General features: G+C 51.3%; 2 protein-coding genes across 2 annotated transcripts; one reads left to right on the forward strand and one right to left on the reverse strand.

The window, feature by feature from the left end:
* Positions 1–6,302: 6,302 nt before the first annotated feature.
* Positions 6,303–12,285, forward strand: TUBAL3 (tubulin alpha like 3). The gene is made up of 3 exons (XM_034764209.1): positions 6,303–6,519; positions 9,972–10,120; positions 11,187–12,285. The coding sequence occupies exons 1-3, from the start codon at positions 6,339–6,341 to the stop codon at positions 12,165–12,167; spliced, it is 1,311 nt and encodes a 436-aa protein (XP_034620100.1). The 5' UTR covers positions 6,303–6,338; the 3' UTR covers positions 12,168–12,285.
* Positions 12,286–23,101: 10,816 nt separating this feature from the next.
* Positions 23,102–38,232, reverse strand: UCN3 (urocortin 3). Its single transcript, XM_034751943.1, has 2 exons — positions 38,121–38,232; positions 23,102–23,575 (listed from the first exon to the last, which is right to left on the reverse strand). Exon 2 carries the CDS (start codon positions 23,564–23,566, stop codon positions 23,102–23,104), a length of 465 nt encoding a protein of 154 aa, XP_034607834.1. The 5' UTR covers positions 23,567–23,575; positions 38,121–38,232.
* Between the last annotated feature and the right edge of the window lie 32,500 nt (positions 38,233–70,732).

Here is a 70,732-nt window from a genome sequence, read left to right on the forward strand (position 1 = left end):
ATCTTGTACTTCAACTGTTCCTGTCTGGCTTTGTAGGGAACGGTTGAAATCTGACATGACAACCTGCCAAAGACGCTTGTGAGCAACTTCCTAAATCTAAACTAACAAGGCCCTGCTGTTCTCCATGGAAAACCCGTTTTAGATCATGCACAGTCTAGAGCTCTGGCTAATTAACTCTCACACAGTCAATCTAGCATCACTCAACGTGGGTTCTATTGACCACAACGTTCGGCACTGCGGATAATCAAGCTCCGAAATAGGCTACTGCTTTTCATCACGGCATCTTAAACTATCCTACAGATGTGGGTATGTCTCCTTCAAATGGGCCAGAAGTGAAGTGACGAGGCGCTGGGCCCTATTCTGGGTCCATGGCAGCACTCTAGTGGGCCACGCTGGCTCCCGCACAATGCAAACAGCTGGCTGGGTCTTGACATACGGGCAGTGAGTTGTAGGGCTAGATCCACCAAGGAGACTTCAACTCAGCATTGCGATGCCTAATGTAGATGCCCTACAGTCCAGTGGAATCCCTGAGTTACCCACCTAAGCGTGGGATTCACAGACGCCAGCGTGCTGAGTGGGGAGCTGCCTAAGCCAGCGAGTTGGAAATGCTGAGGAGAGGGGCATGGCGTAAACCCTGCCCCTCCAAGGAACCTAGGCACGTAGGGTACATCTACACAGCAACTAGACAGCCAGGGCTGGCCCCTGCCAGTTGACTCAGGCTTGCGGGGCTGTGTAGACTTCCGGGCTCAGGCTGGAGCCCAGACTCTAGAACCTTGTGAGGTGGGAGGTCCCTTCCCCCCATAAGAGGTCAATGTACGTTTTGCTACTTGAATTGGAGTTACCAAACAATTCAGTTTAAACACAGCACTGGATTATCTTAAATTAAAGAATAAAACAAGCTTATTTAACTAGTGATGGGGGGGAGGGATAGCTCAGTGGTTTGAGCATTGGCCTGCTAAACCCAAGGTTGTGAGTTCAATTCTCAAGGGGGCCATTTAGGGATCTGGGGCAAAAATCAGTACTTGGTCCTGCTAGTGAAGGCAGGGGGCTGGACTCAATGACCTTTTCAAGGTCCCTTCTAGCTCTAGGAAAGAGGATATCTCCATTAATTTATTTATTTTATTTTACAGAGAGAAAGAGAGAGATTTTAAGTGAGTAAAAGTATAAGGCATTAAAGGCAGAAATGGTTACAAGAGAAATAAAGAGAAAACGCTTTCTAGGAACTAAAACTTAACAAACTAGACTTGGTTCGAGGTAAAATCCTTCCCATGTGTTCCCAGCAACACTGATGACCCGAAATCTCAAGACAGGATCCCCCCACAAATTCAAAAGGCTGGTTCCCTTGTCTTCGTAGGTGAAAGAGAGAAGGAGAGGGGCAGAAGAAAAAAAGATAACCTGGGGGTGGTTTTGTCCCTCCCTTTTACAGTCCAGTCACCCTTTGAAATGCATACCCCTGGATAAAGCTCCTTCCAGCTGTGAGAATGGAGACATGGAGTCTCACAGTGACAGAGGTTCCATGTTGTTGTTTGCTAAAATGCAGATCAATCTATTCCTGCTTCCGTTCTTTGCCAAAGAATGGCCCCTTGACCAGCGATTGCCAGTCATCTCTGACGGCACCTGGCTAGAGGGGTCTGCTTGTCCTTTGTCTTTGAGAAACAGGTTCACCCCGTCCCCTGACTTGTCTGGTAAACACATTCCAGTCATGATTTCAGCTTCTGTTCATAACTTTACATCTAAGGTTGCTACACACATTTCATCATGATATTATTGACCAGTGAGTTATTAGTTTTCAAATGATACCTCACAAGGCACATTTTGTGCAAAGATTATTACCATGGGATTTAGGGCGTGAATACAGGGGTGTATTCGGTCACCCTCAGTTCCTACACTCTTTTCCCAGGAATCATCCCCCTTTTGTCATTCAGTTCCAAGTCCTAGACTAAGGGGGATGATTCCATAGTGTCTTCAGCATGACTAATAAGGCTGAACTAAGCTTACTTTGGAGTTGACTATTTCAGGCCTTCAGATGTGTCTGACCCCAGGCTTTCCCCCCATCCTCCCATGCAGGGTGTGTTTTCTGGTTACTCTCAGACTAGGACTTCTGAAGCTCATCAGCCTGAAATAAAATTGACTGTGAATGGGTGATTACTTGCATTGTAGTACCTCCTAGTGGCCCTCTTGTATGTCATATCCAAGAACATCTCTGCCGCTAAGAGCTTACAATCGAAGTAGAAAAGACAGCCATCGGGTGGGAGCACGGAAGCATCTTTATCTCCAGTTTTTAGATGGGGACCTGGGTATGAAGCCATCAGCCCTCAGGAAACTCCACCTAAGGGAGGAGTGCTGTTGTGAGAACATCCAACCTGCCCTCTGCTCGCTACACTAGCTTCCCATAGAATATTGAGTCAAGTTCGAGGGCTCGGTCTTTATCTTCAAGGTGCTCCACGAGCTGGTCCCAGTGTATCTAGAAGAGCCCTCCAGGACAAGGAACCTAGCTGATAGTTTAGTTGATGGCTCCACTCTTCTGGTGCAATGCAACTTTCAGTTACCAGGGTGGAGCTCATCTGTGCAGGAGGAAGAGCTTTCTCAGGGACTGGGTCTATGAGACTGTAGAAGGAACCCTCCTCGGAGCTGAAGGCCATCACAAACCTCATCCCCTTCCTCTCCGAGCGCAAGGTGCATTTCTTCAACCTTGCTGTAAGGTGGGAAACAAAGTGTAGCACTTATGCTTATAAATCAGTAAAAAGCCTTGTCAGCACGCTGGCCTGTTGCATTAGAAGGTGCTCGTTTAGTGAGGGCCTGGGTGTTTTAGCGTTCCCCAACATTGCCTCCTCTACCAAACATGGGCATTTAAAAAAAAATCCTGCCACCACAGTACATTCAACACAGTCCTCCTCCTGGGAGCAGAAAGAGCAAAGCCCATGTGACGGATGTTAGCTGCAGGCACTGCTGGAAGGGGCTCAGATATCACAGCGATGAGGGTGGTACGGAGAAAAGGGGATTTGCCTAACATCCCACAGTTAGTCAAGGACAGGTGTTAGGAATTGAACTGAGGTTTCTTATAGGCAAGACAAATGCCTTAACCACAAGGCCATCCTTCTGCAAGGATAAGGCCTTGTCCTGTAGCCATATTGTAAGGCCTAAGGCCTTTGTCTGCAGCCATGTTGAGAGAGCACCAGCCATTAGCTAAGAAACAGGAAGTTACCGCCTCACACTCCATCTAAATGACATTAAAACAAAGTAATATCGGGCTGATAAGAAGGCGATCCTGTCCTAATAGCACCCATCATCACCAGATAAAGAAACAGATCTTAAGAGAGTTAAAGATAACTTAGGCTGGTAGCATTCTGTCTGGCAAGAAACCACTTATCAATAGTTGTGGTTGTGAAATCCTCATTTCTTTGTTGTTTTATCTTTATGGTCCCCACTTCCCTATTGTTTGTCTGTATGGTCTCTGTCTGGTTCTTTGATTGTTTCTGTCTGTTACCGTACAAAGAACGATTACTATATCCCCATCTGCCAGATGGGGAAACTGAGGCACGGGGTGGGAAGTGACTTGTCCAAGCTCACCCAGCAGAGCATTGGCAGAGCCAGGAATTGAATGCATGTTTCCTGAGTTCCAGTCCAGTGCCTGGTCCTCTAGATCATTCTGTTTCCTTTCATAGCCAATGTATTTACCCTCCGAGGGCTAAATCAGTGCTACTGAGATTTAACCCCATGGTTTTAGGGTATCTAAGGGTTTCAAAAGTGAGGCTAGGTAACCCGCCACAGCAGTCTGTACTTCACTACTATAGCATAGTCCTCCCCTCAGGAGATAAAGGAGTAACTCTGCTAACCAGTAGCAGTAGCAGGCTGTTATCCTCTAGTGCAGGGGTTCTCAAACTTCATTGCACGACGACCCCCTTCTGACAACAAAAATTACGACAGGACCCCAGGAGGGGGGGACTGAAGCCTGAGCCTGCCCAATCCCCGCCACCCCGGGTGCGGGGGGTTGGCGGCGGGGGACGGCAAAGCCAAAGTCCCACCACCCCAGGCCAGGGGGCCAAAGCTGAACCCCAAGGGCTTCAGCCCCAGGCAGGGGGCCTGTAACCTGAGCCCTGCCACTCAGGGCTGAAGCCCTCAGGCTTTGGCTTTGGCCCTGGGCCCCAGCAAGTCTAAGCCAGCCCTGGCGATCCCATTAAAACGGGGTCCCAACCCACATTGGGGTCCCGACCCACAGTTTGAGAACTGCTGAAAGTGACCCATGCTCCAGGCTGCAGAGGAAGGTGAATCCCCCCCCCCCCCAGGGTCTTTGCTAGTCTGACCTCAGGGAAAATTCCTTCCTGACCCCAATTATGGTGATCAGTTAGACCCTGAGCATGTGGGCAAGCCGCCGGCCAGACACCAGGGAAAGAATTCTCTGCAGTAACTCAGAGCCCTGCCCATCTAGTGTCCCATCGCGGGCCGTTGGGGATATTTGCTGGTAGCAGTCGCAGGATCAATACTGTAGTATCCGAGCACCTCCCAATCCTTAGTGTATTTATTCTCACAGCCCCCCGGTGTGAGAGGGAAGGGCTCTCATCCCAATTGTACAGAGGGCCAAGAGACACAGGGGCCCAGATCCTCAAAGAGATTTAGGCACCTAACGCCCATTGAAAGCAATGAGGCACCTAAATCCCTCGGAGGATCTGGGGCCTGAGTGACTTGCCCAAAGTCCCACAGGAAGCCTGTGCTGGAACAGGCATCTCTCAAGGCCTAGGCTAGTTACTCTCACCGGAGCATCCGTCATCCCAAGAGCATCCAATTTGTCTTCAAAGGCAACACCTAGGAGAATGGACTAAGCACCGCACCCCTGTGAGTACAACAGAGGGTTTAATGTCTCGGACACCCCCCAAGAAGGGGCTCCGTAGCTTTAAACTTGCAAGCAGCTTCAGGTGGTGCCCCTTGCAAGCAGGCTATAAAGTTCCAGTGAGCTACAACAGGAGAGTCATCAGAAACTGCTGCTAAGAAAGTGCTTAGACTTGATTGCCATGGTAGGTGTCTACAACTGAGGTTTTGTGGGTCAGCTTGTGAACAGGCTGGAGATTGTGAAGTCTCTGGCGACATGTGCTTTGCTACTGTCTCTTGGGATGCTAATGCAAGCGGTGGGTTTTGGGGGGTACTTTTTGTTTTTGGAAGGGCTTGTGGCTTATTAAAGCAGGAAGTGTTCCTTATAAGTATAGCTTTACCTCTGATATCTAGTTTCCCTTTCGGACCTGATCAAATGCTGCCTAGGATGGTATAATCCATTAAAGTCTAGGAGCTTTCAGTTGACCGGCTTGCTTTTTCCTTTGGCCTCTTGCCTCAGTGAGAACTTCTCAGGATAAGAATATGAAACTTCTCTGGCTGTGTATGGCTGAAAGGACCCTTGACCTGGGATTTGACCTTGAGGCTTGAAGATCCCAAAAGCATAGCCTCCTACCACTTAAGCTAAAGGAGCAATTCAGTTGACTGGGGAGGTGGGGGATAGTATTAGTCTTTTCCCCTCTAGTAGCTGGCCCTCTACATACACTAAAGGTTGTGTTCTAGTGAAGTATAAATGCAGGATGTTCAGAGGTGGGTGTGATTCCTTCAAGCTATTGCACTTTCCTAGAATAAGGCTCTTCCCTGGCACGTCGGTGCCCCTGACACAAGCTTCCCTGGTCTTGCCAAGTGTGTGATCCAGTTAGCCCTTGATCCTGATTGAAATCCGCTGCTGTGGCTTCTGAGCTAAAGTACTTCCCCACAGCATTAGACAGGCCACTAATGAGTCCCTTGGACTTGGCATGTTACTGTGCTACTGACCTGGCTGTCTGAGAGGTCCTGTTCATTCCATACAGCTCCATTATGGACATGCCAATGTTAAATACAGGAACAAACTGCTTCTCTTGGACTCCGTCCAAAGTGGTAGAGATGGTCACTGAGTCTCAAGCTGGCTTAACTTCTCCATACAGCTCCCTAAGTAGCTTTGTTTCCTCAAACAGATTCTTCGCTTGCCCCCTCTAGGGGGAGGGAAACTGTGTGGGGCAGAACTCCTGGGCACCCTACAATAACAAACCAGTCATGGAGGGGTCAGAGGAGAATAGACTTCTAGCAAAAGACTTCAGGGTGATGTTTAAAGTCTCTCTAGAAAAAGGGAAAATATGGGAATTTTATCCTTCCTACTGAAAATGAATCCTGATCCTGCAAGGTAGAAGGTCCCACTGATGCAGGGTTGAGGTTGTCTAGGTCTGTTGTTTGTGTGCGTGGCACATACAGCCTGTGTCTCACAATGCAGTCCTGACTGTGTCTCTTTCCAGAGGGAGTGTCTTTCCATCCATGTGGGCCAGGCTGGAGTCCAGATGGGCAATGCCTGCTGGGAACTCTATTGCCTAGAACATGGAATCCTACCAGACGGGACCATTCCTGCCCCAAAGGCAAGTGAACAAGTGGATTCCTCTTTTGAGACTTTCTTCTGTGAGACTGCAGCAGGGAAGCATGTTCCCAGAGCCGTGTTCATAGACCTGGAGCCAACAGTCATTGGTAAGATACTGACATGGCTGAATCTCCTTGACGTACAGTGTGACTGTCAATCTTGCCATGTCCTCTCCATCCCAAACTGCAAACACTTGCAGGGTTGGGAGAATGGCTTCCAGATTACTGGGGTCCAATCAGGCAATGAGCTAGCTCCACCCCATCCTTTCCCAACCTCACCAGCAGGGCCAGATTAACTCTCCTGTGGGCCCGAGGCTATTGGATTTGGTGGGGCCCCTGTATACAAGTCTTTCTTAATTTAAAACAAAATGATCACAATTATGGCATCAAGGCTATTAACTTTATACTAAACTTGCCTTTTAATTAACATAAAGCTGTTCTGTGGTTACTTTTCAGTCTTAAAACATGTCGCATATAGTTCAGTTAATTCAAAATAGCCTACTTCTTACCTTAGAACAGCTGTTGTATTCGTTTCTTTCTGGGAGGGAGTTTGGGGGCAGGCTGGGGCAGAGTGTTGGGGTGCAGGAGAGGGTGAGAGGTGTGGGCTCTGGGAGGGGGTTTGGTGCAGGAGGGGATTCTGACCTGGGGCAGGGGGTTGGGGGGCAGGAGGGGGTGTGCGGTGCATGTGTAACCCCCACACCTTCTGGGTGTGGTGGTCTGTCCCATCTAGAGCCACCGAGATCACTTAGAGAGATTAATGAGTCTTCTCTACAGCCTTTGCTAACAGCCAGTTGGCTTTTAGCTCATGCATTAAGCTCCAGAGGTCCCTGGTTCGATCCTGCCCACCGGCGTCCAGGGTTTGTTGGCACTACCCAGGCTCTGGCTGGCAGGCGCTTACCACAGGTGGCTCCTGGCTGGCAGCTCAGCAGGGTGCAGGCAGGCTGCCTGCCATAGCTCCATGCCGCTCCAAGAAGCAGCTGGCTGCTGGTAGATCTCTGCACACCCCCAGGGGAGAGGGACAGTGTGTCTCTGTGCGCTGCCTGCAGGGATGGTGCTGGGGGCGGGGGCTCTGCGTGGAACCCCCCTGCCCCGCCAGGGGGTGCAGAGACATGCCAGCAGCCATGGGAGTGGTGTGGGGCCACGGCATGCAGGCAGCCTGCCTGAGCCCTGCTGCACTGCGGGACTTCTAGCGGCCCGGAGACTGTGATCAACTGGCAGAGGTTCCGGGATCAACCAGTCGATCACAATCGATGAGCTGGTGACCACTAAATTGTACATAATTATGGATTTATTTCTGTGGGGCTCCCCTTAGCCTGAGACCCTGGGCTGCAGCCCCTAAAGCCCTGTATTAATCCAGCCCTGCTCACCAGACTTCTAGAGAGGGTGTAACTGATAGGCCTTCATTCAAATAGTGGATGTTCAATATTAAAGGGATGCTGCTGGACTGCAGCACGTCTGTTTAAAACATGGTGCTTGCTTCATCAATGAAGACCAAAGTGTCCCGCTGGGATGAGCCTCCCTGGGTGAGGTCAGGGAAATGGGCACAGGAAGGTTGTGGCAGTGGCTAGTGCCTTTCTCACCCAAGCAACTTCTCTCCCTCCTCCCTATGTGCAAGGGTCACTATGTGGGAGTGGGGAGGAGAGAATGCAGATGGTGAAGGAAGCTCACGGTGGCCAGCCTGGTGGAGGGATGCTCTCGCTGCTTCGTATCCTAGATCTCCTCCCCAAGGTCCATATCCAGTCTGGGCACAGTGTCACTAGCTCAGCTGGCTTGAACCTGCCATGCTGAAATGTTTCTGAGAAGTCAGAAGGGACAGTGGAACAGATCCTGACAGTGGGGACAGTCTCTGGGCTTGGAGACATGTGGTTGCCCCATGTGCAAACACAAACCTACCTCATGGCCTCCAAAGGGCTGGCATTCTCCTTTCATGTGCATTGGGGAGGGAGTGATGCGCGTGGAGGGGAACATGGGGCGGGATCTGAGACACAGGGTCGCTTCTTAGAAGAATATCTCTGTGCTTGTTACTACACCTCTTCAGTTCCTGTGCTCTGAACGCTGCAACCTCCTGCAAGTCCCTCAACAGGGACAATTCCCAGCTCCCATGAGCTTGCACAAAGCTGCAGTGTCTGATAGGGGAATTATTCCTGGAAGTCACTTAAAGTAGTTTTAACCCTCTCATTCAGGGTCTCCTGGTGGACTCATTGCTGTAGCATCCAAGCAGCTTGGTGTGATGGGTTTGGTCACAGAGATCCCCTTGGGACTGTTACCTGACGTGCTGAGATTACCTCTGAGCCCATTTTCCCTGGCAGCGTGGGACTCCAGAACCCTGCCTTGTTGAGCCAGACACGCTAGCCTGCTGCAACACAGACCCAGGGCTGGTCCACGCCCCCAAAGCTGCAGGCTTTAAGTGAAAACAGCTCCACTGGTCACCTATCTCCAGCACCCAGCCACCCAGTTCCCAATGGGATCCAAACCCCAAATACATTCATTATACTCTGTATAAAGCTTATACAGGGTAAACTCATAAATTGTTCGCCCTCTATAACACTGATAGAGAGATGCACAGCTGTTTGCTCCTCCAGGTATTAATTACTTTGAGTTAATTAATAAACAAAAGTGATGTTAAGTATAAAAAGTAGGATTTAAGTGGTTTCAAGTAATAACAGACAGAACCAAGTTACCAAGCAAAATAAAACAAAACACGCGAGTCTAAGCCTAATACATTAAACTGATTACAGGTAAATCTCACCCTCAGATGGGCCAATAAGCTTCTTTCACAGACTAGACTCCTTCCTAGTCTGGGCCCAATCCTTTCCCCGGGTACAATCCTTGTTAGTTCCAGCAGGTGTCTTAGGAGGAAAGCAGGGGCTTTCTCAGGACTGGGGCCCCTTTTGTTCTGTTCCACCCCTTTATAGCTTTGGCACAAGGTGGGAATCCTTTGTCTCACTGGGTCCCCACCCGTCCTTCTAAATGGAAAAGCACCAGGTTTAAGATGGATTCCATTATCAGGTGACATGCTCACATGTCCTGTGAGACCCCCTCTATTCTTCCACGGCTGGTCTGCAGGTATACAGGAAGGCTTGCAGGTAAATAAACCATTTACAACCAATTGTCCTAGTCCATGGGAGCCATCAAGATTCTAGACCACCGTTAATGGCCCACACTTTGCATAATTACCACAGGACCTCAGAGTTATACTTCATATTCCTAGTTTCAGATACAAGAATGATACATTCATACAAATAGGATAACCACACTCTGTAGATTATAAGCTTTGTAATGATGCCTTACAAGAGACCTTTTGCATGAAGCATATTTCAGTTACATCATATTTGCACTCATAAGCATATTTCCATGAAACATTATGGAGTGTGACATCACACTTTGGTCTCATGAAACCTACTGTGTGGGCCTAACCTACCCTTGGTTTAACCCACTGTGGCTTTGCTTAGTTGCCTTGGCAGTTTATGCGCCTCTTCTCACGCTCTTGTCTAATAGCAGCTCCATTTTAATCCTGGTAGATTGCAGATATCTCACTCTATGGTCTGACTCCCCCACAGATGAGATCCGCACAGGGACCTACCGCTTGCTGTTCCACCCGGAGCAGCTCATCACAGGCAAGGAGGATGCAGCCAATAACTATGCCCGAGGTCACTACACCATTGGGAAGGAAATCATTGATAATGTATCGGCTAGGATTCGCAAAATGGCAAGTAGGAAAATCAGTTCTGTAAGTGTGTGGTGTGGCGCAGCCTGGCATAGCTCTGCTGCGTGGGCTGGCTGCAGAGTTTAAATCCTGCATCTTCATGCGTCTCGTCCTGAGCTTACGTTGCTGGTGCTAAGGGATGGATTCCCCTAGGAACCCACTCTCCTCAGGAGGGAGCACAGGGCCCTGCTCCCATCACAGAAAGGCAGTGGCTCCCTTCCCACCCACCCCCTTAGGAGCAGAAGTGTGCGGTCCAGTCTCTCCCAACCACACCCTGAATGGTTGTAGGGGTCCCAGTATGTACCCTAGCAGCCAGTCTGTGCCTGTGTAACCCACCGGTGAGGTATGTTATGGCTTGGAGGTTCCCAGCATGTGGCCATGAGGGCAGAGTGGGTGGGCTGGGCACTCTTTGCCCTGACCACACTCCTCTGCTGTAGGTGGGGATGGCTGGGCCCCCCAGGGAATGGATCTGGGAACCAATGCTCCACTGAGATGCATAGGACCCCTCACACTGCTTAGAGCTCGTGTCTCAGACTCAGGCAGGCAGCATTGCACTGGTGACGCTTGGCTCATGCTGCCAAGCCACCACAAGGGCTAGGAACTCTCTAAAACGGGAGCTGAAAGTCTCCTGGAATAACGTGACCCAGTAGTTGAGCTTCTAGGTATGGGCCTGTCATGCATGGGAACTTCATAAAAGCATTTTGGAGAAATGCTTGGGACAAGCTATTGAACAGGTATCCCTCTTACCGTGCTCCCCACTCACCTGCTGGCATATTGCCTACACTAAAGGTGAACCCCCTAAAAAATAAATACACTAAACTTGACACAGAAGCAGGGTCTGCTTCACTAGCTGTGTTGGCTGAACTTTGTCCAGGGTAGGCTGTGACTTGTGCCCATGCAGCCTGAGGCGGCAATCTATGGCACGTTTCACCTCTCTCACTGGCAACTGTAAGTGATGACTAAAAATGTATCACTTGTGCCTTGTCTCAATGATGGTTTCATAAACATGGTGCTCTAAATCCCAGCCCTCAAGAAGGGAACATGAGTCAAACTCTTTCTTCTACTGCAGGCTGACCAGTGCAGTGGCCTTCAAGGGTTCCTGGTCTTCCACAGCTTCGGAGGAGGCACAGGCTCTGGATTCACGTCCCTCTTGATGGAGCGTCTCTCAGTGGAGTTTGGGAAGAAGTCCAAGCTGGAGTTCTCGGTGTACCCTGCCCCACAGGTCTCCACTGCGGTGGTGGAACCCTACAATTCCATCCTGACCACCCACACCACACTGGAGCACTCGGACTGTTCTTTCATGGTGGACAATGAGGCCATTTACGACATCTGCAACCGGAACCTCAATATTGAGCGTCCCTCCTACACCAACCTGAACAGGCTGATAGCCCAGATAGTGTCGTCCATCACTGCTTCCCTGAGGTTCGATGGTGCCTTGAATGTGGATCTCACTGAATTCCAAACTAATTTGGTGCCTTATCCCCGTATACATTTCCCCCTCACTACCTATGCGCCCATAGTCTCGGCAGAGAGAGCCTACCACGAGCAGCTCTCGGTGCCTGAAATCACCAACGCTTGCTTTGAGTTCTCCAACCAGATGGTGAAATGTGACCCTCGCCGAGGCAAATACATGGCTTGCTGCCTGTTGTACCGGGGGGATGTGGTGCCCAAGGATGTGAATGCAGCTATAGCCGCCATCAAAACCAGGCGGTCCATCCAGTTTGTGGACTGGTGCCCAACTGGGTTTAAGGTGGGCATCAATTACCAGCCCCCCACTGTGGTGCCGGGGGGAGACCTGGCTAAAGTGCAGCGGGCCGTCTGCATGCTGAGCAACACCACGGCTATTGCAGAAGCCTGGGCCCGTCTGGATCACAAGTTTGACCTGATGTACGCAAAACGGGCCTTTGTGCATTGGTATGTGGGGGAGGGGATGGAGGAGGGGGAGTTCTCTGAAGCCAGGGAGGACATGGCTGCGCTCGAGAAGGACTATGAGGAAGTTGGGTTGGATTCTGCAGATGGGGATGAGGAGGAGGAAGGAGAAGATTATTAAACACTAGTTCTAGGCATTAGCCTGGCACTGCTATTCCTCTTGTGGGCTAGATGTATCTGGGGTTACATTTAGTTACTTGCAGTCTTGCTGCTAGATGCATCACTGAGTATCCCTTTGATTGTTCCAGCATGGAAGAGGATCGTGTGTCCAATGACTGTCATATCTTCTGCTTGCCCGTTCTCTTTGAACTGGAACTGTGAGAATAAATTCTTAACTGCAAACTTCTGTCTCCCATTCAACTAATTCTGGCTAAGTCTGGAGGTGGGAACTCTGAAAGGCGGGTGTCTACAGTTAGACTTTTGCATGCCTGTTCGTACAAGATTTCAAATGACCTGTCTTTCAGGTGCGGAGTTTCTGCTTCTCCTGCAGATTGCAGTGGAGCTGTAGGGGCTGGGCTGTGGGTGTAGCCTGAAGTTACACACACGAGTGTCAAACAGACTCCTTCCCCTGAACTCAAAGATTCCAAGTGCTTGAATCAACCACTAGGTTCTTGAGGAGGAAAAGGCTCTGCCATTCTTCAGCCATAAAGTACTGCCAGACCCAGAAAGTGTGTGTGTGTTGGGGGGGGTGGGGGGTGTAAGGTGACATGGGGGGGCCCACTGGAGAACAAACAATGGAGTTTTGTGTAAAATGCTGCCAGATAGCATGCATTTTCCAGCTTCTCCCAACCCTAATTCTGTGTTGCTATCCCCACAGCTGCCAGTCTCATCGTACAACAGCAAAGTACTTGCACGCAAGGAGAAATCTATGACCAGCAGAGTTAAGGACAACAAGGAGGTTTTTTTTTTTTTTAAATATTAGGAATAAAGAATCCTGAAAATGGTATTAGCCCATTACTAGATGGAAATGGTAGAATTAGCAATAATAATGCCGAGAAGGCAGATGTGTTCAATATTTGTTTTTGCATTTGGGGAAAAAATATTGTTTCATGGTGATAATACCTTTTCCTTTCCACTAGTATCTGTGGAGAATGTAAAATGAACAGCTACTAAAGTTAGACACTTTCAAAATCCGCAGGTCCAACTAACCTATCTAAGAGTTTTAAAAGAGCTGGCTGAGAAACTTGCTGGCTGATTAGTGTTGATTTTTCAATAAGTCTGGGAACACTGGAGAAGTTCTAGAAGACTGAAAGAAAGCTAATGTGCCAATTTTCAAATGAGATGAGCTAGGTAATGTTGTCAGGCTGACAAGTCTCTAAATCCTCTAAGATAATGGAATGGTTGATATAGGATTCAAGTACCATGCGCTAGTTCTCTTTTTAATGTTCATGCAAACCAACATGGGTTTATGGAAAATAAAACCTCTGAGACTAATTTGATTTTTTTTTTCCAAAGGAGACTGCAACTTTGATAAAGGTAATAGTGTTCTAATATACTTATCCTTCTGTAAGGATTTGGCTTGGTACCACATGACATTCTGACTTAAAAAAAAAAAAAATCCTATAAAATTAACATGGCCCATAACTGGATTAAAAATTGGCTAACTGACAGGTCTTAAAATGTAACTCTAAAGGGGGAGTTGTCAGTGGGTGTGTTTCCAGTAGGGTCCTCTAGGGCTTTGTTCTTGGCCCTCTGCTCATTAACATTTTTATGAATGACCTGGAAGAAACACAAAATCTTCCCTGATTAAAGTTTGCAGGTGCCTCACAAAGGGAGGGAGTGGTAAATAACCAAGAGGACAAGTCACTGATTCAGAACAATCTGGATCGAGTCGTCAACGGGTGTACAAACAAAGGATATGCATTTTCATAGGGCTACACAAAAATGTATACAGCTGGGAACAAAGAATGCATGGTAAGTCATGCATACTGCCTACTCTGGCCCTCTAGCCCCTCCTCCACCACCCAGCCAAACCAGGCTTCTGTGATAAATGATTATTAAAACCAAAAGTCACATATATTAGGTTCTTCCAGTTCCAACCTCAAAATGTATTTCAGATCTTACCCAAAAACCATGCTGGTAGCCAATCCTTTAGCAACTAAAGGTTTATTAATATTTAAAAAAAAAAAAAGCACCAAGTGATTATACACTACAGTTGATTTTAGAGTTTGTAATTCAGGCTATGACTATCGAGTTCTGGGTCACGTGTGCCTTGCTGAGTCATGAGGCATTCAGGGCCTAGGTGCTGCCTGAGGGGACCTCAGGAGGGGTCCCTGGAAGAACTGATTGTCCTTAAAGGGCCAGCCTTGATGTAAATCTGTCTTGAGGGTGATACCTAGGAACACAACAGGTGTGAGATAGAAACACCTAGCAAAGTTTCATAACCTCATCTGCAATGGTGATGCATGTGTATAAACAGGATAACCCTACTTAGCAGACCATGCCTTTTCCAATGATTCTTTACACAACATACAACATTTATCACAATTGTGCAACAGTGGTGATACATTAGTGTAAACAGGTTCACCTTTCTTTTACACAGCGTCACACATGATGGGGACCTCCAGCTGGGGAAGCAACAACTCTGAAAAAGATTTTTCACAAGTGTTTTTATCATACAGCTTATCCTGGGTCCCCAAATAAAACAAGCTCTGCTGGCACAAGCCCTTCTGTGCTACCCTAACTGTATGTTCACCAGGACTTTTGCCAGCATAGAAATACCCCGTACAACATCACCACCCCGACTGGCCAGGGCTAGACTGGCAAAAGTTTCCAGTGGAGCCTTGGTCTCTGGCTGGCTTAGTGCCCATCCAACATAACACCCGTGACAATGAGGTACATTTTCACTGTTCATCTTCTTGTATTACAGGAGGGTGTAGCCTCCCCAGCTGAGATCACCAGGCTGCTCTGTGGAAGGTGCAGTATAGAACCATAGAGGTGGCCTTTGGAGAGTTTACAGTCTCATAGATAAGGGACAAAGCCTGGGGGAAAGGAAGTAACTGTGCCTAACTTGGGCCATGTCTACACTGAGTGCTTTACTGGGACACTATATCAAAGCACTCCCAGTGCGGATGCAGCTATACAGGCAAAACTGTGCTTTTAACCCATCCAGTACAATCACCCCTGCGGGTGAAATGAGCTATGCTGGTAAAAGCAGTCTGCTGCTCTAGCTATCTCTGTGCTAGGGGGTGCTGTGTCAGTCCGTGATCACACCCCGGCTTGGTATAGTGAGGCTGGCAGAAGTGTGGCGTGCAGCCCTGGCCGTAGAGAGGGGGAACTGAGGCACAGTGAGAGGGTTGCTCGAGATCATACAAGGAATGTGTCAGAATCGGGAATTGGACTGAGATGTCCTTAACCCCAGGACTAGCTTCCTCTTTACTACCCAGCATATTTGATAAACACTTTCCTCCTTGCATTCTCCAGCCAGTACCAGGCCACTTATTTTTGTCTTTCTCCACTAGATGATGCTAGTGAAGTGGGAAAAACTTCTTACATGCTTGGCCAGTAGCTTCACACTGACAGTACTCCTAAGAGCTCAGGGTGAGGAACTGAGGGAAATTTTATTAGTGGGTTTGGCCGGTGCTCTGGGCCGGCTTCTCTACTGTGTTCTGTGTAGGTTCTTATACCGCGCTCGTCCTCGGCGTGCATCAAGCAACATGACTAACAGCTCTCATGTGCTTCTTCTCTCAGCAGGGGGAGAAATGTGTGCAGAGGAGTTTTTCACTTGTATAAACACAGGTGGTTGTTTGTCAGAGAAGGCAAGTCCAAGAAACGCGCCTGGCATGTGGAGTAGAAGGTGGTGAGGTTTGAGATTGTCCCTAGTTCATGGGCAAGTTCATTCCATGGTCTTGGACGGGTCCCTGGGAAAGTTCTGCCTCCTGCACAGAGGAGCTTTCCAGATGCTGCAGACAGATCCTATTGCACACCCTTCATCTGGTGACAGATGTATTACTGTAATGCCTGGAGGAGCTAACTTGAGATCAGGACCTCGTTGGGCTAGGTGCTGTGCGAACAAACAACAGTGACCCTGCTCTGAAGAACTTGTAATCTAAACGCACAAAGGGTGGAGGGGAAACTGAGGCCAGGAGAGGTAAAGTGACTTGCCCAAGGTCATGTGGCACAGTCAGGATTAGAACCGAGGTTTCCTGATTCCTAGTCCTGCCCTATCTATTAGGCTTTCTGCCACTGTCAGTTGAATGGAGCACAGGCCGTGCAAAGCCTATTGTGGATGGTCACTGGTTCAAATCCAGCCCAAACCAGCAGTGGCTGAAATTCATTTCCGGTGACCTATGTGGGTTAGAAATGGTGGGGCTCAGTCTGATTCATAGAGAGGCATCCACAGGACAGAGCTCATCTGTCTCCCCAACAGCCATTGGTCCAATAAAAAAATATTACCCCTCTTGTCTCAGGGATCAGCCCCATAACTGGCCTATTAGCCCCTTTGCCCAAGGCGGGGCCTGGGGAATGAGTTGCCTTCACCTCTATGGGTGGCCCCTGAACTGTGGTGTGGGATACATAGCCCCTGCTTCTGCCTTAAGCAGCCTCTGAGATGCCAGCGTCCTATGGAAGGCCGAGGAAATGCTCGGGTGTGACGTGTTCCGAGGGGCTGGCGTGGCGAGGGCTGGACAGGGCAGAAGTTTGTGCTGGGGTTAGAGAAAGGATTTTAGGGTTGCTGAATTGGCACCTTTTCAGCAGCGCTAAGATGACAAAGATAGAAGACAGGCCTGTCGGCTTCCTAATGCCATCATCTTAGTCCAGAGATGAGGCTCTTATATTGACTTTCTGAGCTATGATAGGGTGTTTGTATGGCTGCAGTACCTGAGCATCTGCCAATCTCACATGTATTTATCCTCACAGTGTCGAGGGAGGAAGGGTGTGACTGTTATACCCATTGCACAGGGCAGAACTGAGGCCCAGAGGGTGTAAGTATCACACAGGATGTCTGTGGCAAACCAGGGAATTGAACTTGGTTCTGCCAAGTCCTAGACTAGCCCCCAACCACTGGGCCACTCTTTGCCCAGGTCTGGGATAGAGAAAGACTGTAGACTTTTGGCCCTCACAGGGAGGAGTGGCTGTTTATTTGACTCCCTTACCCCCATTGCGGAGAGAAACTGAGGCATCCTCTTAGAACAAGCTTGTTAAGTATCAGAGGGGTAGCCGTGTTAGTCTGAATCTGTAAAAAGCAACAGAGGGTCCTGTGGCACCTTAAAGACTAACAGAGTTATTTGGGCATAAGCTTTCATGGGTAAAAAACCTCACTTGATCTGAAGAAGTGGGTTTTTACCCAGGAAAGCTTATGCCCAAATAACTCTGTTAGTCTTTAAGGTGCCACCGGACTCCTTATTGTTTTCATCCTTATAGTGCAGTTCTACTCCTGAAAGTGACCCTGCGGGGCTCTGTTTTTACTATGTTTCGCTGATTCCAGCTCCAGTTTGCTCAGCTTAAATGACCCCCCCCCGTGCAACCACACTGGGATCTGAGGGTCAAGCTGGGTTCTTTCTTTCTCATGCATTAGCCCCGGGACTAAAGAATCTTCAGAACATAGTAGGGCCTCACGGACTCCAACGTTTTCCCCATCTCTTGAAATGATGCCCTCACTGGACCTTTTGCATCCCTGTTAGCCTTAATTTTGCAGTGAGTTACTATGTAATTATCATTACTTCCCAGGCCGTTACCACTTAATGGCCATGCTTTGCATTGGGAACACTGTGGGCCATTTTGTGCCTTTGATTTCATCGATTCATGAACAGTGATTTCAATAAAGACTTCTGCTTAAAGTTGGATGGCCCTGTATTCTTGCCACGTTTGCCAAATAGCGTTATTACAAAACAGCCTCTGTGCAGTGAATTGGCCTCACTGTTGTCATCGGCTCACTGCTTTGCTCATGAAATCATCCTGCCCGAAGGAAAAGGAAAGTCTCCCAGGGGATAGTCAGAATAAGAAATAACCCCGGCCCCAGGTGTATAGGGGGAAGAGAAAAGCATTGGTCTAGTTTCCAAGCACCACCCTGGCTTGCAGAATAAAACCTCAACCATGGTGACCTAAGAATATAAGAATGGCCATACTGGGTCAGACCATGGTTCATCTAGCCCAGTATCCTGTCTTCTGACAGTGGCTGGTGCCAGATGTTTCAGAGGGAATGAACAGACCGGGTAATTTCTAGTGATCCATCCACTGTTGTCCAGTCCCAACTTCAGGCAGTCAGAGTTTAGTGCCAGAGCACTGGGGTTGTATCATGACCATCTTGCCTAATAGCCATTGATGGACCTGTCCTCCATGAATTTATCTCATTCCCCTTTGAACCCACTTATAGTTTGGGCCTTCACAACACTCCCTGGCAACAAGTTCCACAGGTTGACTGTGCGTTGTGTCCCCGTATGTTTGTTTTAAACCTGTCGTCTATGAATTTCCTGGGGCAACCCCTGGTTTTTGTCAAGTCTCAGAGGGGGTAGCCGTGTTAGTCTGTATCTACAAAAACAACCCGCAGTCCGGTGGCACCTTCAAGGCTAACAGATTTATTTGGGCATAAGCTTTCGTGGGTAAAAACCCTCACTTCTGAAGTAGTGTTTTTTTACCAATGAAAGCTTATGCCCAAATAAATCTTAGTCTTTAAGGTGCCACCGGATGCCTCATTGTTTTCCTGGTTGCTGTGTTATCCGACGTGGTAAATAACACTTCCCTATTCACTTGCTCCATAGCATGCATGCTTTGATGGACCTCTATCATATCCCCCTTAGGCCTCCCAATCACAGACATGGTATCCACTGCTCATTATCACCCAAGAGATCCCCACGCCTCAGAGAGCAGACACCTCTGATCCTCTCCCGCCTAGCTTTTACTAAGTGATTTCAATTTCAAGCTGCTGTGACTTCTGATGCCTATTCGTTTGAACGTTCTTCCTCTTCCCTCCCACTATCCTATCCGTGCCGACGTGGAATGATCCATTTGCATTCCTGCTGCTCCTGATGAATCAAATAAATTGGTTGCTTTGGCCTGCAGCCAAAGGTCTTATACAGCTGACGGACAGACGGAGGCTCAGTTTGCCAGGCCTGGCCCACTGCTGGCTAGAGAGAAGAATGACAAAGTGGCCGCTTTTGTATCCCAAGGCCCTTGAAAGGAGGAGAGATTCTTCAGACTGCAGGGGCACGAAGGACCTGGTCCAACGCCCAGTGAAGTCAATGGGAATCTTTCCTTTGATTTCAGTGGGCACTGATCAGGCCTTAAGGGAATGGCGCTAGACAGTCCCAGGATGGGTTTGCTTAGATCGGTGCAATAATGCAACGGCCACACCTGCAGTAATGGACCACTAGAGGGCCTCACTGAAGATGAGAAGGTTCCTGTATGTATTTCATTCCGGAAGCTGTAGGGCAGAGTGAAGGGGAAATCTGGCCCTGTATGGATCATTATGTGATGGGTAATTGGGCACATTAATTAGGTTGAGCGGGGTGTTGTTTTAGCAGGGTAACCGCTGTGCCATGTTTGGGCTGTTGCCATCTGGCTAAACAGGCTTTGTTGAGTGTTTCAGAAACCCACAGATCTTCCTTCAAGGTCGCTCTTCATTGAGGTTTTATTGCACTTTTTTGAATCAGCTGATTAACGAAAATATTGTCCTCACCGTTTTATCAGCAAATCGGGGGTCAGCTTTGCATTTAGCATCCACCCGATTGACTGGCAGCCATTTGATTTCGTTAGAGTAAATGCACAGAAATGACCTCACTGCATCCACAAGTGACTCCTGAAACGTAGTGGTTTCCTGACAGGTCACACATCTGAACTTCTTTGAATTGGCTGTGAGCAGGAAATCCCATGCTAGCAAATGACATGCAAAAGACCACACTCTTTATTGGGTAAGAGCCGACTACTGTTACCTGCTAATGGAGCTACTCCTTTAACTCAAATGTTAGGGACCTGTGCATTTGGGGCCAAATTCAATGCTCATTGAAGTCAATGAGAATCTTTCCATTTAATTAAATGGGCTTTCGGTTGGTCCCCCTTGGTGATGAAGGTCCCAAGTTCAGTTGTTGCTGATAACTCACAGTAGGTGTCACTGCACAACCGTCAAACTCCTGTTGCACTTGAGATTCTGCCCCCATTTGGCTCTGGCAAAAGGGGATGTTTAGGGTTTGTCAGATCTTATGCAGGCAAAGCCCCCGTTGGACTAGAACCTGTAGGCGTTTGCTTTGCCATGTTCCTCTGAAGACTCAGTAGATCTTTGGATCTCCCCCAAGGAGCCCCTGCAAGTGGCTATCCTTTAGCTCATGTAGTCGGCTTGAGTTTTAGGAACCAAACAGCTGAGGGGGTCTAGGCCCAGCTCCCCAAGTGTGTCATCTAGATGCTAGTTGTGTCTGTTGACTGCAGAACAGGAATCTGTCATGTAAGTTGCCACGGGTGCATATATTACCCAGCAGGCTCCTCTAACTCACAGCACGTTGCAGTGGTGGTGGAGTCTGAGGGCTGGGGATTGTACCACGGCTTGCGGGTGCCCGGAGTTCACATGCTTTGAACTCCGGGCACCTGCAAGCCGTGGTACAATCCCCAGCCCTCCTTTTAGTGTCTTTTCTGCTACTGGGTGCAATTAATTCATCTTTGATTATTAGCAGGTAAATATGCCCAATGGTCTGTGATGGGATGTTAGATGTGGTGGGATCTGAGTTACTACAGAGAATTCTTTCCTGGGTGTCTGGCCGGTGAGTCTTGCCCACATGCTCAGGGTTTAGCTGATCGCCAGATTTGGGGTCGGGAAGGAATTTTCCTCCAGGGCAGATTGGCAGAGGCCCTGGGGGTTTTTCGCCTTCCTCTGCAGCGTGGGGCACGGGTCACTTGCTGGAGGATTCTCTGCACCTTGAGGTCTTTAAACCACGATTTGAGGACTTCAATAACTCAGACATAGGTTGGGGGTTTGTTACAGGAGTGGGTGGGTGAGATTCTGTAGCCTGCATTGTGCAGGAGCTCAGACTAGATGATCATAATGGTCCCTTCTGACCTTGAAGTCTATGAGTCTATAAGATCTGCCCTTTGCTGTTTGATTGAAAGGGAGGAAGGGGGAAGAAAGCCCCGTGTAGAGACAGGACAGATTTGGGTGGGGGCGTTGGAAGGGGGAGTTTGAAAAGTAGCCAGGTGAGCGCAAAACAGGCTTTGCCCCCTGCTGCGTATATTTTGGTGTGAACGTGGCACTAGCCTGGCAGCGTTCTGTTTAGCCACCTGAATATAGTCTGGGTCTTTGCCCACATCTTGTGGCCGGTCCACACCAGAGGCTTAGGAGTGTACCACTGCCCTTAGCTCAGGCAGGAGAGTTGTGTGTGTTGGATCCAGAAGGCTCAGTCCCTGCAGACTGATCCGTCCAGGGGGTGTTAGCCACAGGGCCAGCTTTCCCCACGCTGCTTCGTGTGTGTGAGACATTGCAGACTGAGCTGGGTCGCTTTAAGTGCTGGCTTACCAAAGCTGCTGCTCCCAGAGGATGACCGAAGGCCCCCCCTCCCTCCTTTTGTTCACACCACTGTAAGCCGTGCTTCTAGCCAGAAGAGCAGGGCCAGGAGAGGGATTGGGTCTGGGTGTGTAGGAGGTGATTGTAATGTGGACATCCATCTGCTGAGAACCCCCCAAACTCACGTCACGTAGGCCTCTGAACGGCTGCTGGATGGCAGCAGCTTGCGGGCGTCATTACCCACCCAGAGAGGAAAAGCTGTAACCGCACATGTTCTGGAGGGTTATGCATCTTATCAGGGAAGGCCATTTGGAAGGTGGCTTGTCATACGACCACTGTCCCCTTCTGCGACTGCTTCATACTTTTTGGATGCGTCTACACGGCAATGTAAACCCGAGGTTAGTGGGACTTGAGTCAGTTGACTCATGTTAGGGAACCCTAGGCTTGAGCATCTACACTGCATTTTAATCCCATGTTTTCTAACCCATGCTCGGACCTACAGCTCTGGTGTCCACACTGCAGTGCACAGACCCAGGTCAGAGTAGCCATATCCCAGAATCCTCGGCGCCCACCCCAAAAATGTGGCCACTCTAGCCTTAGGAGCATGGTGCACTATGGGAAAAGTTAACTGCCCGCCCTGCCTGTCACCAGGAAGCAGCTCGCCTTGCAAAAGGCTTGATGGGTTTGTTCTCCACTGCAAACCCAGGAGGCTGTCTGCTAGCGCGCTTGTAGATCGGGGATCAGAAGACAATGGGTTGACGCTGACCTGAGCTGCTGCCATTGACAACGCAGGGAGGGATTGCAGATGGTTGGGATAGAGAGGACTAAGGAAGGTGTCCTAGGGAATTGTGGGATACTTCTGGCTGCCTCCCAGGACCCGAGACAAGCGGGGCTGCATCTACACTGCAAAGCAATAAAGGCTCTGACCCTGGGTCCCAGTTGAACTCGAGCTCAGACCCTCCAGCCCTGCAGGGTCCTGGGATCCAGGATCTGAGCCCTGGGTTAGCGCAGTTGCAGTGTAGACGCAAGAGGGGTTAGGCTTGAGCAGCCTGGGCTTACTTGCAGTGTAGACATACCCTGTGTGGTGACCTGAGGCAACACAGGCTGTGTTTGGAGAGCCAGGGATGGTTACAGTGTCTTGTCTGGGTCCCAGAGCCTCCGTAACAAATCGCCTTTATAACCTTCACAGTATCTTCTACAGCTTGAAGAACAAGGCCCCGTCAAGCTTTATTTGCCCAGCTAGGCCTGAATGAGAGGAGAGGAAAGGAAAGAATTGGAAACTTGAGAGACTGTTGCTTTAATCGAGGCCCGTGTTATGGGAAGCCAAACATCCCTTCCCCTGGTGTGAAAGCCCCGTCTGCCTCCTCCTAGCAGCGGGAAGCAGTCAGGGTTCTGAGGAGAGGAAAAGTTCAGAGCGAGAAAGAGAGAGAGAGAGAGAGATCTGAATGTTATGCAGCTTTAAGGATCAAAAATAGACAGCACTTATATACAGTTCCATTTGGGCAGCCCCAGGAGAGGTGGGCTGAAGACCCCAACGGCTACCGCCCTCCCTGGCCCACCCAGCCCTACCTCACCCACAAGTTCGCTCCTCACCCCACCCCACCCCACACCATCCCACCCCACCGCCCTCTTCACTTCCGCCGCCCGATCTGAGCCATCAAGTGGGCGTTGGCGGCGGCCTTTGCCCTCAAGTTCTTGGCCTTGGCGATGTCGAAGAGGATGTTCATGATGTTGGTGGGCACGTCGAGGGAGAGGGTGAATTTGGTGCGCCGGTCGGTCTTGGCCCGGTTCTGGTACATCTTCCCCTTGAGTTGCGCCTGGGAGAGGTATTTGTAACGGGCATCCCCTGCGAACGTCCTTTTCTCCTTTTCCTCCTCCTTCTCTTCCTCCTGCAGTGAGGGTGCTTCCTTCCCAGGCGGGGAGTCGAAACTCCTCTTGTCCACGAGGGAGTTCTCCTCCGGGCGGCTCTTCTCGGCCTCTGAGAGGGCGGCGTTGATGCAGCTGAAGAGGGACTCGGCTTTGTACAGCTTGAGGGACAGGCCCGTCCGCGCGGCGCACACCATCAGGAGCAGCAGCATGAGTCTGGTAGGCGACATGGTTCCCCCCTGAGGCTCAGGAGAGGGAGAGAAGGCAGGGAAGGTAGAAACGTAGGTGAGGGTCATTTAGGGTTACCATATTTAAAAAATAAAAAAAGAGGACACTCCATGGGCCCTGGCCCCGCCCCTTTCCCACCCCCGGCCCTGCCCCAACTCTGCCCCTTCCCCGCCCCAACTCCACCCATTCCCCGCCCCTTCCCCAAAGTCCCCACCCTAACTCCCCCTCCTCCCTCCCAGCCACGCGAAAAGGGCTGCCCGAGTGCTACCGGCTTCACGGTTTGCCGGGCAGCCCCCAGACCCTGTGGCCCCGGCCGGCGCTTCCCCAGCGCAGCTGGAGCCCGGGAGGGGAAGCGCCCAGCCGGGGGCGCAGGGTCTGGAGGCTGCCCGGCAAACCGTGAAGCCGGTAGCGCTCGGGGTTTGGGCAGCCCCATGCCTCCGGATCCTGCGCCCCCGGCCGCGCACTTCCCCTCCCGGGCTTCGGCTGCTGTGCTCCTCCCCTGACTCTTTGGCTCTGTTTAAGAGCCGAGCTGCCCGAGCGCTACCGGCTTCGGGCAGCCCCCTTGCCTCTGGACCCTGCGCCCCCGGAGCCCGGGAGGGGAAGTGCCCGGCCGGCGGTATTTTTCCCGGACATGTTCGGCTTTTTGGCAATTCCCCCCCAGACGGGGTTTGATTACCAAAAAGCCGGCCATGTCCGGGAAAAACCAGACGTATGGTAACCCTAGGGTCATTAGCATTAATAACGGTGTATCCTCAGGGCACATAGGCGCTGACTCCATGGGTGCTCCGGGGCTGGAGCAGCCATGGAAAAAAATAGTGGGTGCTTAGCACCCACCGGCAGGCCCCACCGATCAGCTTCCCCCCACCCAGCACCTTCTGCCTGCTGGTGGCCCTGCCGATCAGCTCCGCTCCCTCCTTTCCAGCGCCTCCTGCCCACCACAGATCAGTTGTTCAGTGGCAGGCAGGAGGCGCCGGGGGAAGGGGCAGAGAGAGGGCAGGGCATGCTTAGGGGAGGGGTGGAATGAGGCAGGAAGGGTCAGGATGGGGGTGGAGCCTGGGGGAAGGGATGGAGTGGGGGCGGGGCCTCGGGTGGAGCAGGGGTCAAGCTCCCCCCAGGGAAATGAGAAGGTCCACGCCTGTGATGGCAGAATAGTCCAGCGGTAAGGGAAGGGGATTGGGATTTCCAGATCCTGGAGGAGGTGTCTAGTGGTTAGAGCCGGGGATGGGGAGTCAGGACTCCTGGGTCCTATTCCCATAACTAGGAGGAAGTATGGTCTAGTGCAGAGGCGATGCATGGGGTGGGCGCACGCAGGGGAATGTGCCGCCCTCCTCCCCCCCCGATTTCTGCCAAGGTTTGCCGACCCTTTATAAATCCCCTTTTTAACCCCCTCCTTGTGTGGTAGCTCCTGCAGCTGGCAAGCCACAAGCTACAGACATGGGAATAGGCAGCACCAAACAGCTGGGAGCTGCAGGGAGGGGCCACTGAAGGTAAGAGGAGGGTGTGAGCCTCGGGGGGGGGGGGGTGACTAAGTTGGTTGGGGGGGGGTGAACCTTTAAATTGTGCCCCCCCCATCAGCAGGTACCAGTCATCTCTTGTCTAGTGATTAGAGCAGGGGACTGGGAGTCAGGCCTCCTGTGTGCCACACCCATGGGCTCCCCCTGTACTTTTGGGCGGGTCGCTAAGACCTACATTTGGAAAAGTGGCCTCTAAGTGTACGTGCTGAACCGGAGACCCGATGCTTTGCAGCCCTACAGACTATTCATACATAAGCATTGCTTTGCTTCACCGTCGCTGAAATGCAGCTGCCTCTGGGGTGGGCCACAACAGCTGTTATAACGGTTCCAGCAATATTACTTGGGACACGGCCACGGGATTGTCAGAATAGCATGGTCACCTCCCAGCCTTCTTCCACGTGGCCCCCTGCGCGCGATATGACTTCCCTGACATAAAGGCTGCCCCCGCCTCCCACCCCCACCCTGACCAACTCAAACCTGGTTCAAAATGTCGATTTTTCGAAAAAGCACTTCCGGGCAATCTGAATCCCAATTGGACACTTCCGGTGGTGCTAGCTAACTCCAGGGGTAACATATGTTCCTATATCAATAGGAAACCCCATGCGGTGTTGGCAACCCATCAATGGCAGCCCTGAGAGTCCACCTGCCTATAAACCCCAGTATTGCCAACCTCGACTAGTCAAAAATCAGGAGTCAGGGCCCCTCGAAATCACGAGCTGACTAACTGAGTCACCTTGGCTTTACCACAAAATGTGGCGCACGGGTCACTTGCAATGGATTCTCTGCACCTTGAAGTCTTTAAGCCACGATTTGAGGACTTCAGTAGCTCAGACATAGGTTAGGGGTTTGTTACAGGAGTGGGTAGGTGAGATTCTGTGGCCTGCGTTGTGCAGGAGGTCAGACTAGACGATCATAATGGTCCCTTCTGACCTTAAAGTCTACGTCCGATAAGGAATGCGCCATGTCTAGGGCAGGCAGGGGCTGTATAACCGGGTCACCACAGAGGTTTGCTGTAGTACCAACAGAGCATCCCCAATACACCTCAGTCCTGCCTGGCCACACAGCCGTCTCATCCCTCCATCATTCCAGAGGCAAGCCCGTTGGCGGATGGATTTTCCATTGCAAGCGAAGATGAAAAGCTAAAATTTGGGGGGAAATGAAATTCTGAAAAAATGTTCATGCGGGGCCAGTGGAAACGTTTTTTTATCGCTCTCCGACTCTCCAGACCATGCAGGTCCTTGGCCACTCTCAGCTTTTCCCCCACCTCCTCCAGCCACGGGCCTATTTCCCCCCATCAGTGCATTTGCACTGGTACCATTTCACCTATTCAAACCTAACGTAAACTTCAAAACGAAGGTCGTTTCAGGATGACCAAGCAAAACTTTCTGTGCCAAAAGGGGACATGTTGACTTAAACTCCTCCCCCCCTTTTTTTGCTAAATGGTACGTCATTGACATGGATGTGATTTCACGACAAATGCTGGTTTTGTCCAAACACCGTTTTCTGATGGTATGTCGTGATCAGCTCCCTTCCTGAGCTGCTGTTCCTCTAGAAGGGATGGCTGACAATAACGCTGGATATGTCTATACTCAGAGGCGCCCACTCCGTGGGTGCTCCGGGGCTGGAGCACCCATCGGAAGCCCCCCCTATCATCTCCGCTGATCAGCGCCTCCCCCTCCCTCCCCATGCCTCCCGCCCGCCATGATCAGCTGTTTTGCGGCATGCAGGAGGCTCTGGGGGGGAGGGGCAGGAGAGAGGATGCGGTGCACTCGGGGCAGGGGGTGGAATGGGGCAGGAAGAGGCACAGCTGGGGTGGGGTGGGGAGAGGTGGGGTGGGAGTGGGGATTTGGGGGAAGGGGCGGGGGGGGGCTGGGACAGAGCCAGGGGTCGAGCACTCCCCCCGCGCATTGGAAAGTTGGCACCTGTGTCTACACTGTACAGTAGCCCAGGTCTCTGGGACGTATGGCCAGAGTGGGTACGTCTACACTGCAATGAGAAACCCGCGGCACCGAGTCGCAGAGCCGGGCTCTGAAACCCACCTCGAAGCCCAAACCCACTAACCCAGGCCAGCCACAGCTGTGCTGTGGGTGTGTTACTGCAGTGTAGACATACCCCTTGTTTCCAAGTTCATGCTTGAGCATCCACACTGCATTGTAAACTGGGCCCATAGTGTATTATACAGACCTTCTGATCCAGGGCTGTGGTTTGAGCTGTGTCCACACTGCTCGGCCCTGAGTCACTTGGGCTCTGGCCCACGCCCTTAGCAGGTTCCTAGGGCCAGGGTCCTGCGTGCTTTGCTGACCCGCGTCAGACTGAGTTGTGTGTGGGAGGAAGGGGGCTGGGGCCCAAACCGGAGTCAGAGCCCAGGCTTAGTGGGCTCTGTAGACGTATCCTCTGTGATATGAGCAAACATTCCCTCGGGCCTGGAGTGAGACTTCCCGACTCATGCTCCTGTGACCCAGTCAGCGCTGGGGAGCCCAGATATTCACAGACCTTAGGGCCAGGAGGGACCGTCTCATCTGATCTCCAGTATAACCCAGGCCACAGAACCTCACCCAGTTCCCCCTGCTCAGAGCCCAGCGCTCCAGTGTCTGGGGAGCGGAGGGCTGGAAGGTGGCTGCAGTAGGTCTGCCCCAGCAAGCCAATCTAACCTAGTGGGAGGCTGAGTAACGCCTGGCTTTTCGCGGCTCTGCTGCGCATTGTCTTTCTGGTTTGAAAGGGTTTCTCCTCCTCAGGGCGGCTCTTCCTGAGAGGCACTGGGCATCCCAACTCCCTTTGAAGTCAAGGGGAGTTCTGAGTGCTCGACCCCTCTCAAGATTAGGCCCCGCGTCTCTTGAGTCAGCGAATGAGCCATTCACGGCAGGCAGGAACCCTGCTGCAGCTGGACCGAGTGGAGAGACAGGGAGGTCCCAGCCAGCCTGGCACGCCTTTTGACTGTTCACAAACTTTGTTTGCTTGGGACACCCCAGGGCGGCCCCCCCTCCCATCCATGGATTCTAACTGTTTTCCTGGCTAGCACGAAAAACGCTGGCATGGGACTCCGGAGACCTGGTTTCTAGTCCTGACTCTGCCACCGGGCTGACCTTGGGAATATTACTGCCCCGTTCTGTGCCTCAGTTTCCCCATCTATAAAATGGGTGTAATGGTATTGCCCTCCTTTGAAAAGCGCTTTCAGATCTACTGATGAAAGTGCTGCATGAGAGCTAAGTGTTGTTATTACTAATGGAAACTCCATCGAAGGAGCCATTTGAAATAGGAGGGAGGAATTCGCCATAGGGAACAAGCCGGCTTTGGCAAACGAAGATGCGGAGGGATGAAGAGTTGGCATTTCTAACAGCACGGTCTCCTAGACATCGTCATGGTGACAATGCATTGTCTGGCTGTGGATGCTCAAAGGTCCTGGGGCGGTCACTGGCCTGATGCACCCATTAACCCAGACGTGGGCAAACTACAGCCCGCAGGCCACATCCAGCCTGCGGGACCATCCTGCCTGGCCCTTGAGCTCCCAGCCGGGGAGCCTAGTCCCTGGCCCCTCCCCCGCTGACTCCCTCCCCCACAGCCGCACCACCGCACGGGCCAGGGTCTGGCCCGCTGCTCCCGCTGGGCAGCGTGGGGAGCGCAGCTGGCTCTGGCCGGGTGTTGCGACTGCGAGCTCCTGCTGCTGGTAAGGGGGCGGGAAGCGGGGGGTTGGGTAAAGGAGTGGGAGATCCTGGGGGGCAGTCAGGGAGGAGGGGGTGGTTGGATGGGGTGGAGGTTCTGGGGGGGCGGTCAGGGGATGGGGAACAGGGAGGGTTGGGAGTGGGAGTCCCGGGTGGCCTATTGGGGGGTGAGGATGTGGATGGGGTTGGGAGGGCAGTCAGGGGACAAGGAGCAGGGGGGGTTGGATAAGGGGGTGGGATCCTGGGGGGCAGTTAGGGGCAGGGGGTCCCGGGAGGGGGTGGTCAGGGGATGAGGAGCAGAGGACGGTTGGATAGGGGGTGGGAGTACAGGGGGGGCTGTCAGGGGGCGGGGGTGTGGATAGGGGTTGGGGCAGTCAGGGGACAGGGAGAAGGGGGGGTTGGATAGGGAGTGGGGTTCCAGGAGGGGGCAGTCAGGGGACAAGGAGCAGGGGGGGTTGGATAGGGGGCAGGGTCCCGGGAGGGGGCGATCAGGGGACAAGGAGCAGGGGGTTTGGATGGGTCGGGAGTTCTGAGGGGGGCAGTCAGGGGGTGGGAAGTGGGAGGGGTTGGATAGGGGGCCGGGGGCCAGGCTGTTTGGGGAGGCACAGCCTTCCCTACCGGGCCCTCCATACAGTTGCGCAACCCCGATGTGGCCCTCGGGCCGAAAAGTTTGCCCACCCCTGCACTAACCATTGCTTTGCAGTGTAAGGGAAAGGGACACATTGCTACCTCATGCTGCAATCACAATGCGCAAGCTCAAGATACAGTCATTCTTGGGTCCCTTAATGGCTTGGCTTGGGTTGCAGGATACGGGAGGGCCTTTCTGGCCTTGGCATCTATGAATTCCACCGTTCCCAAGGACGCTGTTCATTCCCTCTTATCTAATCTATTCCATCCAGTCATCCGTGACAATTACAAGGAGCCAGCGAAAGCGTAGGAGCGATTTCCCTTCGGGTCTCTGCCCCAGCTACACCTCAGTAGATAGAGGGGTGGTGATTTTCATTAGCAGTGTGGCGTGCGGTTACATCACGGGACGTGGCAGATCGCTTGTTTCGGTCCCTCTCCCAGCTCTCTCGCCCCTGCAGCCAGCAGGATGATCCAAGGCTGTGAATGATCCCGGGACCAAATAGGTAGACAGCCGAATGCGGTGCCAATGTTGTCAGCTGGCGTCGCCAGACCCGCGCCCCTGCCGGTGGCAGGGCAGCATTGTCCCGGGGAGAAAGCAGGGCGAGGGACCATACATGCATGCACTGACCGTGGGCACACACAGACCCACGGGGATGGACACACAGACACTCACCTGCTTGTTAGAAAAGTGCCGTATTCAGCTCATCTTCCCCCCCATTGTTCCAACCTGTAGCACTTGGGATGACCTCACAACATTTCACAAGAGCAGGAGCCAGTTTTACAGACGAGGAAATTAAGGCGCAGAGGGATGTATTTATATTATGGCAAAGCCTAGGGGCTCCGGGCCAGGCTCCACTGTGCCAGGAGCTGTACACACACACAATGAAAAGACAGTCCCTATCTCAAAGAGTCTTCAGCCTGGCTGCCCAAGATCACTGGGCTAGAGCACCGGCCTGGGACTCAGGCGTCTTGGCTTCTTGTCCCAGCTCTGCCACTGGCTGTGTGGGTGAACTTGGGCAAGTTCTGTGCCTCGGTTTCCCCATATGTGAAATGGGGATAATGACACTGCTCTCCTTTATAAAGTGCTTTGAGATCTACTAATGAAAAGCACTAGATAGTCTTATTCTCTAGCTACTAACCCACACTGCAGACTCAAAACAGCCATGTTTGGCTTTTCCATTGTACCAATAGCTACCTTGATCCTGACACAAAACAAAGCAGTGTGCAGAGACCCTTGTGTGTGAGACCTTTTGTGAGCCACAGGCTCCCCCTAGTGGTTATTTCAGTACCCTGCAGGCTAAGCAATAAGTGACAGAGATCCTACCCGTACGTCTACACAGCAACTCGACACCTGCGGCTGGCCCAGGCTCCCGGGGCCTGAGCTGTAGAGATGTTTCATTGCTGTGTAGACTTCCAAGCTCTAGCACCCTGCGAGGGGTGTGTGTGTGTATCTGTGTCTATGTGTCTGTCCAGAGCCGGTGCAAGGAAGTTTCGCACCCTAGGCGAAACTTCCACCTTGCACCCCCCACTCAGCCCTGCGGCAGCTCCCCGCCTCCCCCGCACCCTGAGGCGCTCCCCCCGTGGCAGCTCCCTCCTTGGCCTGGGGAGCCATGCGGCAGCTCCCCCCCCCACCCTGAGCCACCCCCCCGTGGCAGCCCCCCACCCCTGACCCGGGGATCCATGCGGCAGCTCTGACCCAGGGGTTCCCCTGGGCTGCCAGCAGCGTGCTGACCCGGGGAACCCCTGGGCTGCCTGCCGGCGGCTCAGACTTCCTCTCCCTCCCAATGCAGCGGCCGCTATAAAAAAAAATAAAAAAAAAAATCTTGGCGCCCTAGGCAACCGCCTAGTTGGCCTAAATGGTAGCACCGGCCCTGTGTCTGTCTGTCTCCCTCAGGCTCCAGCCCGAGCCTGGAAGTCTACACAGCAATGAAACAGCCCCCCAAGCCCAAGTCAGCTGGCACGGGCCGGCCGCAGGTTTGTCTTTGCTGTGTAGACAGAACCGAGGCGAGACGAGGTGGGTGGGGTAATAGCTTTTACTGGGCCAGGCTCTGTTGGTGTGAGAGACACAGTTCGAGCTTCCACCCAGCTCTTCTTGTCTCTCTAATATCCTGGGACCAACGTGGCTACAACACCGTAGAGAGCCTCAGCTGTGGGTCCAAAGCAGATGTCCTACGCAGTCCGGCTAGATCCTTTAGTGTCAGTCCCGTGGGTCACTCACCCGGCTCAAACGCTCTGTGACTTGCTGCAGGGCTGGAGGGGGGCAGTTGGATTTTCAATTCAAGATCACAACACCAGACAGCCTAGAAGATAAAACCTCCCCTGATAGTTAGGGCTGGTGGAGGGACCAGAGGGACAGCCCCGCAGACGGGAGCCAGTCACGGAACAGGTACAGCGCAGGCAGCCCTGCTGCCAGCTACACTGCCCCAAACCTGACCAGGCTGGAGTGATCTCCAGTGGCCAGGGCCGTGGCTTTGGGAGCAGGAATGGGGAGGGCAAAGCAGGGGCCAGTGGAGAAAGGGAACATGGGGAAGCCAGCAGGCCACTCCGCCCCATGAAAGGCTTGTGGAGGCCCTACTCCGGGCCTTAGGGCGTGTGCTGGGGGCTTCCCACCCGTTCCACAAACTTTATTATCTTAGCTGGTCTGCCCAAGCCTCCATCGGCTCCTTGGGGTCCCTCCCAGCCAGCTCCCACCGGATGGGGGCATTATGAGCCTTGTCAGATCCCCGCACGGGAGCCCGACTAGGGTCGGTCCCCGTAATGGGCCAAAATCAGACAGAGGGGTGGCCCTGATGAGAATCTTCAGGATGGTGGAGGCTGGGGGCCCCTCTGCCAGCCACCTAAGGCTCATGGGGGACCCCCTGTTCCTCTTCCCATCTGTGTGGGGAAGGTTGAGGTACCCCAAAGGTTTCTAAGGTGGGCCTCAGGGAGCCTCCTACCACCCACAGGAGGTGAAGCTGGAGCACCTTTCAAGTAGCCTTCTGGGGCTTGCCAGGGAGCTGCTACTTTATCCAAGCAGAGCGCTTCTCTAAGCTCCACAGGAATCAGGCCTGAGGAGATGCACAGGAAGGAAGTGGGGAATGCCCTTTGGTATGTGCCCCCACAATCCTCCTGCTCCCTTTATCCCCCCTCCCCTTTAAGACCTGACACGGTTCCCACTAGGGTGACCAGACAGCAAATGTGAAAAATCAGGACGGGGGTGGGGGATAATAGGAGCCTGTATAAGAGAAAGACCCAAAAATCGGGACTGTCCCTATAAAATCGGGACATCTGGTCACCCTAGTTCCCACCCTGCGCACATCCTAAGGTCTGCCAGAGAGGAACTCCCCTCTTGGGCTGTGCATGGGAATGTTCCCCTCCCCACAGACAGTAGGGGATCAGGGGGAAGGGAGGGAGAATCTCTTCCCCTCCCCCCATTTCCAAGCCCACTGCTCCCTCCAGCCCCTCAGTAGGACAATTTAAAAAAACTAAGGAAATTCCCATGCAAAAAAATTTCTTGCAGGGTGTTTAAAGCTGCAAGCCCATCCCAGTGTGTTGAGCAGGCATCACCTTTCCAGTTCATTAGAGTTAATAAAATAAAGTAAGTACCCCAGGAATTTCAGCACTGAGGTTTCACTTCCATAACAAGCCACAGTCACGCTAACAAAATACCCATAACCTTAACTCTGCCCCCTAGAGCGGCGAGACTGTAGTATTCTCAGCTGGGTTTAGAAAGCATTGTGTAACATCACTGCCAGGCTTGGGCTTAAGGAAGTCGGTGGTTCAGCTGAATGTCTTTTGAGTGAAAGAAGTCATCTAAGAGAATGAGAGCAAAGATTTGATTTATGGACCAGATGCCCAACTCTTGTTCAAGAACATCTGGCCCGGATGGTTGTTTGAAATTGTTCCCAGGGTACTAAGGGCTAGAGTCACCATGGAGGTTTATAACGATTAATGTGTAAGGGCTGGAGGAATGACCCTGTAATTCGCATCTTGATGGGTGACTTTGCTTACAGAACTGCACAGAAAACTGTCGGCCTGATTCTCAACTGCCTTGCACTTTATATCTCAGAACCCCCTGGATCAAATGATCCCAAATTTGGATCACTGACCCCAGCCAGTGCTCCCCAAATTTCATGGCAATCTGAGAAACTGTGCAAATTTTAGAGCACTTAGGAAAGCCGAGCTTTAACCAGAAAGTTGGTCTCAATTTTAGCTATAGTAGATCTGGTGGTCCGCTATAATATAGTCATTTACACGTGTGCAAAATGGGTGCAAAGTGGTGCACAAGACTACCATCTGGAGCTGGTCGCATTCCTCTCCCCCACCCTCCCCCACTTTTCACAGGCGTAAATAACAACACAAAGCAGAAGGCAATGGTGGATTGGGCCCACCGTGTTGTGAAAACGGTTTTAAAAATGCCTGATACCTTGAGAAAATATATTGTGACTGTGGATTGTTAATGAAGAAAGCCCAGAGTGCCTGCATTGGGCCTGCTGACGCTGGCCACTGGCACAGAATGCATAGTCTGGTGTGAGCTGGCGGTGTTTTTTACAGTATGCATCCCTCTAGTATTTTGGGGAGGGCTCTCTGGACAAGGGGAGAGCGTTCTGAAGGATGTTTTTTTCAGGCCCGTGGCTGCAGCAGTATTTTTACCTGCTCTTCCCGAGGACCGAGTGTGCAATGCGACGTTTCTCCATTTCCCCACTCGTGAGGTTGGGCAGCTGTCTCCATCGGGGCAGAGTTAAGGCTACGGCTGTTATCTGAGGGGAACTCAGTGGCTGGTGGCGGAGATGCTAGCTCAATTTGGAACTTCCTAGGCTTCTATATTTTCATGAGGATTGTCAACTTGAACGTGCTCAGAAGGGAAGAGATGCTCATCACCCTGATACGGGCCTGCAATTGTCACCTCCCCTGGACTAAGGGCTGAGTTGGGGACTAGTGAATGTTTGTGTAGTGCTTTGAAAGCACCATGGAAACGCTGCGGGTATTGGTATTGAGCAATTTGGGATGGAGCCTTGTATTGCGGGGCCTGTTGGCGTGGTGGCACCTCGGTTTCTCCTGCTTTCCTTTGCCTCTGGCACACAGTTTGGCCGCTTGAGGACAGAAATGCTTGAATTTAATTAAAGTAATTGGAATCAATACAGGGGCAGCTGGGTGAAATGTAACGGCCTGGGGCAGGAGATTATACTAGGGGATCTAATGGTTCCTTCTGGCCTCTATGAAATCAGGCATCCAAGACAGTGATGGGTCTGTAGGTCTTGAGAGACCTTTTCGTATTTCCAGTTAGCACAACCCTGCTCTGGCATCAGGTCTGGGCAGGTCACACGGGCTCACAGTAGCTGTGAAGAGATCCATGCTATATAGCTGGCGTAGAAAGCTGTTTGAGGACAGGCATGGATCCCTTTCAGCTGAGATCAGCTCAGGACGACTTATAGTGGCTGGGCGAAAAGGAAGCGCCTTCCTGACTCCGGGAAGAGCGCGATGGACCAGTTTGGGCCTCAGTTATGGTGCAGGAGATGCCCACCCACCCACTGAGCTTGACTGGCCTGCTGGACAAGGAGCCCTGCCGTTGCTCACAGCCATTCTCACTTGTTTCCTTGGGGCGATGTGGCAGGCACAATGCTGACGGAACAGCCTGCCGTGGTTCGGAGGACAAGCGGCAGGAGAATGGCAGTGGAGCTCTGAACTAGGCCCGGATCCAGCGGAGCAGATAGGCCTGTGAGTAACACTGAGCATGCGTGGGCACCCATTGCCATCAGCAGAACTAGCCACACGCCACACCGTATTTCACCCCCTCTCTCTGCAGAATGAGGCGCATCTGTCGGCTTAGAAGACCCAGGCCCAAATCTACAATGTACATGTGGACATGGTTCGGTCTGAGGCCCAGTGGCTGCATACGTCAGAGCAAGAGTGAGGGTTGCCTGGCATGGGAGGGGAGGGGGGGGCGCTGTTGGTTTTTTCAATCCCAATCCAGTCCTTAGCGGGTGGCTCCCACCTCTCGCCCCTCCACTCTCTCCTTGGGGCTCTGCCCATTCTCCACCATTCTGCCGCCTTCCTCTTTTAAATAGAAAAGACTCCCTCCTGCCCCGCTCCCAGCCCTCTGGCTGCCGAGGGACCAGGAGAGCCTGCGCTGATCGTGGGTCCTAAGGCCCAGCTCTGACAGGAAAAGCCATGGGGGGCCTCAGGGCTGGAATAGCACCGGGGCAGGATTGAGGTGGGAAGGGCGAGCCGTGTGGACCAGGATTGTGGCGCCTTGGCGGGGCGGTGTGTGTGGGGGGGTAAGCGCACGCCGTGTCTGCCATGGCTTTGCCTGGCTCAAGCTTGTGTGATTGGCCCCTGGTTTTAGTACCACTGCAGGCCCGATCCTGTGAGATGTTCAGCACCCTTGTTAACGGCAGGGGAGAGTGCCCAGGAATCGCTCCTCGCCTTGCAAAATCAGGGCTTAAACTCTGCCATGAAACGTTAATAGGCCGATAAACCCCTTCCCCCCACACACATCTGAGGGCAGGTCTTCATTCCCTGCCGAATCGGCGGGTAGTGATTGATCTATCGGGTGTCAATTTATTGCGTCTAGTGTAGACGTGATAAAATCGATCCCCGATCGCGCTCCCCGTCGACTCCGGAACTCCAGCTTGTGAGAGGTGGAAGCGGAGTCGACGGGGGAGCGGCAGTGGTCAACTCGCCACCGTCCTCACGGCCAGTAAATCGACCTAAGATACCCCGACTTCAGCTACGCTATTCGCGTAGCTGAAGTTGCGTATCTTAGGTTGACCCCCCCGCTAGTGTAGACCTGGGCTGAGACAGCCTTTGACGTGGCATTTCACCCCCCAGCCTTGGGAACAGGGAGCCAGGAGACCCTTCAAAAGAGATTTCAACTTCCTGCCAGAGGGACAGGGACTATGTGTATGTGTGTGGGGGGCTGTTTTATAAGAGTGACTTTCTGTTCTCCCTCTTCTCTGATGTCCGCTCCTCTCATGCTGCTGTCCCGGAGTAATCAATTGCACCAATAAACTTGGCTGCATGAGCTGGAGCCAGATAGATGGAGTCTTGCTAGGTTTTAAACCATATGCTCTGCAGGATTCATCAGCCTGCACTTGCCTGAATAGATCTCAGCAAAGACCCACATCCTGCTTATTTTTTCCCTAAAAATGCCTGGGCTCCTCAGCGGGTGGAAATCCGTGTTGCTCTACAATGGGTTTCCACCTGTTGAAGATCTGGCCCCGTGTGCTCTGTTAGCGTCAAGGGCTATTGGCCCTGGATTATTACGAGCTGCCGTTTTGATAGCTGCGTTGTTCAGATTTCATTTGGAAACACCCAGCTGTAATTAAGAGCTAATCGAGCCCCTTCCCATGTTGTCTCTAGGGATGATATTCCGCTAATCAGTGCGAATCCGTCCGACGATTTGCATCTCTCTGAGCCCTGCACAACGCACTATCAAATCAGTTCGTAACACTCTTTATACCGTCATCTGCCAAGGAAAGTCTGGCCCTATGTCAGGCTAGCTTGGACTAGCTTGCCCCATCTCTGAAAACTCTCTGGGGGCTGTCATTGGTGACGGGGACCGTAAAGCATGAAAAAACGCAAATGAAAATGCCCCAAAGCATCATTGGTTCCAGATCCCCAGACGCGGGATTGATATAATAAAAAATTCAGTCCAGGCAAAGTCTCAACACAATACACTACCGATGGCCTGGCTAATGAATTCCCTTTCCTTGGCTACTGCAAAAAATACCTTTTGGTCGCCATCCCATTGTGTCTCTTGTACTTGAGAATCCTAGTGCACTGTTAACCATTACAAAACCTCGCTCCCCGGAACGGTCCCCAAAGAAATGTGGAATTCAGCCTAAAGAAGCGGCAAAACAGTTTCGGAAGAGGCTTGGATTCAGGCTGACAATGACATTTACGAGATGTGATCCCCAGGTGCCGTTAGGGGCACATCTTCAGCTGGGATAAATTGTCGTCTCTCCAGTGGACAATTTACAGACATTATATCGAAAAGCTACAGACAATTGGAGCTATCAGACTTTACACTAGCTGGGGACCCACACCTGCCTCTTAGCTATTAAAGACAGGAGGCAAAGTGAAGCAGACATGCCAGGCAGTTCAAGCAAGTTGGGAATAAAGCTTTTTCTGACTTATTGGGCCCCCCCCCTAACAACAACTCCGGCTGGAGCTAATTAGATGGCTCTGATTTTCACAGCTCAGCTTCCTGGGGGTCAGACCAGATGATCATAATGGTCCCTTCTGACCTTAAAGTCTATGAGTCTGTCGAAAGTAGTCACCGGAAGATCAAATATTACAAATTTGGATCTCAGCCACAGACACCTCCACTTTGCTAACTAATAAACCAACTGCACGTTTCAAACGGCCCGTTTTGTTGCTGATGCACAAAGCTGACTCTAGCCGTGGGGCTGACTCTGTCTTGCTGCCCCATTCTGGCTTTAGAAACCGCATCTTGTGTCCTCCCTGGAGATACCCCTCGAAAAATGTCAAACCCACCTCTTTCCTCCATCCCTGGAACTAGTCAGTTTAACTCTGAAAATTGCAGCCAGTCCTTTAGCTAATCCTTTGCCTCAGTAACTCAAAAGACAGAGTCGTTTTGGGCTCTTAATACAGTTTCTTAGCCTGCTTTTTGATCGAATGCCTGTCTCCTCTCGCATAGAAATGCGGCGCCCAGCAGGGACCTAAGCACCTATGAGAAGCACTGAAATATTTAAACTTCATTGCAAACGAAGCTGGTTGCTCTTTCATAAATGAATTCCAAGCAATGCACTCACCTGCAAGTCTCCTGTGCTCGGGAGCGAGAGCGCTCTTGCTTGCAAGCCGCCGCCTCAGAGTAAGGAGAAATACATCAGGAACATTAGCCTGAACTTCTGTATCCTGCCTCTTCTTTTATTGTTATTAAGAGGGCTGTGATATTTTTTCTCTCTATGGAAACGCTTCGCCCCCTCCCTTGTGTATATATAAAAATGAGTGATCACGGGGTCTGAATCGTAACTCCAGACGCGGAGCCTTCATTTGGACATGATTTCATTAAAATGAAATCAGAAGGAGCTGGCAACGTCACGGGGCTGAGATGTCCCTTCTCATTCAGGAAAAAAAAAAAAAAAGCTGGCTATTAAGAGTCACACCAAGAAGAGGAGCTGTTGCAAACTCCAGGACTGTACAGAATACACACAGACTCACATATTTTGCCTCAACCCTCCTGCTTGGAATCAAGGGACGTTGCACTAACACTTCGCACTTTGGGCTAGATTTTTAAAGGTATTTAGGCCCCTAACGATGAAGCTAGGCACCTAGTGGGATTTTTAAAAGATGCTACCTCTTGGGCTTTTGTTTTCAGCTAAAACCAGTGCATGCAGCGCTGCAGACCAAAGCTACGAAAGAAAAAGGTACCTGAACTTTTGTAAATATGGACCCTGCTTTTCAGAAAGTGCTGTGCTTATGCCCTCTGAGAAGTGGGTGCCTCCACTTAGGTGTCTCCACTTAGGGCAGGTCTTCACTACGGGAGGGGGGGGGTCGATTTAAGATACGCAAATTCAGCTACGTGAATAGCGTAGCTGAATTCGACGTATTGCAGCCGACTTACCCCGCTATAGGGATGGCGGCAAAATCGACCTCTGCAGCTTCCTGTCGACGGTGCTTACTACCACCTCCGCTGGTGGAGTAAGAGCTTCAATTCAGGGATCGATTGTCGCGTCCCGACGAGACGCGATAATTCGATCCCCGAGAGATTGATTTCTACCCGCCGATTCAGGCAGGTAGTGTAGACCTCGCCTTAGACTGGCCTGTTTCAAGGAAGGTTGATCTGGTGGTTAAGACAATTGAGTTGGACTCTAGAAACCGAGGTTCAATTATGGTCCTGCTACAGCCTTTCTGGGTGACCCTGGCCAAGTCACTTAGTCATTGGCAAGCCCCAGAGATGGGTTACTGTGCTTGATAGACCAAATATCTGATGGGTTATGGGCAGGAGCGCCGCCAGCTTTTCTGCCGCCCTAGGCGGCGGAAGGTCCCGCCCCGAAATGCCGTCCCCCACAGAGGCAGCGGAAGGTCCCGCCGCCGAAATACTGCCGCGGTCACCGTCCCCCAAATTGTAGTGCCCTAGGCGACCGCCTAGGTCGCCTAATGGGTTGCGCCGGCCCTGGTTATGGGGTAAGTCCTTTGATGAGCCTCAGAGAGAAAGAAAGTGGGGTTTGAAAAGGATTAACTTATCTCCTTATTATCTGCTTAGGGGTTTCCTTTCTTGTTCATTCCTCCCATTATATCGAGGGCCTTTCAATGCTACATGCCTGATTCTCCACCCTTTACATCCTTATAGATCAGAAGTAACATTAGTGAAGCCAATGGAGATTCACCCACAACTGAGCGGAGGATCAGGTTCTGTCCTGCTTCACTCCATTGGTTCTGAAACTGACTGATCACGGCAGGGACTCCTTCCTCATTTACCTGGGTGAAACTGACTTGATTTCCAAAGGTGCTGAGTACCTGCTGCTCCCATTGACTTCAGTGGGATTTGTGAATGCTCAGCCCTTGGGGAAATCAGGTCCGTTTACATATGGGTACCTAAGTAAGGATTTAGGAGCTTAAAACTGAAAAAGGTTGGTCTCTGTTTCTGCTCAGCAGTATCGTTGTGAGCATGGAAGGGCTGGTACAGCTGCAGTATCTCTGGACGGGGATACATCTCAACAAAGACAATGGCCCCCCCCCCCGCCCCCCTCCAAATTATCATAGTAGCAACATGTGTAGTTCAGATTCCACCACAAATTACTGTGGTTTATGCAGGAATCTTTAGGGAAGGTTCTCTGCCCTGGGTTATGCAGGAGGACAGACTAGATGACCTCAATCAGAGATTCATAGAAATGGAGGGCTGGAAGGGACCTCCAAATAGCATCTGGTCCAGCCCCTGTGCTGAGGCAGGACCAAGTAAATCTAGACTATTCTGGGCAGGTGTTGTCCAGACTATACTTAAAAACCTCCAGTGACAGGGATTCCACAACCTCCCTTGGAAGCCTGTTCCAGAGCTTAACTATCCTTAGAGTTAGAAAGTTTTTCCTGATGTCGAACCTAAATCTCCCTTGCTGCAGATTAACCCAATTGCTTCTTGTCCTGCCTTCACTGCATATGGAGAACAATTGATCCCCGTCCTCTTTCTAACAGCCCTTAACATATTTGAAGACCGCTATCAGGTCCCCCCTCAGTCTTCTGTTCTCCAGACTAACTAGATCCAGTTTTTTTAACTCCTCAGGTTTTCTAAACCTTTTCTCATGTTTGTTGCTCTCCTCTGATGCTTTCCAATTTCCTAGACTGTGGTACCCCAAACTAGAGATAATACTCCAGCTGAGGCCTCACCAGTGCCAAATAAAGTGGAACAATTACCTCCCGTGTCTTACATACAACACTTCTGCTAACACACCCCAGAATGATATTAGTCTTTTTTGCCATTGCATCACGTTGACTCATATTCAATATGTGATCCACTATAGCTCCCAGATCATTTTCAGCAGTACTACTGCCTAGCCCGTAATTCCCCATTTGATTTTTCCTTCTGAAGTACTTTGCACTTGTCTTTATTGAATTTCATCTTGTTGATTTCAGACCAATTCTCCAATTTGTCCAGGTCGTTTTGAATTCTAATCCTGCCCTCTAAAGTGCTTGCAACCCCTCCCAGCCTGGTGACATCTGCAATTTTTATAAGCAGATTCTCCACTCCATTATCCAAGTCATGAATGGAAATGTTGAATAGTACCAGACCCAGGACAGACCCGTTCGGGTCCCCTCTAGATACAGCCTTCCACTTGGCAGTGAACCATTGATAATTGCTCTTTGAATACAGTCCGTCAACCATTTGTGCACCCACCTTACAGTAAGTTCATCTAGCCACATTTCCCTAGTTTGCTTATGAGAATGTCATGTGAGAATGTCAAAAGCCTGACTAGAAGATACATCACATCTGTTTATAGCTGACTGGGATGTAATTCACCAGGTCCCCATTTTCCCTATTTTTAAACATAGGTGCTATGATTGCCTTTCCAGGGCTGCCCAGAGGGTTCAGGGGGCCCGGGGCAAAGCAATTTCGGGAGCCCCTTCCATAAAAAAAAGTTGCAATACTATAGAATACTATATTCTCATGGGGGCCCCTGTGGGGCCCGGGGCTGGGGCAAATTGCCCCACTTGTCCCCGCCCCCTCTGGGCAGCCCTATGCCCTTCTCCTGTCCTCTGGGACCTCACCTGTCCTCCATGAGTTCTCCAAGATAATCGCTAATGGTTCTGAGATTGGTACAGCTGGTTCCTCAAGTACCGTAGGGTGAATTTCATCAGGCCCTACTGACGTGAATACATCTCATGTATCTAAATATTCTTTAACCTGTTTCCCCCATCTTCTGGCTTGTGTTCCTTTCCCCCTATTGTTAATATTAACTGTGTTATGCATCTGGTTACCATTAACCTTTCTAGTGAAGGCTGAAGCAAAAAAGGCATTCAACACCTCAGCCTTCTTGATGTCATCAGCTCTCCTTGCCCACTAAGTAAAGGACCTCCACTTCTCCTCATCTTTCCCTTGCTCCTAATGTATTTACAGTTCCTCTTCTTCTTGCCTTCTTCATGTCCCTTGCTAGGTGTAACTCATTTTGTGCCATAGCTTTTCTGATTTCGTCCCGACATGCTTGTGCTATTTGTTTGTATTCCTCCTCAGCAATTGGTCCACGTTTCCACTTTCTGTAGGACTCCCTTTTGATTGTCAGGTCATTAAAGAGCTCCTGATGGTGCCATATTGGTCTGTTACTGTTCTTCCTATCTTTCCTTTGCATCAGGGTGGTTCATTGTTGTGCCTTTAGTATTGTCTCGTTAGGAAACGGCCAGCTCCCTGAACGCCTTTATCCCTTAGATTTTCTTCCCAGGGGATCCTTACTTACCAGTTCTCTGAGTTAGTTAAGGCTGCTTTTTTGAAGTCCATTGTCCATATTCAGTTGCTCTTACTTCTTCCTTTCCTTAGAGTCATGAAACCTACCACGTCATGATCACATTCACCCAGATTACTTCCTGCTTGCCGGCAGAATGGCCCCGATTGGCCTTTGACTCGGAAGTGTTTCCATTGGAAACCTTGTGTTTCACTGTAGAACTGTGATGAGATACCCTGCCCCTTTCAGGCCAGCCCCGTACAATTAGCTCTGCCTGGCACACCTGGGGCAGGGGCAGGGGTTTCATTAGTAGAACCAGCTGGGTATGAGGAGCTGATTATCCTATAAAGAGATGCAGGAAGCTGATGGATTGTACATCCCGCACCTGGCCCCATACAGCTGTCCCGTATTGCCATTGCAAAGTCCCGGAGGGGCTGCTGGATGGAGGGGAGGGCGGTCTCTTCCCTTCGCAGCCCACCACTGGCCGAGTGCCTAGCTGTGGGGCTGGCCCAGTGGTGAGCAGAAACATTGTCTGGGGGGGCCATCAGTCAACCCTGGGCAGTGGCAGAGGTAGGAGGCAATCGTGGTGCCCCCCCGTGCTCTCCCCCTTGTGAGACCCTCTATCCCTCCCCCCACACCAGCTGGGGAGGGGACAAGTGGGACAGCTCTTGGGGGTGGGGGCTCAAGGGGAAACTTTGAGGGGAGTGGGGGCAGGTGTGTGTGGGGGTGATGGTTGGTGTAGATCTAGGGGGTGGCGGATGGTGGGAGCAGGTGGGACTGGGGTGCTCCGGGAGCAGGTGGGGAGCCGGGAGCTGATGGAGAGCAGGTGTCAGTGGAGATGGGGAGCAGATCTGCACGTGTGAGGAATGGTAGAGGCCAGGTGGGGCTGGTTACTGCTCAGCCAGTTTTCCTGGTTTCCCTACAGAGCAGCGTGTTCAGAGGCAGATCAAGATCTCTTGGGACCCTGGGCCGGAGCAAGCGAGGGGGTCCTGGCACTGGAACCGTGGCCCTGCCCCACCCCTTCCACCTGTGGCCCCGCCCCCATTCTGCCCCTTCCGCCCGTGAGCCTGCCCACGGCCCCACCACATTCTGCCCCATCCTCCGCAGTCCTGCCCTGTTCCACCCCTTCCTCACAGCCCCGCCCCCACCTCGCTCCTTTCCAGCCCCCCTCTCGCTGAGGCACTGAGACTGGAGAAGCAGGGGAGATTTTTTCCGGGGCCACAAATTGGCTGAGGACCCTGAGTACGGGCCCCGGTGGCCTGGGGAGTAATCCACTACTGAGTGTGGTCAGTAAAACATCTGAGGTCCCTTATTTCCAGGTGTGTTGGCCTTCATTCGGAGCCTCACTGCCCATCATTGCAGAATCCAGAGGTTAAAAGTTAGTGTGTGTGTGTGTGTGTGTGTGTGTGTGTGTGTGTGTGTGACCAGAATGGTAGGGAATGGGGCACAAGTAGCCCTAATTGAAGTCCTCAATGGGGCTACTCAGGTGAGTAAACGCTCACCCCTGAGAGTGAAGGCTTCACAATCTGGCCTTCGGCTTTGATTCACCCCTTGCTCAGGCAAAAGCCCTTTGACTTGTCTAGTGCCGCAGGGCAAAGTTTCTCTCCGGGTTGGCTTGTTAATAAATGAGACCTACTTTCAGCCAGGCCCCCCTGCTAGGGCGCTGTTAAAGTGATTTCCCATTGGACCCATCAGAGATATTTGAACTCGGAAGCCCAGTGTCCCTAGTTATAAATTCTGCCTCTGCCAGACAAGAGGCTGGGGCAGGGGACTTGAGTCAGCCTGTAGTTTTATTAGCCCGGCTGCACTGAGAGACACCATGGAGAACCAAGAGCAGAACTGGGCAGGTGCGATATGGATGTTTCCTGAATAAATGCATGTTTCTTAGGGTGATGGCCGGCACTGGGGTTCGGGGGTGGAATGAAGAATGGGCTGGTCTGAAATCCGCAGGTAGCGTACGGACTTGTATCTTATTAAAGCAGCTAAACGTGAGCACCGTCTTCTCTCCTTAGCCTGCAGTCCATCGCTGTGATAACTGAACATCTTCCAACCGCGTGTTAAACAACCTGCCTAGAATTGATTGCATGGGGTTCTTTCCTGTTGCTTTCCCCAGGTGGAAAATTGCAGGCCGATTGTCTGCTGTGATGTCTGCTGTGCCACGTGTGTTAACGATGGCACGGTGGGAGAAGGGAGTGAGCTTGGCAGCGGTTCTTCGATCCTGTGGCATTCTGTTCCACAGGCTGGGACCGGCCTCCCAGGAAAGCTTCGTCTCCTGCACAGACAAGCCAAACCTGTGCCATGGACAGGTCCATTGTGACTGAGGGGCAGAGCTGTCGATGGCGGTCCTCAGGCTGGACTCTAGATAATCTTTTAGGTATCCTGGACCCAGGCTGTTGAGAGCTGTGACTAAAAGAACTGATCAGAACCTTGTTCTTTAGATCCACCAGGTGTGTGTGTGTGTGTGTGTGTGTGTGTGTTTGTGTGTCTACTTATCTATCTGCCAGGGTATTAGCGGTGTCAAAATAGTCACAAAGGAATATGAACAGCACTATTCCCGTTTTGAAATGAGCACTGAGAGCATTGTTGTACATTGAATTGTTTGCCCTGCTAGCCCTTGTTGATAAAACTCCAGGGGCTAAATTTACCGTTCCCCCCATGCCCCATCCCAGTCCCAGTCCCAGTCCCAGTCCCAGTCCATCCCTTGATGTCTGGACTTTGGGCTCAGGTACATTTTTTAATGAGATAATCATGTCTTCTAGTTGTAAGCTGGCAAGCTGTGGTCCTGATTCGGATTTCGGCAGAGGAAATCAGCCGGGAAGCCAATGGGATGAGCTCAGGATGCGGCCTTGTGTGTAGTAGTCATTTGATCTCGTACCGTATTTAGAGGTTAAAGCTACTGGCTTTCCCGTATGGGAAGAGAGGGGGGCGGGCTTGCTCTGCCATTTGTACCAACTGTGTCAGAATGAACCCCAGCCCCACATTCTGTGGGGACTCGTGGTCAGGGCCTCGGCTGGTGTAGTGAATGGGTTGCATCACCTTTGTTCTCAGAGCTCTGTGCTAAACCAGCTGTGGCTTCTGCCCCACGGGGGCTGTGCCGTCATTCAGCCAATCAAAGCCGGGCTGTAAACCTCTCTGTAAATCATTGCGGCTCCTAACTGCTTGGGGCGACCTTTCCACACCTGCTCCTGCGGCTGGCAAAGAGGCGAAGTGAAACAAAGCCCGGAATGGAAGGCCAGGGTCCAGAAGGGGGAACGCTGACAGCCCACGCCCTGACGTCACGCCCCGGGCTGTTAAAGCCTTGCTGATTTCTCTTTAAAGGGACTGGGGACCAGCTGGAAATGCCAGGGTGGCATTGGGGCTACGTCTTCAGCTGCTGTTGTGTAGTGTGTGTGTGTGAGAGAGAGAGAGCGAGAGAGAGAAAGAAATACTGTCATTTTGACAATGAGTTTGGGCTCCTTGCTGCTTGGCAACTGTGCCTTGCTACCGTCTCGGCCTGGCACAGTTCCCTTTGCATCTGTGGAACTGCTCCCTTTGTTAGCCCTCCAGAAGGTCCTTGGGCCCCTCCTTCCAGATCGGTAAAGGTAGCCCAGTGATTAGCATGGCAGCTTGGCGTTCAGGAAACCTGGCTTCAATGCCCTGCTTTGCTACAAACTCCCTGTGTGGATTTGGCTACTTTACATCGTTGCCAACTCTCTGTAGCATTCTGCTTAAAGCCCCAGCTGCTGGAATCATGGTATTGCATCCGAATCTCAGCTTTCATTTAAAATCCCGGTGGCAGAGAAAAGCGTGAAAACGTGAAACCAGTGCAGCCTGAAGGACGACGAGGCAGAAGGCAAATCAAAAGACCCCAACCTATTTAAAATAAATGAATAAATAAATCTCACTCTTTTGAAGCCAATCTTGTGATTGGGGGGGGGAGGGGAAGGGGAACGGGGACTGGGCTCTCTCATTTTGAATGTTTGGGGTTGGAGATACTGGTTCTCCCTCTGGCTGATGGGGATGATAGCACTGCCCTAGCTCTCGGGGAGTGTTCGGAGGATAAATACATGGAAGATTGCGAGGTGCTCAGATACTGTGGTAATGTGGGGGCATATTCAGTACCTAAGCTAGCACTGGGGTTCCAGTACATATAGCTTAAGATAGAAGTGGATGAATTTGGGCCTCACTTTGCAGCATGTGATAGGAAAGGCCCGCCTACCTGAGGGCGGGGCTGAACGAACACGTAGGGTATGTCTACAATGTAAAGGAAAACTCAAGTCTTTAAACCACAATTTGAGGGCTTCAGTGACTCAGCCAGAGGTTAGGGTCTGTTACAGGAGTGGGTGGGTGAGTTTCTGTGGCCTGCCACATGCAGGAGGCCAGACTAGGTCAGTGGTCCCCAAACTGTGGGGCGTGCGTGCCCCCCTAGAGGGGGTGCAGAGGAACGTTCGGGGGAGTGTGGTGGGGCCCAGACCAGCCCCCATGAGAAGTAGGGAGGGAGTGCCACGGAGCCCCATCCCCACCCCCACTCCAACCCCAGCCGCAGTTCTGGCCCTGGCCTTGGCCCCCGGCTCTCAGCCCCGACCATGGCCTCTGCTCCTGCACCAAAATGCTGATAAACCTGTGCTAAATCTGAAGATGTTAGCAGCCCCAATGGAGCAGGGGGTTAGCATGGGGTGAACAAAAACTTTGAGCAACAGGAAACTTATCATAGCAAAACACCAGTGCACACCCACAAACAGCTGTAAAGAGGCATCGGACCAGTGTGGGAGTGTTGTTTAAATAGACTAAATGCGTCTTGTAGAGCACTGAAATGCATTGCACTGCACAGTCATCTCAATTAAGTTGATTTTTGGATCCTACTAAGCTGATGGTTCAGTCTGCCCTGCCCTCATAAATGCTGTGTTCTGTCTGTCGCTCACTAATAATAATATGTTATAGGTGGGGAAACTGAGGCACAGAGCCATAAAAGTGCCCCATTGCACACAGGAGAGCCAGGAAAAGAATTCTTACTCCTAATTTTGTGTTGTAACCAGTGGACGATGCGTTTTTAAAAATTCCGTCTGTACAGCTATTCCTCATTGTTTTCTTGCTATTTCACAGAAAATCAGACTTACTAAGACATATTTGGTGAAATTGATAGTTTGGGTGTGTTTTGAAGCATGGCATACTAGAGATTTCTGCAACCCTTAAACAGCTCTGCCGTTCTCTTACTCCATCATGTGCAGCGGAATTCACGACAGAGGTCAAATCATAATTCCAGACATGGAGTCTTCAGTTTAGGGGTGATTTTATTAAAGGGAAATAAGAAAGAGAGGCTATTGATTAATAAGGAAGATAAAGGAACTTGAAACATCCATTTTACCTCTGTTAAGCTGCTTAAAACACAAAAGCATAAATGTTTTATCCACCACGGAACTGAGCAAGCAATTATCCTGCTTTGTATTTTGCTTTTTGGATAGTATCACACGCTAAGATTTTGTTGCAAAACTAGAAACATCGTGGCAACCCCCATCCCACCCTCATTATCAATAATGCCGTTGTAGTATTGTCACAAACAGTCTAGTATATACGTGTGTAACTCTTCTGCCAGCGCTTGTCAGCAGTGAAAAGAAACAGGTTCAAATAGCCAAGGGTTGCTCTTGAAATGATCATGCACCATTAGCTCGAGACCCTATCTCAGGGGTCTCAAACTCAAATGACCGCGAGGGCCACATGAGGACTAGTGCATTGGCCCGAGGGCCGCATCACTGACACCCCCCCTTGCTGCCCCTGGCCCCGCCCCCACTCCACCCCTTCCATGAGGCCCCGCCCCTTCCCTGTCTCCTCTCCTCCTCCAAGCGGTTTTAATAAAATATATACACTCAGTAAAGCCCCCCCACTGCCCTGGGCTGCACCACCACTCCACCCCTGCTCTGCCTCTTCCAAGGGTGGCAGGTTTGTAAAAATTTTGGTGGTGCCCAGAACCTGCCCCCCCCAAACTCCGCCCCCACCTGCCTAAGGCTCTGGGAGGGAGTTTGGATGGGGGACGGGGTCTGGGGTGCAGACTCTGGGATGGAGTTTGGGTGCTGGGTGCAGGCTCCGGGCTGGGGCAGGGGGTGGGGCTGCAGGCTCTGGGATGGAGTTTGGGGATAGGAGGGGGTGCAGGGGTGAGGGTTGTGGAGCTGGGGATGAGGGGCTCAGGGCATTGGAGAGGCTCAGGACTAGGGCAAAAGGGAAGGGGAAGGACAGTCTAGTGCCCCCTGGCCATAGTGGAGGGGGGCACTAGGACCCTGCGGCAGCAGGTGATGCTGGAAGCCAGCGGAGCGGGGTGGAGTCAGCATGAGCTGCAGGCTCCGGGCGGTGAGGGGGCAGCAAGTGAGGCCGGGGGACACTCGGGGGAGATGCGTGGGGGCGGCAGGCGGGGCCGGGGGAGAGACCCAGCCCCAAACATTGGGGAGCAGCGCCCGGGGAGCTTAGCTGAATAACTCGGGGGGGAAGGTGGGGGGGAGAGGAGTTTGGAGGCGACAAGAAGTAACTGGGGGGGGGTGCGGGGAGCTTGGCGGGCCGCAGGGAGGCCTGCGGGCCATGTGTTTGAGACCCCTGCCCTATCTAGAAACCAGGGAAAACGAAATCCCTTCCCTGGGTGCCTGTAACGGGCAATATTCCCCCCTTGCAAGCAAAGACACTGTGTCTGTGTATGAAACAAAGACAACTTTAGTAAGGGGGAAAGGAACCAGGCATTATCCTAGGAAAACACAACAATAAATCAGCGGTATGGTTATATGAATAATAAGTAAAATCCCGCCACACACCCAGTATCTTTGCCAATAGTCCCATGCCTCAGTTTCCCCATCTGTTAGCGTGAACATCCAATGGACCAATGTTCCTTTAACACACCACTTTCCCCTTCCCTTCTGCTGCACCCCACTCACAGTTTGTTGCCTGTGGTTAGAAGTCCCAGCGTTCACTTGAACAGGTTCATTTCCAGCCCCTAGGGGGCATGTTGTCTGGCTTCCTTGAAGAGAAGCCTGACTGCCAGCTCTACGCCATCTCTTTCCAGACTGCCACTTCTGGCCACGATGCTGTCTCTATGCCAGGACCAGTACGAGGCTCCACTGCCAAACCTACCTATAGCGAGTACTGCTCTAGTGGTGCTAGGTGGGGGGCATCTTGCTACGCCACTGCACCATCTCTCACCACAGTGCAGTCTCCATGCCACCTACTGCAGTGATGCCACCTCTGGGGGCTTAGGCTCCACCTCCCCCAGCTCTCATAATTTCAGTTCTAGCACTACCACATACGGGAAGGAGGCTTATCAGAGCTCCCTCATTATATGGTGGACGGGAGTGTCAACAATATATAGTATCAGAGGGGTAGCCGTGTTAGTCTGAATCTATAAAAAGCAACAGAGGGTCCTGTGACACCTTTAAGACTAACAGAAGTATTAGAAGCATAAGCTTTCATGGGTAAGAACTTCACTTCTTCAGATGCAAGACTTGCATCTGTCTTGCATCTGAAGAAGTGAGGTTCTTACCCACGAAAGCTTATGCTCCCACTACTTCTGTTAGTCTTAAAGGTGCCACAGGACCCTCTGTTGCTTTTAACAATATATAGGACACTTGAACAGAATCCTTCCTACCAGGAATTCACTACTAAAGGAAAGAATTGGTAGAATCCCTCCCTCCCCCTGGCTGGTGGCCAAATCTCATTATCCAGAGCAATAAGAATGAGGTTATGATTAGGGTGACTTTTCACTCAGGGCATATTCAGTACAGTTCCATTGTCCTTTCGTCACACAACAATAACAATAACATTCCATTACCCCTTCACCCAAAACTTAAATGAACTTTAAACAAAATGACCAAAATCTTCACACTGAAATGGGGCTTAGCAACATGCAAATAAGGTCTGACTCATTCTGTGTCTTCCTCCAGCTTCTCAATAGATGGCGACAGAGAGTTCCTTCCCTTTAGAGAGTCAGACCACAGCCTTACATGTGTATGATTGCCCTCTACTGGATGGAATCAGAATTGTGGGTCATACAGCCTTTAGTACTAAGCTCTGAAAGAAGATTCTCCTCTAGCTTGAGTGGAAGGGGCCTGTGCTTCTGGAGCAGGAAGATCTGAAGATCTTGCTGTTACCATGAAGTTTTGAGAGGTCAGGGCATGCAGTATAATTACAACCCAGAAGTTCCTAAGTGGGTGTAGCTTTGTTACAGTACGTTATCCAGGCCATCTGATTTTCACTGCTGCTCTGTAGAGCATCTTAGGCGGTCCACAGCACTGCTTACAACCCAGTGCTGAAAGCATATATGAATGACACAACAGGCCGTCATGATGATTTAGCACTAGATTTGCACACACTCATCTTCAGGCTGAGCTCGGCTCCCTGCATCCTAACGTTTCACCACTGCTTTGTGTCGCTGGAGTGGTCCGAAGGACAAGGCCCTATCACCCTGATTCTGATCTCCTTTATATCAGCATAAATCAGGAGTCCTACCACCAACGTCAACACCGGTAAGTCGATGCGCGTGAGAGGAGACTCAGACGTTCTGCTATAAACTCTCCGCAGAGTATGAAGATGCATTTCAGAATGTGGCCGTGTGCTGTGAAATTTCACTTTGCATTTTTATCAAATGAACGCCAATCCTCCCTTCCGCCCCCCCATGTATGTGTTATTCAACTTTAGCTCATTTGGGGCTATTTGTTCTGTACATTTCTTCCAGTCGTGCCACTTTACTGATGTTCCACTCAGCACCATCTCGGGGAATTCCACTTAAATGGCATCTGAATTCTGCTACAGCATCTTCCCAAGAGGGAAGCATAATAATGGCTGTGAGAGTGAGGGAAGCAACAAGACTAGCAGAAATGGAAGGGATGGCTTTTGTGTTGAGTGTCGCCTGGATTCGTCGGTGTTTCGATTTCCAGCGGCTTTTTGGAAGCTAATTGTGTCCCATGCCTCCTCCCACCTTCCCCCTCTCTAAAATGAGCTGAAAGTTTGAATATTTGAAGGGATTTTTAGCATGGAAGAATGAAAAAAGGAGACGTTTGTGTTTAACTTAAAGGGACAGCTGAGGTGAATGGGCATAGCTCCATTGAAGCTGATGGGCCAGTTCCTCGTCTGGCGTGAACTGATGGAGCTCTGTTGACGTCAACGGGCCAGATCCTCAGCTGGTGTAAACCTCCACTGAAGGCAATGCAGACAAGTGACATCAGTTGAGGATCAGTGTCTAAGGATTAGCCAAATTGCTCCCACAGCTGAAATTGTCCCTAAGGCCAGGTCCACGCTACAAGCTTTTGCCAGGGGTGTGATTTGTGACAGACAGAGCTGTGCCGGCAAAAGCCCCTAGTGTAGATGCACTTTCATCACTGTTGCGTGTTTCACATGGCAGGGCTGGAATATGTTCCACTGGCAAAAGCACAGTTTTGCTGGTGTAGCCGCATCCACTCTAGGAGTGCTTTAAATCAATTAATGATCTGGAGGATGGCGTGGACTGCACTTTCAGCAAGTTTGCAGATGACACTAAACTAAGAGGAGTGGTAGATACGCTGGAGGGTAGGGACAGAATACAGAGGGACCTAGACAAATTAGAGGATTGGGCCAAAAGAAACCTGATGAGGTTCAACAAGGACAAGTGCAGAGTCCTGCACTTAGGACGGAAGAATCCTATGCACTGTTACAGACTAGGGACCAAATGGCTAGGAAGCAGTTCTGCAGAAAAGGACCTAGGGGTTACAGTGGACAAGAAGCTGGATATGAGTCAACAGTGTGCCCTTGTTGCCAAGAAGGCTAATGGCATTCTGGGCTGTATAAGTAGGGGCATTGCCAGCAGATCGAGGGACGTGATCGTTCCCATCTATTCGACTTTGGTGAGGTCTCATCTGGAGTACGGTGTCCAGTTTTGGGCCCCACACTACAAGAAGGATATGGAAAAATTGGAAAGAGTCCAGAGGAGGGCAACAAAAATGATTAGGGGGCTGGAGCACATGACTTATGAGGAGAGGCTGAGGGAACTGGAATTGTTTAGTCTGCAGAAGAGAAGAATGAGGGGGGATTTGATAGCTGCTTTCAACTACCTGAAAAGGGGTTCCAAAGAGGATGGATCTAGACTGTTCTCAGTGGTATCTGATGACAGAACAAGGAGTAATGGTCTCAAGTTGCAGTTGGGGAGGTTTAGGTTGGATATTAGGAAAAACTTTTTCACTAGGAGGGTGGTGAAGCACTGGAATGGGTTACCTAGGGAGGTGGTGGAATCTCCTTCCTTAGAGGGTTTTAAGGTCAGGCTTGACAAAGCCCTGGCTGGGATGATTTAGTTGGGAATTGGTCCTGCTTTGAGCAGGGGGTTGGACTAGATGACCTCCTGAGGTCCCTTCCAACCCTGATATTCTATGATTCTATGATAAGACTTGAGGTCACTCAGCCAGAGGTTATGGGCCTATTACAGGAGTGGGTGGGTGAGATTTTGTGGCCTGTGATGTGCAGAAGGTCAGACTAGATAACCATGATAATCTCTTCTGGCCTTACAGTTTATGGGTCTATGGGCTTGTCTATACTTGAACTCTACTGTGGGTTCAGGGTAGACACTACCCACGCCAGCAAGAGGGGTTTTCCCCTCAGCATAGGTAATCCACCTCCCTGAGAGGCAGTAGCTAGGATGACAGAAGAATTCTTCCATTTACCTAGAGCTGGGGGTTAGGTCAGTGTAACTACATTGCTCGCGGGGGGGTGGGGGGGGGGGGGGGGGTGGATTTTTCACACCCCTGAAGCTGGGTCGATCTAACTTTTTAGGCCTATGATGAGTCTGTGGTCTGTATGCTGATATAACAGCTAAACAGGCAAAACCTTCCCAGTGTAGAGCTGTCTGTAATCAGCGGGAACAACACTACCAGCACAGCAGGCACTGGCAAGCTGAAGAGGATAGGGGATCATGATGGCATCGCATCAGTCTCTGCAGGGGCAATGGGCTTACAACCCTTTCTCTTTACTAGCCAAGAGCCCCAACCAAGACCCATAGCTCCAAACACCTGGAGGGTTTGTAATCTGAACCTGGAACTGGATCAGAGTGTTGCAAAGAGCCCCTGTTTTTAGAATAAACTGAACCAAAACCTCGGCTCTTTGGAGTACTCACCATCCAGACTGGAAGATTGTACTGACCTTTTAGCACCAGAAGGATAAAATTCTGCTCTCATTTATAGTGCAAAGCAGCTCACGGAAATCCACGCAGCTGACAGTGACTGCAGAGTCAAGGCAAGGCTGATCAACTGCAGGTTTTTATCATCTCACGGGGCGTGGGGCGTGTCCCGGAGTCCCCGGGCGATGTCCTGGAACTGCTCCCTACGAAGCCAGTCAGGACTCTGGTGAAGTCTCCTCTCTGTGAGCAGACTGTCTTCAGGGCAAGAAGCTCACACGGCTTCCACCTTCCTGGGTCTGACCTTTGGAGCATTCAGCACCCTCTGCCTCTCCGTGCGCTTCCCACAGCGAGTCCGCCCGGGCAGGGTCCTGGGGAAGCCACAGGGTCCTGCACCCCAACTTCACAGTCAGATATGACTCTTAGCCAGTCAGTAAAACAGAGGTTTATTAGATGACAGGAACACGGTCTAAACCAGAGCTCCTAGGTACAGAGAACAGGACCCCTCAGCGGGGTCCATCCTGGGGGGCAGCGAGCCAGACAACCAAGTCTGCACCTCGCTCCTAGTCCCCGGCCAGCTCCAAAACTAACTAACTCACCCTCCAGCCCCTCCTCCTCTGTGCTTTGTTCCTTTTCTGGGTCAGAAGGTCACCTGATCTCTTTATTCTCCAACACCATTAGCTATGTCCTTGGGGGTGGGGGGGAAAGGCCATTAGTTGCCAGGAGATAAGAGTATCAGCCATTTATGTGCACTGGCCCTTTGCTCTGCAACAATCTTACCCCCTAGAGACTTTAGAAATGCATAGGGGAACCTGAGGCACTCATGCAGTATTCAGAGGAAACATTAAGAACAGTCCCACTTCGTCACAGGTAGCAATGTTGCTAAAAGGCGGCGGGGGGCGAGGGGGGGGTTTGTCATTCTTTTTAGTCTGTGCAGCACCTCTAGATAGCAGGAGTCTCCCTGCGTGCTGCAAGGGCATATGTGAGGCAGCTGCAGCTCTGAGTTTTGGTTCAAATGCAGACTGTTACTGAGTGAGAAACACACTGTGCTCTCTCTGATAGAGGCTAAGCACCTTCACTGAATCACTGCAATCTTTTGCAGCCGGTATTTAAACCACTGCTGTCCAGTGTTTGACAGCTGCCTTTGTAAGGGGCGAGGTCAACTCACACCGACTTCTGGGCCTCTAGGCCCTACACACAGGGACTCTTGTAATGACCCTCTTGCTCACTTCTCCGGCAAACGCAAAGTCCAACAAATTTTAAAACCAACTAATCGAACTTGTAACTCAGACTGAGCAGTGAATTCTCCACCTTTAGGGTATGTCTGCACTGAAGCTGGAGGCTGTTGGCTAATATATGCTGGCTATCATATAAATATATAACATATATATATATTAGTATGTATTAAGCACTGGTAATATTAAGCACAAATATTGTACTGTAAGGTGATATAGCCTAAACTGGCCTAAACCATAATCCTCTTCACTTATGCTAAATATCCCATAACACCTTGAATTTACTGAAGTAATCATTTGTCACAAGTAGATCAGAAACTTGTCAAAATCAAGAGACATTTGTTCTTTGGCTTAGTACCAGCTAGGGCCGTCCTTTCCCGGAGCAGTACCTGGAATGCCAGTATCCAAAACTAAGCTAAGGAAGGAACAGAACAAGTCAGGGAACTGGGACGTACTTCTGGGTTGGATTTTAGTGCCGTGTAAAGAAACGTGTAACTAGTAAAATCATCTCAATAGTCCTGGGTGAAATGTGTAACTCAGGGAGCACACCTGCGTAAGGTGAATGTGGCATCGCTCCATGGGACTGCACTTCGGCGACTGGAATCATTTAGAACCTTTTTCCTGTACCGTATTAATAAACCTGACTGGCACTGGTTATTTGGTCTCTTGAGTATATTTCATAACAAAATAACGAACCCAAGTGTGGTCAAGCAATTGACCAGACAATTAATCAACAAGGCGTAATCACCAGCGTGAGTAGACAGACCCGTGCTAGCTCTGACCAAGCAAGTGTGCTAAAAATAGAATTGTAGTAGTAGTGGGAGGGGCTAGCTGTCTGAGTATGCCCCTAAGATCTGGGATGGGATTATACGCGGGGCAGCTAGCCCCTCGCAACACTCGTGCTGCTGTGGCAACACTAGTGCACTATGTCTATCACAGCTGGCGTGGGGATGTCTGCTCGAGCTGGAAAAGACCCCCTCCAGCTCCAAGGGCAGACATACCCGTGCAGTGAAATTCTGCTTTTAGTTACAGCCGGGTCAGTCGGGAGGCACTTGACTGACGTCCCTGGATTTACACCGGCGTCAGCAAGCTAAGCATCAGATCTGTTTTCATCTAGTTTTGAACCCATTTGAACATTGCGGACTCCAGCACGTCGGCGAAATATAAACCTTGCCGGCGCTGTGCGCTGCTGGGAGCGCTGTGACAGCAGGAGGAATGGAAAGACATGGGCCAGGGAGTCACTGCAGTCACCCGGGCCAGCCTTTTTTGTGTCTATTTAAAGGGTAACAGACCCAGTGCTGGGGTTCCATCCTCAGGGCTGGCCGTACTGTGCAGGACCCAAGAGACCAGGGGTCTCTGGAAAGCTGTAGCCCCTCCAACCAACCCCCCTGTCCCACCCACACCTCTACGGCAGGGACTGCAAGGAGGGGGAGGGGGGACTGCCAGGGCGTTTCTCCAACTAACATCACGGAACATTCGGTCTGCACTGAGCATGCTCCAACCTGGGGTGGTCGGGTCTGAGCAGGCCTCGCCCTGCAATTGTTCCTCCCGCCTGCTGTGTTGCCGGGCACCAGGACTGAGAGCTGGGAGTGTGTCTGTCCCGTGCTCTGACTGTTCCCCCTGCTAGTGCCCAGGTCGCTTGGAGGCGCGTAATGCAGAGGGATGAGGAATGGGCAGGGGTAGGGGCGAGGAGTAAAACAGCAGGAGAACAGGAGCAGAAGCCAGTGAGGTGAGGCGGGGGGAGCAACTGATGTGTGTGTGGAGGAGAGGACAGGAGCCAGGGTGGAGGTGGTTGGGGTGAATAGTAGCAAAGGGGGATGGGGCAGGAGCTGACATGGGGTGAACATGGGCAGAAGGGTCTGTAACCACTGGAGTACGCTTGCCTCCAAAACCTGGAACTGAACCCAGCAGTATTGAGTCTCCACATTCCTCTGCTGTGAAACTATTTATAGACTACACAGCTCGATTCATTCCCTGGGCACTGGGCACCTGAATAAGGAAAAAATATGATGTGATCATGTGATTAAAGTCTGTACCATCATGAAGATGCACAACCGGGCAGAGTTAAGGTTGCACAGGCAACCTTAATTCTGGCATTTCCTAACTTTTGGGCGCTTGACTTTGCAACCTTGAAATTCTTTTAGTATCGATTTTTAAAAAAAGTAATAACTAGGTTTGGCAGAATTTTTTTATAAATTTCAATGGATAATATGTTTATTTGTAAGCATTTTTAATTTTTTTTATTGATTTAAATGTTCACAGTTGTGCAAAATTATGGGTGTTAAGCTTTTTAAAATATTTGTATCTATTTAAATTTTCACAGCTGGAAATTATGGAGGGGATCAGATAATAATTAATTAACAAGAGTAGATGTTGAGCTTCAAGGAGTTAAAACACAAACCGTTAAAACACAAACCCATTAAAACAGAAACTGTCAACATCACATGTCAAAATATACCAAGTAAATAGCCTTAAATCAAACTCTAATAAGTTCCCAAGCAACATTTTTCTTACTTTGCCTGTCTGTAAATTTCGATTTGTATCGATGACAATATTTATTCATCAGTTTGTGTGTGTGCAGGGAAATTGACATTTATCAATATTTACCGATACAAATTTATTCCTTCCAAGCCTAATTAATAATAAATAATAATCATGGGCCACAAGGCTATGAGAAAGGCAATAAAATCCCCTTCTATCTGGTGTCCCTGGAGGACAGAAAGAGACCATAGGTGGGTATATTTTTCGCTGTCAATTCTCTGGCATTTTGTTAACACTGATAGAAGCCAGGGATGAGAGGTTATTCCATTGAAAATACTTCCACATCTTGAGCTTCTCTCCCTTATGAGTCAGCGCCCGAATGATAACACACTGCTCTTAAGCTGATGGCAGACCTGAACTCACCGGAGCATGGACGTATGGTTGTCAGCTGGCACAATGAGCCTATAACTCCCTAACGACTCATTTAATACAGTGGCAACCCTACTCACGGCTGAGGCTGTTGTGAACAATTGACAAGCGAACCCTACCGCTCCCCACTCTGCAGTTTCTTTTATTGTGGGATTAACGCTACCATTTGCCATGATTTGCAACTGCCAACATCTCGACGCTCCTCACAGGGCTTTGAAGGCAAAGGAAATGTACAGAATATTGTTGCCAACTCTTGTCATTTTATTGTGAACATGGTCATATTTTTTGGTTTTGTTTGGTTTGGGTTTTTTTTGTAAAGCTCCAGCTACTGGAGGCAAGTGATTAGGTGAGACTCTCAGCTTTCATTGTAAAAAAAAAAAGAGAGATTTCTAGCCCCCATGGCTGCAGAGAAAAGCTTGAAGCACGGCTCAGGTGCAGGCTAAAGGCTCCGAAACCAGACAGCAGAAAGTGAGCAGCCAAAATGCATTATTTAAAAAAAAAACATATGATTTTGAAGCCAAATGCTTTTTTTGGGGGGGGGAGGAGGTGCGGGGGGGACTCAAGCTCTTTGAATGTTTGGACTTGGCAGTACTGCGATTTGCTAATAAAAGGAAAGAAGAGTAAAATACTTAATCATTCATATTGCAGTTAATTGGCTTGAGCGAGACACACACACACACACCACTGCCCTCTACAGGCTGAAATCCGAACCACTAAATGTTGTGTCATGGGCCCTATAGTGCTAACGGCTGATAGCTCAGGTGCCAGGAGTCTGCGCTTGGGAAGCAGGAGGGAGCTAGTTATAGATTCAGATTTCTCCTCTATCTAGCTGGATGAATTCAAATCTTTATAAACACAACTGTTTTGAGAACTCAAGCTCACGGTCGTAAAGGATATGTTTTAACAAGTCGCATGCATTTAGTACTACCAGGTACTCAGATCTATGGCCACACCCTCTATCTCACCGAAGCTTGGGGACTTTGAATCCGGGGCTTTGCTTCTACCTGTTACCCAGGGCCGGTGCTACCATTAAGGCAAACGAGGCGGTTGCCTAGGGCGCCAAGATTTGGGGGTGCCAAAAAGCAGTGCCCCCAATTTTTTTTACAGCGTTCCTACACCCCCTAAGGGCAGAAGAGGGGGCGGGGGAGCTGCCGCAGGGCTGGGGGGGGGTCTTACCCCTTGCACCGGCTCTGCTGTTACCGAGATGAGGGACAGGGCAAAGTCAGCATTTGGCTCTGGCTCTAAACTTCCCCAAAGTTTGGGCCGATTTGGGAAAAGGTTTTGACCCTGCCGAGGCTGCCCACCGCTCCTTGTGTTGTTTGGTTCCGCACTGGAAAACGAGTTTAGAGCCAGGACCCTTCGTCCTCCCGCGGCTCTGATTTGAACGAGTCCTGTAAACTTTGAGCTCCGTGGGCAGAGTACGTTTGGAGCGCAAGACAAACGGCGTGGGGGTGTATGTAATCTCTTCCCGAGCGCAGGCACATGGCAACGGCAGCCGGCTTGGCAGTGAGGAGAGGGACCCATTCCGGGTGAACAGCTGCATCGGGTGATTGTAACTGCAAATCTGGGAGCCGTTCAGAAACAAAAATAAGCTGTAGCTAAGTGTGCGGCGAATTGAGTGAAAGCAGCTGACTGCAAGGCCAGTTCTGTACACCGGGTACAGTTGGCTTCTACATTTTGTAGGAAATATGGTGCTAGTGAACTAGCCGCAGAGATTGAAGCTTCTATGTACCTGGGACGGAGCAGGGAGTATTGACCTGGGGATGTTGCGGGGGAGTTTTACTGGGACTGTCTGCATTGGTGATGAGATATCAGGGGGTGACTTCACTTGAGGGATGATACCTGAGCATGTCACCTGAGCCCAGGAGGGGGCTGGGGCCAGGTGACACCTTCTGCCCGGGAAACTGGACAAAGGCTGGAGGAGGAGCCGGGGTGTGTGGCTGGGGGGACATGGCTGGAGGGGGTTTCAGTTTGGAGCTGGCTGGGGAAATGGAGGGAGGCCAGAACCGGGTCTGGCTCCCTACCCCCCAAGATGGACCTGACCGAGGAGTCCTGTTCTCTGTACCTACGAGCTCTGTTTTGACTGTGTTCCTGTCGTCTAATAAACCTTCTGTTTTACTGGCTGGCTGAGAGTCACGGTGAATGGCAGGAAATGGGGGGTGCAGGGCCCTGGCTCCCCCCAAATTTCGTGACAGTACCCTCACAGCATAGGCAGCTGCGGCAGTGGGCCAGTTCATTCCCCCCCCCCCATTCAGTGCCTGGGGGTCTCTTCTGTGCATATCTCTCTCCATCTTTCGGTGCAGGAGGGGGCCTCTGTGTGCCTGTCTATGTTGCCAGTGAAGGTGGGACTGTGGCAAGCTTTAATCTAGCCAGCAGGGGTAACAATAGTGAAGACATGGCAGCACAGGCTAGCAAACAGGTACATGCCTGCCTGGGACCCTGGCTCTGTATTCTGATTGCTAGCCCATGCCACCGCGTCTTCATTAAAGCAAGCACTGCTACGCCAACCCATGCTGCCATCAAACCTTCCCTTGCAGGGGGACCACAAGCACTGACTTTTGTTTTTACCAGTGGCTGCTCCTCTCTGCCCCCTCTCGCCCATGCAAGCAGTGGGTGGGGCCTCGGGAGGAAAAGGCCGAGCAGGGGCGGGGCCTCGGGGCAGAGCAGCGGGCGGGGCCTCAGGGGAAGCGGCTGAGCAGGGGCGGGGCCTCAGGGCGGAGCAGCGGGCAGGGGCCATGGTCCAGGTGCAGGGGCCCACAAAGAATTAATCTGGCCCTGCAGGTGCTGAGCACCCCCTATCTTTTTCAGTGGGTGTTTGAGCCCTGGAGCAGCCCCGGAATCAGTGCCTATGGTGTGGACACACCCTGGGACACTATTGCCCCAATCCCAGGGTACATGGATCCCCCTCCACATGTGATGGGATATGCTGGGAGAAGAGTAGGACGCTAATTGCGCCAGGGGAGGAATGGAACATACCCCAGCGTCCTCTGGCCTGGTGGAGTTGATCTTGGAAAGGTAATGCGGCCCTAGATTAGATACCATCCCATGCTGCCCATCTTTCTCTATTTCTCTCTTTCTTTATGGGAGGAAATATCAAAATCCACTAGTGCAGTAGGTGGGTGGGACCCTAAAAGGCAGTAATCCCCTTTGTCCCCACCTGCATTAAAAGGGGTCTTTTGGGGAGGGGATCCTCACTATGTTCAGCACGGGGGATCTGGCTGTGGAAGAGGAGATTAGATTAAACCAGAGACCAGCTTGAGGTAACGCCTCCAAATCTGCCTAGTCGATAAAGCTTTCCCGCTCTAACCGGAGGTGACCCTCACAGCATCAGCCATCCACTCCCAAAACCTACTCTAAGCAGAGCAGTGTATACCCTGAAACTGGAGAAAAGCCCAAGACTCAAGAAGTCCACTAGGCACTTCTTCTCTATTGCTAACCTATTTTCTGTGGAAGGCACCTGGATACCATGGTGAGGGGCAGCAGTGCAAACCCCACAGACGGAGGGAGCACAGGCATTACATCTATAAGGCCAGCCTGTGATGGGGCTGGCTTGGAACCTGACCCAATCCCAGATTTCTAAAGCAAGTCTAACCCATGAGTTAGGTCATTTACATTTGAGCCTCGTATTCTTTGGGAGGACTATCTCCAGGGAAGTCTAGCTGTTCAGTAGTTACCCAAGGTCTATCCAGATTACATAAGAGCCTATACCTAGGCTCCCTTGTAGCAGCTAAACAACTTTGGAAGCCTGAGGTTCCCTTCCCCTTTTAGCTCTACAAAGAGTTTTTCTTGCAACCCCGAGGTCTGTCTAAACACAACATTGCGGCAGTTGCACTGAAGGTGTGGTTTTAAACAGAGTTAGGTCTGCACTTAAAAGTTAGGTTGAGGTAGCTATGGAGCTCAGGGTTGTGAAAAGTTAACACCTCCCAGCGCTGTAGCTATGCCAACCTAGCTCCTGGTGTAGACGCAGCTAGGTCAACAGACGCATGCTACCATCACCTGGGGAGGCGGAGTTCCTACAGCAACGGAAAAACCCCTTCCATGTCTGTAGGAAGTGTCTGCACTACAGCCACATAGCCACGGTGCTGAAGCTGTGCCACGGAGCACCTGGAGCACAGGGATGGCCTGAGTGCAGCGTTGGGTGTAGAAGCTGGATACGAGTCAGCAGTGGGCCCTTGTTGCCAAGAAGGCTAAGGGCATATTGGGCTGTATTAGTAGGAGTATTGCCAGCAGATTGAGGGACGTGCTCATTCCCCTCTATTCGGCACTGGTGAGGCCACATCTGGAGTACTGCGTCCAGTTTTGGGCCCCCCACTACAGAAAGGAGAGGACAAATTGGACAGAGTCCAGTGGAGGGCAACAAAAATGATTAGGGGGCTGGAGCATATGACTTATGAGGAGAGGCTGAGGGAACTGGGGTTATTTAGTCTGCAGAAGAGAAGAGTGAGGGGGGATTTGATAGCAGCCTTCAACTACCTGAAGGGGGGTTCCAAAGAGGATGGAGCTCGGCTGTTCTCAGTGGTGGCAGATGACAGAACAAGGAGTTCTGTCTCAAGTTGCAGGGGGGGAGGTTTAGGTTGGATATTAGGAAACACTATTTCCCTAGGAGGGTGGTGAAGCACTGGAATGGGTTACCTAGGGAGGTGGTGGAATCTCCATCCTTAGAGGTTTTTAAGGCCTGGCTTGACAAAGCCCTGGCTGGGATGATTTAATTGGGGGTGGTCCTGCTTTGAGCCCAAACCCCTTGAGCCCATCCCTAACTGACTTCTCACCCCTTGTAAATGTCAGAATATTGGACTCTGGTGCTCTCATTATTTTGGCAGAACTAGGAACCGAACCCCTCCTTTGGGCTATTCGTCCCCAGATATTTCATGTTTCTGACAATTAATTAGCTCTGCTTTGAGCTTTCGAAGCGGAGGTACAACGGTAGCATCAAAAAGCTTATTCCCATTCAGCGTACATTGGGCGCCCCGGTATTTGATAGGTTCCTGAGCCCCTGTGAATATTAATGTTGTCTCAGTAAGAGTTTCCAGAGTCTATAGCAAGACTAGCCTTAATGCTTCTGCGTTTGCATCGATAATCTTAAACCCAGAGACCAAACATAAAATGTAATTTTCTGCATTAAAACCCAGCACCTATTTAGTCTGTTATTGACCGTTAGAAGTTAAAAAAGCCCTTAAGAACTAAATAAAACTCTGATTTTGATCTTGCCATCCAGAGGGGAAAAAATCCACAATGGAGCAGAAAAAACTATCTTAAAATACAGCGAGTACCTTGGTGTCCCACCATGCCGCGCACTGTGCATCCGAGACAGTCCCTGCGCAAGCCTAGAAACAAGGTGCGAGAAAGGACAGCTTATCCCCATTTGACAGGTGGGAAACTGAGGCACAAAGAGTGACGTGACTCACCCAGCAAGTACTTTAGCCACGTGACTATCCGACCTCTTCCTGCTTCACTGCTGGGTGCCCATAAGACAATTCTCCCCCACGCGTCTGGCCTTTTTTCCTGTCTTCTACAAAAGCTGTTTGTCAAAAGCAATCAGAGAATTTAAGGGCATTGGACCAGGCCATACACGCTTCAGCTTCGCGCTGCTTGAGTGCCAGCCACCTTTTCTGAAGAAGTGTGTGTGTGGGGGGGTGGCGGGGGGGGGGTGGCGAGGCAAGGCAGCGGGGATATCCAGCCTGGAAAGAAGAAAATATTTGCAGAGACATTGAGGGGCTCCTGTCCACGAGCCCCCACGCCCGGATCCACATATTTGAGCCACATCAGGCTCTCACAGTTGATTTTGACAGGCATTGCATAAACAAAAACTAATGATACCACATGGAGCAAATGATTAAAAATAGCTTTTCCCCCCTGCAAGCACATGGCTAGCTCCAGCTAATGAGGCTGTCAGGCTGCAGAAGGGACAGGGGCTTGGTAAACAGCGTGCTTTTCCATGACAGCTTCGTCTAGTCCCTGGCTCAATGCAATTGCCCTTTGCACCTCTCCAGCCATCATTTGCCGGAAGTCTCTTTGATCTAATGACCAGCGAGTCGTTCTTCATTCTTCCGCCCCGTAACAGAGCATAGATTTCTAGTTCCTTTGCAACATCCTGCCGAGCAGCTTTTTGATTTTCATTTTTGAGCATCGTAGCAGTCAGGCGAAAAGGCCTGCACAAAAACGAGACCCAGGTTTATGTCCCGTCTATGCATCCCCTTCCTCCAGGCGAGACATACAGTTGCACAGCAGCGCCCCCTCTGGCCCATCCTAGGAACTGCTCCCCTCACTGCTTCCCTCTTGCCCATCCTGCTGCTGCTCCTACTCTAGGGGACTCCAGGCCACCCCTCCCCTTCCTCGCCCACCATCTGCCACAAGAATGGCTCTCGACCCCCCTTAGGTCACCTCCCATGTTTCCACTCTGGGATCCCTCTCTCCTCCCCTAGCTGCTGCAGTGGAGTCCAGCAGTCTCTGGCTTAATCACGCCCCTCCTGCCAGCCCAAGAGGAAGATGGCTGCTTGGTAAGGATGGGTCCAACCGGCTGCCTGGCGCGGGCATATGGGAGGCTGGGGGACCATGGCTCAGGGAAGGAGAGTGTCCTGATTGGCACGTGGGCCAGGGAGGGACAAAATGGAGAGGGGAGAGATGGAGAAGCAAGCAAAAATAAAGGCAAAGAGCATTGGGAAAGACAGAGACCCCAGGGGGAGCAGAGCAGAGGATAGGACTCAGTGGAGGGGCCTCTGGGGTGATCTGGGCGCCACCATTGGGGGCTACCATTGCAAGAGACAGAGTCAGGCTGGTCCAGTGATGAGGGCACTAGCCTAGGAGAGACCTGGGTTTGCCTGCTCTGCCCCTGGCTTCCTGAGTGACCTTGGGCAAGTCATCAAGGCCCACATTCTCAAAGGTATTTAGGCCCCTTGGTTTCAATGGGAGTTAGGGGACTAAAGACTTTAGCGGAGCTGGGCCTTACCTGTTCTGTGCCTCAGTTTCCCATCGGTACAGTGGGGATGACAGCACTGCCCTGCCTCACAGGGGTGTTGTGAGGACACGGTCACTGAAGAGCGTGAGGTGCTCAGATACCACGGAGATGGGGGGCAAGGGAGGGGCTCACTTGCATCTCCCTGGGCCCCTGGGCCCCTGTGAATCCTGGCTGCTGTCCTGGGCATGGCAGAGGAGTTCGCCCAGGGAGTTGGATGCATTCCACTGTACTGTGCCATCCGATACAGCGACGCTTTACAGGACACAGTCCAGACAGGCTCCTTGCCCTGTCTGTCCAGGCGTTCACCTGGGGGCCCAGGCCAGCCTCTCCAAGGGGAGCTGTCGCCACAGATGCTGTGATGAGGTCTAGAAGACTCCCCCGCCACAGGGTCGCCGAGGCGCTTTCCTAAACGAGTCAGAATGCAGCTCTGGTTAATGAGATTTGATACGCAGCGCTGCTGCTACCAGCTCCAGAGATTCCCACATTGAATTCAGCCTGTCACTTTCAATGAGGGAGACTGCTGGGGAAAGAGAGTCGTCACCCAGAAAGCCAGGTACCTTTAACCTTCCCCATCAGCTGCTGGCAGCTCGGTCATTCAGCATCCTCGTCAAGCATCAGCTCTATTAGTGCTGGAACCGGGGGGAGGAGGGCCAGGGGCTCTGGCCCTCCCACTTTTGAAAGTGGTTGGTCCATTTTTCCACCAGGGGCCCGGCCCTTTGCCCCTCCTCTTCCCCCTGGGGTCCCACCTCCTGGCCTGGCAGGGAGCCAGGGCAGCTGTGGGAACCGTGCACTCTCCATCTGCCCTGGGCGAGGGACCTGGGGGGCAGGGACACAGGCCGGGGGCTGCACTCATGCCTCCCCCAGGCAGCTGGAAGGGCCTGGGCTCCCTGGCCCAGCTCTGGCTTCTGGCTTGGCTGGGCAGGGCGGGGCTTCAGGGGGCAGAGGTGGGGCCATGGAGTGGGTGGGGCCTCGTGCCCCCTCCCCCACACACTTTTAGGAAGAATCCGTCACTCCTGTGTGACTAGTACCAAATGTAGTTCCCCCCTTTTTACATCTGGCCGTCTGCCTGGCCGGGGTGATGCTGAAAAGGACTGATCAGTGCTGAGCATGGAATGAATTGGTCCCTGACCAACGGCCATTGAGATCAGTGGGAGACTTCCCGTTGACTAGAAAGGGAAGCTAGATCCAGCCCTAGGAGAAGCTGCCCTTGTGCCTAGTTTATTTGTTATAGTCTACTGGAATTACTGGGCTCTGTAATGCCCAGAAATGCATTAGGCACTGGCCAGGACAAGCCAAAGGCCTCCAAAGAGGTTACAATTGAATTGTAGATGTGATACAATGGCAGGTGTGTGTGTGTGTGTGTGTGTGTGAGAGAGAGCGAGAGAAGCCAACAGTGGGCTAAGGGCAAGGAAAGATCAAGGTGCTCCAGCAATAAGATCACCTGGTTACCCATTTTAGATGGGGGTTATCGTAAAGGTGCTGTTATTATGATGTGTGTGAGGGTATAAAGTTCACTGGTGCAGGATGGGTTTTGTGTCTGCCTCTAGCATCTGGGACACTCAAGAAGAGAAGCCCCTGCAACTGAGGACTGTTGTTACTCCATCAAGTCAAGTGCCTTTGGCATGGCAGGTTGCTGATTTGTTCTCCACGGAGGATCCATAGGGAGGAGGCGCTGAAGTGGGCACAGTTGCATGTATATCGATTCTAGAGACATTTTTTTAGCTCACCTCTCGTAGGTGCAAAGGTGGAGGGGAGCGTCTCAGAGCACCTGAGTCAGGAGACTGTGACCCACGGACCTCTGGATGCCAACTGGCAGAGGGCACAGGGGGTGCACGGGGTTTTACAGGGATCCCCATGGTTAGGTAGATGCATAATAATTCCCTGAAGGGTTGCACATAAGGCCACTGCTGAGAGCCAGTAGCCCCTGGTCATCATAATCACTTTGAAAGCTATGTATGGAGCTGTGTGTCTATACTGACAATTATGTTCTTAAGGCAGGTACCCAGCAGGTGATGTGTTTCGGACAGGTTCTGTTCAGGCAGGGAGTAACAGGCGCTTAGCTGCCTGGCTGGTCATTGTGTAGTGTTTGCTTCGTGATGTATGTCCATTTGCACCCTGAGCCAGATGTGCCAGGAATGGCAACATCTACAAGAAAGGCGTATACAGGGGAAAACCACCAGCGGGAGGAGAATGTGGGGGATAGGAGTATCTTGCTTCCAAATCAGGACAATGAATTATTCTACTATCTGGGGGGGGGGAGGGGAACAGATCCCCGGGATCTTTCCCCAAGTAGGCAACTTGACATCATGACTTGTATCATGAATGGAAGATCACAGCCGATCCTGGCAGTAAAACAGTGGAAGGACTTTGCCTAAGCTTTGGTCTATGAGACGTGAAAGTGTCTGGATAATAAGTCCAATACTTTACTTGCTATCCCTGGAATCTCTGTACTCTGTTAAATCAACTTTGACCTGTTTTCGCTAGCACCATGTCTCCGTGCTGGGTGTGAAGCGGCGCGGTGAGACGAGGTGGAACTGGTGAGCTGGGATGTGCCGTTTCTTTGGAAGCAGCGACTCTGAATACTGCGAGCGTCCAGTGGACCAGGGGCTGGAAGCTCCAGGGAGATGCTTGGAGGACCTGAGAGCTGGACTCTGCCAATCACTAACCTGTAAATAGAGTGGGGCCTGCGTAAGCCTGAAGGGGTGGGCTTGTGTTGCCTGTGGCCAGTGGAGTCATGGAGCTGACCCATGCCAGGCATTGCCAAGGCTTCCTCACCCTAAGGACGGGGTAGTGAGGTGCCTCACAGCCCTGGGATGCCTGGGAAGCGAGACAGCTTTGGTGCCCATGGTCTGAGAAGGGTCCAATGGAGGTCTAGCAGAAGAAGGAAAGATTGGGGGGGGTGGAAACTTGTCACGGGTGGAACAGAAGGGGCATCTATAAAGTGCTTTGGGATCCTTCAGGATGAAAGGCACTACACCAGCGTCAGGAGCTAGCCAGGGATACGGCACGCACAGCCCCTGCCTTGGCAGCTGCCAAGTGGCATTTGATGTGCCCTAAGGGCGCCTTCTGTGCTGAAGCACCAGTCGCTCTCCGTGCAGGGAACTGACAGGCCAGTAATTAAACAGGCACCTCCAACCTTATTTGCTAGTCACAATATGGGCCCAAGAAAGATTTGAATGAATTGCTTGCTATCTCCACGAGGAACTGCCTGTCAGCGCAGCAAGGCGGCCGTCAGCGGCTCTGGGCAACAGGAACTCTGTCAGAGGGGACTTAGTGAGCGGCTGGTGCTGACAGTGTTTGTTTGACGGGTTCCTGCCGTCGGGGATGGGCGCGGTGAGCGATGCACCTCACGGCACCTGATGGCCTTGCAGAGCAGCTCAGTGGCAGAAAAAGGAGGAGACTGGGGATCAGGGAGTGAAAGACTGGCCCCTCCCCCCAGGGTAAATGCCCTACAGCATTACCAATTTATCATAAGGAAACGACATTTATTTACGGTGGGGCCCATAGTGTTCACGGAGCTTTCCGGATGTGAAGGAAGGGGTGGGAGGTCAAGACAGATGGGCAGCCAGCCTAGGGGATAGCGAACACCCGAAGGGGAACTTTTTATACAAGTCAGTTCAGCTCATTGAAGCCAGCAGGGTCAGAGTCTAAGAGGGACTTGAAGGTGGGCAGGTGAGGGACCCACTGAGCTTCTCACCAGCGAGACGACTATTATTATTTAGCCTATGACAGCACCTACCAGCTGCAGCTGAGATCAGGGCCTGGTGAGCTAGGCACTGTCCCTACGCATAGTAAGAAACCGTCCCTGCCCCTAAATAGACAAAGGTGGGGGAAGGAAACTGAGGCACGGGGAGGTTAAATGACTTACCCAAGAAGGCTGTATCAGAGCCAGAAAGTGAACTCAGGCCAGCGCCTTCCCCGCAAGGCCCTGCACCATAGGACCGTCCCTGAAGAGACGTTTGGGACATGATCCATCAGGGCAAGCACGTGTTGGATTTACACACCAGAAAGGAAGGGAATTATTTAGCCTGGCACCAGGGGAAACAGCTAGGGATGAAATAACTAAAATAGAGATGGGCTAAATGGGGGAGGCGGGGCACACATCATGGACGTGTCAGCTCTAAGGCTGGGGAGCAATTTTCAAGGCCAGTGGCAGGAGCCCCACTAATTTGGTTTTGCTAAGAGCCTGGAGTACAAAACCCGCTACCCTCAGGTCCTTCTTCATCCCTGATGCAAAGTGAACATATGGGGGCTGGATTCTCCCAGCTGGCCGCTGAGGAGTGGGAGCCTAAGTAGTACAAGTCCTTCTGCGGCTGCCTTAACAATACGCTTCAGCTTTGGCAGGGCAGGACCATGTCTCTGGACAAGAGGGTAGCTCAGGACCCAAGGCCCATTCAGTCCTTGGCTTTGCTGGCAAGAAGCCAGCTGATTCCAGCTGCAATAGTGGATTTGATTGTGAGGATGTGTAGCCAGGGCACCAGAACAGAGGGGGCCGGAGGGCCATGGCCCTATCACTTTTATTTTTTGCTTGCTTTAAGGGCGAGGGATGCGGGGACGGGGCCTTGGGAGGAAGAGATGTGGTGTGGGCGGAGCCTCAGGGAAGTAGCGGAGTGAGGGTGGGGCCTCAGGGGGAAGAGGGAGAGTGGGGGCGGGCCACTGTTGTAGCCACTAGGAATTGGATGGAGTCCACCAATTGAGTCACCATATTTATTTATTCTGGAAGGTGGCCAGGCCCAGATCCAGAAAGGTATTTAGGCTCCTAACTCCCATTAACATCTAGGGAGCTGGGCCTCAGATATCATAGTGAAAAGCATAGCCCAGGACAGCATAAGAGACTAGAAAAGAGCTAATTTCAAGAAGTCTACAAAATAACCCCGAGCAAGTGAGAGCTTCCAGTCACCTCCTGCATGGGATGCTTACAAAAGGGTAAATTTGGAAAAGGCAGATTTTCAGAAGCTGCTGGAAAGAATCATGCCCACAGGGCACGCTCAACCAATGGCAGACAAGCCGCTCTGAATCTGGCAGTTCGTTGGTTGGGTGTGTCAGTGCTGCGGGAGGCGGAGTTTCTGCGAAAGCTTCCGGAAGTTTTTCTCCAGCACCCAGCTGAACTCAGCTCTGATTAAACCCTGTGTCTAGATCCCCGAGACATCTCCAGACTCCAAATTATTCTTGCTCCAAACAAAGCAGGTAATTAGCTACCCCGAGCCCGATTCAAACCAATGACAAGGAGATGAATGTATTCATACGCTGCGGTGGGAGGCGGGAGCTATTGCCAGCTTCCTTGCAAACAGCCGACCGACTGGATACAGCAAGAAGACACCAGACTATGCTTTGGCCCCTGCTGTCTGTTCTCGCAGCCATTATACTGACTGTAGCATTACCAAATTACTCAATTAGGCTATCCTAGCCTTGTCATCTCACAGCCCATTTTCTTTTGTCAAGGTCACTCAGAAACTAGGCACTGACATTTTAATCCAAGATTAGTCAGCTCCCCTGCCCCCAAGTACTTTCTTACTAAATTCATACTGCTACCCTGATAAAAACAAGCTACAGCGCAATCGTTGCCCTGGCTGACCCAATGCTGTACGTGCTGAGACAACTAGCATCAAGGAGGGCTGGGTCACCAAAAGCAGACTCCCAGGCCTAGTGAGGACACGGCTGCAGCTGTTCTGTGTGTCAATGGGCCCAGCGTTGAACTGGTTCTTGAAAATCCAGCAGTGGTAGGCTCTGGATTTATGTATGAAGTATGTGATTATTATCTCCCACTGAGGAGTATAGAAGACATGGGAGGTCATTTTCCCACTCTCCTCAGCACTGGGTGAGGCCTCAGCTGGAGTTAGGATGACCAGATGTCCCGATTTTATAGGCACAGTCCTGATTTTTGGGTCTTTTTCTTATATAGGCTCCTATTACCCCCCGACCCCCTGTCCCGATTTTTCACATTTGCTGTCTGGTCACCCTAGCTGGAGTACTTTCCAGTTTAGGAAAGATGTGGCTAAATTGGAGAGAGAATCCACAGGCGAGCAACACAAATGATAAAAGGCTTAGAAAACCTGACCTACAAGGAAAGATTAAAAAAACTAGTCCGGAGAACATAAGACTGAGGGGGGACCTGATAGTGGTCTTCAAATATGTTAGGGACTGTTAGAAAGAGGACAGTGATCAATTGTGATCCGTGGCCACTGAAGGCAGGACAGGAAGTAATGGGTATAATCATCAGCAAGGGAGATTTTGATTAGATTTTAGGAAAAACTTTCTAATTATAAGGGCAGTTAAGCTCTGGAACAGGCGTCCAAGGGAGGTT

The sequence above is a fragment of the Trachemys scripta genome, chromosome 1, assembly GCF_013100865.1.
Source record: "Trachemys scripta elegans isolate TJP31775 chromosome 1, CAS_Tse_1.0, whole genome shotgun sequence".
Lineage (NCBI taxonomy): Eukaryota > Metazoa > Chordata > Testudines > Emydidae > Trachemys > Trachemys scripta.

Excerpts from the sequence above, each read along its gene's own strand:
- TUBAL3 (XM_034764209.1), top strand. The coding sequence starts at position 6,339 with ATGGGCAATGCCTGCTGGGAACTCTATTGCCTAGAACATGGAATCCTA. Across the intron at positions 6,520-9,971 it reads CCTGGAGCCAACAGTCATTG|ATGAGATCCGCACAGGGACC; the intron begins GTAAGATACTGA and ends ACTCCCCCACAG. Across the intron at positions 10,121-11,186 it reads CGGCTAGGATTCGCAAAATG|GCTGACCAGTGCAGTGGCCT; the intron begins GCAAGTAGGAAA and ends CTTCTACTGCAG.
- UCN3 (XM_034751943.1), bottom strand. The coding sequence starts at position 23,566 with ATGTCGCCTACCAGACTCATGCTGCTGCTCCTGATGGTGTGCGCCGCG.